Source organism: Emys orbicularis, chromosome 5 (genome assembly GCF_028017835.1).
Source record: "Emys orbicularis isolate rEmyOrb1 chromosome 5, rEmyOrb1.hap1, whole genome shotgun sequence".
NCBI lineage: Eukaryota > Metazoa > Chordata > Testudines > Emydidae > Emys > Emys orbicularis.
The window spans coordinates 103,540,248-103,612,336 of NC_088687.1; the positions used below are offsets into that span (position 1 = coordinate 103,540,248).

General features: G+C 40.7%; 1 protein-coding gene across 1 annotated transcript; it reads right to left on the reverse strand.

The window, feature by feature from the left end:
* Positions 1-15,527: 15,527 nt before the first annotated feature.
* DTHD1 (death domain containing 1) lies at positions 15,528-54,814 on the reverse strand. Its single transcript, XM_065405731.1, has 10 exons — positions 54,532-54,814; positions 46,815-47,646; positions 45,982-46,312; positions 43,890-44,069; positions 40,993-41,237; positions 37,952-38,116; positions 35,515-35,804; positions 33,934-34,178; positions 16,656-16,713; positions 15,528-15,847 (listed from the first exon to the last, which is right to left on the reverse strand). The coding sequence occupies exons 1-10, from the start codon at positions 54,812-54,814 to the stop codon at positions 15,528-15,530; spliced, it is 2,949 nt and encodes a 982-aa protein (XP_065261803.1).
* Between the last annotated feature and the right edge of the window lie 17,275 nt (positions 54,815-72,089).

Consider the following 72,089-nt stretch of genomic DNA (forward strand, 5'->3'; position numbering starts at 1 on the left):
ATAGCAATTATACTCTACAGAGAAGTTAGACAATATATCCTATGAGACTGAGTCCTCTTTACTGCACTCTTGCAGTGAGAGGGACTTTGTGTTTAAACATCAGAACAGTGAAAAGGTGCCTTAGTGTAATGAGAATTCAGGACTTGCATGCTCAAGCCCCTTTGTGCTTCTTTTAATCGGGTGAATCGCAGACAGCTGCTGTTGTATTGTTGACATGCCTGTCTGAGATGAACATAGCTGCTACTAATAGACGGTGTTTTACTTGTTTACTCTTATTTGGGGTGAATTGTAGAGATTATATGGAAGTAGAGGGCTGATTTCATGGGGGCCTGCTATCAGTCATAACAGAAATTGTTGCTAGTCTGACCTCAAACATCTGTCTCTTGTCAAATTAGCAACAAGAGAAGCTGCATCGTTTGCTGAAAAGCTTAGCAAGAGGGAACTTTAGTTTTGGAAAGTAGAGATAGCTTTGATTATTTATTCATATTACAAAAATGCATAGAGGCCCAAAGTGAGATCAGGGCTCCATTATGCTAAGCACTGCACAAGTGTGTAGTAAGAGAGTCCCAGCCTCAAAGAATTTACAGTCGAGAATGACGAGACAAAGGAGGGGCAAAGGAAATATCATCATCCCCATTTTACAGATAAAAAACTAAGGCACGGACTAAAGGTTTGATTCCCCCCCGTAAGCACTTGCAGTTCCTTTTGATTATTATTGGAAATGTGGGTGTTTTTAGCATTTCTGAATATCAAGGCTCTGACTGGCCCATGATCAAAGAGGAAGTTTACAACAGCCCCAGGAACTGAACTTAGATCTTCTGACTACCAGTCCAGGGTCTTAACCTCTAGTCTGTCATTCTTCAGTAATAGGTTACTAGAGTTTTACCTCTATGGAATAATAACTTTGGTGGAGGGGCCTAATGGGGGAAAGCTCTGATTAGGGTTCAGTGCCTTCTAGGTAAGCTACCACAAAAACATCTATCTTAATGCAATGCAATGTCTTTACCTCTGCACACGGTATTAGCGAATGTATATTGTTACTAAAATTTGGTGTCCACACTTTCAAAACGAATGGTGACAAAAAGGTATAACAAAATCCAAAGGTTGGAAACAACTTCAGGCTAGAAATAAGGCAGAACTTTTTAGCAGAAGAGATAATTAACCATTGGAACAACTTACCTAGGAATGTAGTAGATGTTCCATTACTTGCAGTCTTAGAAAAACATCCAGTCTTGATGTAAAAAGAGAGGCTATAGCTCGAACAAAAGTTATGGGCTGGATGCAGATATAATTTGGTGAGGTTTTTTGGCCTGAGTTATGCTGGATAGAAGATCATGGTGGTCCCTTCTGGTCTTAAATCTATGAATCCAAAACTGTGTACAATGAGTTGTTTTGAATGCCTATGTAGTGATTATAATAGCATAGTACAGGTGTACTCATTTCATAATTGTTTGTCAATAATTATTATATAAAAATAAGGGGAGTATCCTTATTATAACACTTATCTGATTGTCCATTGAAACTTTTTTCCTACTGAACCATCTGGACATAACCTACGTCAGCCTAAAGTCAATGACTAGATATGTAAATTAGAAATGTTTAACTGCCAGCCCTGCAAACGCTACCTAGGATCTCTTATTTATTATTCTTTATATAATAGCAGCACCCAACAGTCCTATTATATTAGAAACATAAGCAGACATGACCCCTGCCCTGAAGAGCGTAACAATGTAATGTCCTAATCCTTCACATTGTTCAGTAAGTTCCCTAACTTCCATGGGGCTCTGCCTGGGCAATGGGGTCTGCCCAAATGGGACTGACTACTTCCATATAATCTCTACAAGTCACCCCACACTGGAGAGGAAGGGGTTAATGGAGGCCTCATGGGCCTGCCACTCCCTGTCCCAGAAAGGAGCAGGGGAGGTGAGTCCTCCAAGCAGCCTAGGCTGTGTAGGAAGCAGCCAATTAGAGGGTGGCTACATGGAGCAGCCAATCAAGGCACGGTGGGATCACATAAAAGGGAGCTGCGGGGCAAAGCAGGATTAGTGGCTGCTGGGTGTTTAGGGAGTAAGGACTGTGTCCCTGAGACAATAGGAAGTACATTAGACAGAACAGCTGCTAGCAGGGACCGGGGGAGCAAGAGGGAGTTCCTGGCTGGCTGCTGGGACTAGCTGGCTAAATGCCCTGAGAAGAGGGTAAAGAAGGTGCTGGGGCCTTGGGGAAGTGGCCCAGGGAATTGAAGCTGCAGAGAAGAGGTTAAAGAGGCACAGCAGGAGGCTTTTATCCACAGGCTCCCCGGGCTGGGAGCCGGAATAGTGGGCAGGCTCGGGTCCCTCACTTGCCACTGGGGAAGTGGCTTGACTCTTGATGGAGATACTCCCCCCTCCTCTCCCTGGAAGGGGAAAACATGGATGGTGACATGGCTGGAGGGTCAAGTCATGAAGAGGATGCTGCATTAGTTGGTCTGAGGTGGGTTTGCAGGCAGTGAGGATGATGGAGAAACACCACCAGGAGATGGCGCATCCGCTTCGAGAGCTAATCCCTGTGATGGCCAGCAGGAGGTGCTGCTGTGATGAGTGGACCCAGTGACAGGCACTCATTGCAGGATCAAAGCTTAGTTAAAAATATGATGCAACAAGTGATTCTAGCAAACAGGAGGAGAAGAGATGGAGGGTAACAGTACTGGAGTCATGCTAATATAAGTGATCAGTGAGTGCAACTTGATGGTGCTGAATCAGTCACATATTTTAATTATCATTTAAAAATATCCTTATTAAGCCATAACCCCCTGGTCTCCTGTAACATTAGATGTGCTCATGTAAGCTGTTTTGTAAAATCTATTTTCTGAATGATCTTTTTTTAATCTGAAACTTGAATATCAAAATTGCTAGGCTACCTGAGATCCATATTGTTAGTGGCAGCAGGATGTATTTTCAAGCTGCTCTCTAGATTGTAGTTTCTATTTAGCAGTTTGCCCTGCCTGCTGCCTCCTCTTATAGATCTGTCGATGAGTCATTTTGATATTTCAGCTTCTTTTACAAAAATTATGGGGGGGGGGGAATAATTGGGCTTTAGTATTAATTAGACTTTGGCTAAAGATGCTGAAATACAGTTAGATTTGGTGACTAAAGGGATGAAACTTAATGAATAGGGTACTGCTCTCCTGTCTTTCAGGGCCAGATTTTCAAAGTAACTCCAGCACTCACGACCAGGGACAGACATTTAAAAAATGCTCAGCTCCTGTGTAGGCACCTGAAGTAAGGACCAGACTTTCAGTAGTGTTCAGCACCCAGTAGCTCCCATTGTGACACTTACTGTTAGATTTGTCAAGAGAGCTCAGCACCTGCTGGGCACACAATATGCTGAGTTTTCTTGAAAATCTGACTGCAATTATAGGAGCTGAGACTATGTGCCTTAATGTTCCAATGTTCATGACACAGGATGCAGATTTCAAGGAGAAAATGTTACAGATATGCATAGGGTTGTCAGCAGTTACATTGATTTTGGAATGGTTAAATTTGAAGCCTTCCATCCAGTGTCCTGCAAATTTAGGCACATGACATAAGGCATAGACAGGTTTGGCCACTGACACTTCTATTTTTAGTCATTGTCCATGTTTATTTTCAATTTCACAATTGACCTACTGTCACTGTGCTTCAGTGGCTCACAGCTGAGAATACCTGATTCAGGACAAACTGCTGAGAAATAGCTCAGAACTGAGAGTACCAATGTCAGGACAGACTGTCAGAAAACAGGGCAGACACCCCAAATTGGTGGCATATTCTATCATTAGATTTCACCAAGCCAGTAACAACTATGCACTCCTGGATCACTATACCAGTATTCCTATAATGTCACAAACAGTCCCCTGAAGGTTCTCCAGCACATCTTGCCTCCCAGACAAAGTGGACTTTGTGATAAAAGGTTATTAAAACCAAAAATCACTCCTGACCCCAAAGGCCCACTCATTTACCCCAGGTCAATGGATACTCAGGATCTCACACCAAAGACAACGCTATAGCCAATTTCTCTAGTTAACTAACTATTTATTAGCTAAGAAAAAGAAATGTTATTGAGAGGTTAAAGCAAGTAAGGTACATTACAGGTGAGTCTAAGTTTGTAGTCCAAATGATAGCAGAGATGTAGTTTCCATACCTGCTAGATCTACATAAGTCTCTCAAGGTTATCCAAAATGGGGTTGGGGACCTCTGTCTAATCGCTCAGGATTTCCCTGTCAGAATCCATCAGTCCAGATATACAGGATCATTCCTTTAAGTCACTGTATATAGGTCCTGGTCACAGAAAACAAGCTGACAGGTGTCTTAACCCATGTGGGTCCTTTCTTTGATGAAGAATCAGCAATGCAGACAGTCTGTGAATTCCCATTGTTGAATTCAATGACCCATGCTTTGAAGTTTAGCATGCTTCTCATTTACAGTTCTAAGGCTTCAATCCCAGTTAATGGGCAATCCAATTACAGAGACATACATAAAGTATTTAGTTATAGCCATCCAGACAATCTTTCATTAGTTTTTATGAATAAGGCTGTGAGTATTTCACAGAGGTCACTGATTCCGTGACTTTCCAGGACCTCCGTGACTGGTGCAGCTGACTGCAGGGCCACCCAAGCCGCTGCTCAGGTAGCCCCATGCAGCTGGTCCTGTGCGCTGCCCTGGAGCAGCGGTTCGGTAGTGCCGGAGGCGCCCTGGGCCACCTCTCTTCCCCCTGCCCCGCCCAGAGGGCCCCCTCAGAGCAGCAGTATCTGCTGGAGTGCCCTCCATCCCCCAGCACCTAAGATTTAGTTAGTGGCATGGACAGCTCCCTGGCCCTGGCTTTTGTTTACTGCCCGTGACCTGTCTATGACTTTTATTAAAAATACCCATGACTAAATCGTAGCCTTATTTATGAACAATGTGATAGCCAGAAACAATCCTTCATTAGTTTTCATGCAGTTTTACACATTAAGTAAATTCTCATTTAAATGCTAATGCATTCTTTGATCTAGGGCTAAGCATTCACAGGAAACAGGAAAAACAATAACATTACATTCCTTTGAACTATTCTAACATAGAAATGAATTAGTACACTTAACACTACTTTGAGATTCACATCCACATGAATTGTTCTGGCTCTGAGCTGGTCTGTCAGGGTCACAGGTGCTATCTCTTGTGTCAACAAATGGTGAGCAGATTTAACCAATTAGCAGACTCCTGAATATGATGTCTGGAATCACTGTGGCTGCATTACTGCAGCCAAGACATGAATGGGGACCTCCTGATGCACTGGCAACAACTTTGTCAAGTGAACCAGAACTGTAGTAGTTGCTAGGATCAGTTTCTCTTGGCTGTAAATTAAAACTTTATAATTTTTAACATTTTCCTCTCTGAGTGCTGCATGTTGAAGCTAATCCTATCCTTGTTAGCTGGTGGCTGGATACAGCAGCTATCTTAATGAATTAATAGTCTCTTGGCAAGTGAATGGCTTAAACTTGTTAATAATGGAGATATCCTAGCACTGGAAGGGATCTTGAAAGGTCATTGAGTCCAGCCCCCTGCCTTCTCTAGCAGGACCAAGTATTGATTTTGCCCCAGATTCCTAAGTGGCCCCCTCAGGGATTGAACTCACAACCTTGGGTTTAGCAGGCCAATGCTCAAACCACTGAACTATCCCTCCCCCCATTTATGGCAGCTGCCATAAACTTGTTTGGCACCTGCACATTCCTGAGGATGAGATTCAAACCGCTCCCAGGGAGTCTGTAGGCAGTGTGTAGCTGGGTATTTTAAAAAGGTAAAAATGTGTTTTGAAAGATTTTTTTTCACATTTTTCACAAATTGAGAGAATTTTTCAAAAATCTCTAAGAGGTAACCCAAATACATGACCGAAAATGGAATCTTCTCCAGACCAATTGAGTAGATGTATTAAGTTTTATCAGGTGACAGTCACTCTCTTTGCATTCCCTTCAGTACTTTTAATCTAGTGGTTTACCACAATTGTTTACTATGGTCACGTGCCATGATCTAAAACAGGATGTGCATTTGAACAGACATGCTGAGTGGACGACATTAAACTTAGGTCAAAAATTCAGCATGCGCTTCACTAGGACACCTATTGTTTTGAAATTTTGATATAAGGTAGTTATCTATTCTTGCCAAAATATAACAATGCCAACTGTGAGGAGGAAAAGGAGCTGGTTTAAGGGTAGTAGACAGAGCCAGTTCTCCCAGTTAACGTATAGTGGTATATATTTTTGTGGATCAGATATCGGGTTTTTGGTTTTTTTTTTTTTAATTTAAGGCATTCAGTACATTCACATGCTAGCATATTCTACATTACTTGTAACCAAAATGCATTTTTCAACAGTTTTGACTTATTCATGGATCTCTATCTTTAGTGACTGATTGTAATATAATTAATAACCAGTGGTTCCCATTTTATTGAACACCTTCATTAATAAGCATGTGTCTTGTATAAGAGGAGCTGCTGCCCTAATTCATTCAGGTACACAGCTACTTTCCATTAGTGTCCGCGCAGAAACTTGCAGTAAAACCCCTCATTTAGTGACAGCACTATTGTTCTTCCTTCTTCAGAGTAAAATAAAATGCTTATGCTTTTGTGGGAAACATTCTTACGTTACATTCTTTCTGATGTTAAGTACAAAAAAGTCATTCCAAAATTCTGTTCATTGTCTGAATGAGTCATCACAATAATCCCTTGGAGAGAGCGAGCGAGCGAGATTCCTCTTCATCACTAAAGGCATTTGGCAGACAGGTTTGCAAGCATGATGGACAAGTCTGTCACAGTTCAGGGCAACTGCACCTAGATTTCCACTCTGTGGCCCAAAAAGGGGATCCACTCTAGGGTCCAGGCTCTTCCGCCATCACTTTTCTTGGGTGGAGACCTACATCTCTCTCTGTACCTCCTGACTGGGGTATTTCCAGGCTGGAATCACTATGGCTGCATTACTGCAGAGTCAGAGAGTCAAACCAATGGTCAGAGCTGAAATTGGAAACCAGGGGCAGGGACCAGGAGTAAGGAAGGAGAGCAAGGCTCAGGAGTCATGCAAGAAGGCAGGGTCCAAATGTAGCAGCCAGATACATGGACAAGTTCCTGTGCCAGCTTCTGGCTTAAATAGCACAGCTCAGCTGGGCCAATTGGTGGGGCCGGGTGCTCCTCAAATCAGGACACCCATGGGTGGTGCCACTGGTAGGGTCAGGGTTCTGTTAGCCACTCAGCTCACTAGTAACTAGCAAGCCTCAGAAGAGCTGCCAGGATGCAAAGGTTGTCTAGGACCCATGGATCAGGTTAAAGACCCATGGATAGTCTCTGAGGGCACTCCCTACCCTAGGGGACTTTCAGGGAGTCACTGGACTGGGTTTTTAGGCTCTTATCACTGAATCTTTGTGTTAGAAGGGAACACAAGAGTCATCTAGTCTAACTCCCTGCAGGATTTGTTGTGTCTAAACCATCCAAAACAGATAGCTATCCAGCCTCCTTTTTCTACAACATTCTCTGTGTAAAGTTGAAATACTTATTCCCACAGCATCTAGTTCTCAGTTGTCAGCTGTGTAATTTGGGCCCCTGTCACCAGCTGGTTGTCCACCTGAAAGCAGGATACCCATTCCGGTGATTCCTGCACCCCTTGGGGAACGGGAGGTCTGCTGGTCCCATCTTTCCCCATGTATCCCACCCCCCCAGGGCTAAGGCAGTCAGCTGTAGTGGTTGGAGCAGGAGTTAGTCGGGAATTGGCCAAGGGTCAGAGCTGGTATCAGTCACAGAGTCAAGGCAAGGGTTGGTGCCAGACTTGGAGACCAGGGGCAGGGAGCAGGAACCAGGGACAAGTCAGGAGAGCCGAGGTCAGGCAAGAAGGCAGGGTCCAACATAGCAGGCAACCACAAACTCACCCAGTTGCACAGATGACTTCCTGTGCTGCCTTCTGGGTTAAATAGCACAGCCGAACCAGTTGGTGTGCACTCCTTCAATCAGGACACCTGTTAGCTGTGCCTCTGGAGGAGGCTGGAGTTCCATCAGCCTACTAGCAAGCCAGGATGCAAAGGTTGCCTGTAGACCTGGGTTCAAGACGTGTGAATCCTCACTGTGTTTTGTAACATTTTGGTCAGTTTCAGTGATTGGATTTAGTGTGTGGGTGTTGGTGGCCTTAAACTCTATGGCTGTGTGAGCATTGCACATCAGTGGCAGCAGTGTGTAGAGCATATGTAGTTATGAACAGCAGGCTACAACAGTAAGGAGGCCATGGGATGCTACCTGGCTAAAAGTAGCAGTGTAGATGGGGAGGCTCAGTTGGTGAGTAGAGTCATGCAGGGTATACACAGGTACACACCCACAGGCTTCTGGAGTGACTTTACTCACCCAAGTTGTGCCTCACCATCTATGCTGCTATTTATACCCATGCTATGGCGCTCCCCAGGCATGTACTCTGCATGCTGCTGAATGAAGTGTGCAGTGTAGACATGCCTTATTTCATTTCTCTGTACCTCATTTATTTATCACTTTATGAGGACAATGCTTTCCTATATTAAAGGCCTCTTCTGAGGATCAAATCACTTGTTTTTGTGCATTTGGCTAGTGGGTGATAATTGCCATCTAAAAAGCCTATAAATAAATTTCAAAACCCCATATGCTTTATTCAATGGCTCACTGACACATTTTATGAGGCAAAGGGAAAGGTGTATGGCAACAATGTGTATTTAAAATGTCCTTTATGTCAGAATAGTAAACAAAATTGTGGTGTTTTGTAAACCAAAAAAATATATAAAAAACCATTTGTGGAAGCTCTAAATACAATCAGTAACTTTCTGTAAAAAGTCAGTGAGAGAAATGCCCAAACAGTCTGTCTTTTATACTTAGTTGTTCAATACTAAGTAACTAGCTTCTCCCTTGGCTCAGTCAAATTTCACTTTGGTATGGCCGTTCCCACACAGTTACATTCCTCTGTCTGGACAAACCTGCAGTAATTCCTCCTTGTTTAGGGATAGGATTTTAATTTATTTCTGCTACTCAGTAAAACTCAAATTCTGCACTCAGTTAAATGCATGATACCCCACTGCAGGCAATGGGGTTACATACATGTAACAGAGCAGAATTTAGCCCTAGGTAAACTCTGTACCCCTCAATGCCCACCTATTTTCAGTTCAGTGTGTCTAAGCTCAGAGTGCACTCCTACTCAAGAGCTAATATTTGATTTGATTAGATGATGGTAAATCAGTATCTGGAGGTCAGAATGACAAATGGTTATTACTAGGGAAGCCCAATGTCATAGCAACCTATGGGGGGCACTTCTTAAATATGAGTTTGAGTAATTGGTCATTGCTCTTTCCTATAAAGATCAGAGCACTGTGGCTGTCACATTTTCCTCCATCTGGTCAATTTTGATTCATCTGTGGTTTGCTGACTCTAGTCATCCATGGCTATAAATTGCTAAAGCATGGTTTTGAATGCTGCTGATGGAGAAAAGCTCCTCATCCTTCTGGTGTAAGCTATGCTTTGACCTGAAATTTGTTTACTTATTTATGTTCTTACATGGACATGAAGTGTAGGTGAGAGAGAAACTTTTGATACCTCCCTGCCACAAATTGAGAGGGGGTGAAAGTCACATCCTAGCCTCATGGAGGGCTAGATTTTTGTGTGTGTGCATTTTTTATGAAACAGAAAGGAAGAACCATGGGGTGATGGGAATATGTACAGAATTTTGCATATGTAGAGTCATGGAAGGAATGAGTCCTATGGTGTGTTTTGCTATAGAGTAATACTATTCATATTCCTGTCCTAGAAACAATATGAAATTGAGTGTTCAAAGGGAAAGTTAAATGGGAGGTATAGTTCCAAAATGGACCTTCAGGGGAAGCTAGCTGGCTGTTGTTCTCTCATCTCACAGTCTGGCAGCACGCTTCTGGGAAATACAACAGGAGTGAACTGCATGGGATAAGGAAGATGTGGAGAGAAATCTTGGCCAATGCCATCATGGGAGACTTCCCCTATTTTGGCTAAACTGTTGAACAATCTAAAGGCGGTTCAATACAAAGTGAGGTTTGGAAGATCTCTGTACAGAAAGGAAAGCCTTGCCCAGGCAAGTTAAGGAACAGCTTCAGTCGCATTGCAATAATGTTCTGCGTGCTAATCTTAAGGGAGTGTTTCTGAATCAGACAAATTTTCCATCCATTCAGAGTCCAATATATTATTGGACTGTTACACCCCATCACATGGTATACGGTAATTGCTATTCTGTTATACATTGATGGCTGACGTTTTAGCCTTTGAATTGCATTAGACTTCCTAGTTTACTGAAAGTGATAGAACAGAAACACTAAGCATTGGCAATTGATCTGTTGCAATTTTATTATTGCTGGATAAGGTTTGGCTTGTATCCTTTTGTTGCAGAACTGTAGGCAAAGTCAGTGAGTTAACAATAAATCAGGATGAAGGAGGATGTGAACTTTGCTTCACACTGATTCAATTAATTCTGTCCTATTGCTCTTCAGAAATGGAAGCAATAGCTCTTCTATCTGAGCCCTCATGTTGGTATCCTTCCCCATCTAATTATCTGAATTTGGGCCTAATTTGTATTTTGTTCAGTTGTGTTTGGTATTTATACACCTCTGAACTTAACTTGAATGAAACCCCTAACAACAGGAGGGGAGAAGCTGAAAAGAAAAGTATTGCTGGTCAGGAATTTTTTGACAAAATGGTGCTGGTGGTTGTTGGAAAATACCGAATCATCAAAAATGAAACATCATGGGAAAAGGCCAGTTTTGACAAATTTATTGTTTTGAATATTGCTTGGAAAAAGTTTTGAAAATGTCAGAATGTCCCACTTCGACTTTTTCAAAATTCAGAATTCCATTTTTTTGGTCTGAAACTACTTTTCTGTTAGAAATTTAAGCTAATTATCGTAATAAAGTTTTAAGGTCAAAACTGAAAGGAAACATTTCAGAAATAATTAAACATTGTTTTGTTTGACCTTAACCTAAATTTTTATTTTTGTTTGGATGGTCACTTTGCACAAATTTTCAAAATTTCAATGTTTCCAGACAAGAAACTTTCCAAATCTCAAATGTTCCTGGGATGGGAAAACAATTTCCTGCCCAGCTCTAGAAATATATTCTTTGTTCTCATATTTCTCAGCTGGTTTCATATAGATTTTTCTCTCTGCTTCCATTCAGACAAGGCTCATATGGATATATCTAGCCTTTACTTTCATTTCACATGCTCAAGACTTTTGGAGTGCCCCGATTATAGTATATGAACTTTATTAGTGATGCAGTGCTGTTATAGCAGAAAGCTAGAGAGACTTAACAGCCACTTCACCTGCGTCTATTGCATGTATTTCTTTATCTCTCAAGCAATTCTCATGTTTGTCATAATAGCTCCTAAATCTTCTGACCTGAAACACAGAAAGCACACAGCCACCTAGTGAACATGCTAATAGGAAGTCCTCCAGTAAAAATTTTGTTTAGAATCCTCACCAGTATGTAAGGAAAAGGAAAGTTCCTTATCTTATCATTCTGTTGTATGGAGATGGATTATCTTGTAAGATTCTCAGTCCTGGATCTTGTGCTTCTTGGCATTAAATAGGTGAAACTCCGCAGTCACAAACTTTTTTAAGAGCACCAGTAACCCGTTAAAACATGAAGCTTGGAGAATTCCTCCTGTCTTACCCTAGGGAATACAAGATCCAAGGAGTGATGATCTTGCCCAGCTGGTATCTTTAGAGAATCTTTCTTCCTTCTCTGTGTACCACAAACAGTGTAGAGTTGTTTGATTTTGCTGTTTAAAGTAAACCTTTTGCTCTCCAAGTAACCATTGGGTCCATTTTTATACCTTTTAATATATAGTCCTCCATAAAATCCAAACACATTATAGCAGGATATTTCTCCGAAATTTCCCACTCTCTCTTTAGGTTTGTCTACTAATGTATTAGTGGATAAAGGCTGTCAGAGCTGATCATGAGTCCACTGTTCATTCATAATGCTCATCTCAGCTATTAGGTATTAATAATACTATGTGGGACTTTAGGATTTGTTCCAAGTACTAGAAGCTGTCAAAGTGTAAGAAGCTCAAAGATGACACAGCAAAAGCAACATTTATTGGCTCTAATTATTGGGACTTCTTTCTTTGCCTTGGAAATAAAATTAAAAGTAAACCCATCCAATACTACAATAAGTTTTAAAACAACATAAATGTTTGGCTTTATCCAATACACAGAATAAGAGTTGAGGCAAGCTTCACCATATCTGACATTTTTGACAGGTTAATGCACCTATTGCATTGTTGTCTAAAGTGGAATTGGTTTTTTTTACAGTAGAAGTTAAAATAACTAACTAGCACTGTTAGTTCATAGATCTGAAAGTGATTAAAAAAGAAAGGTAAGCATTATTATCAAACTGTTAGGGAAGCCCTAAAAACATGCATAGCATTATCTTGTTCATAAATGGTTTGAACACCTACTCTAAGTCCAAAAGTCAGAATTTTATCCATAACCAATTTAGGTTAGAAATGACACATTGTGAATTATCATATATGTACAGTACATTGGTAAATTTCCTAGTTGATTACAATGTGCAGATGGTTTAAACAATATAATTAAACTATACACCTGTTTGAAGCCAGCCTACATTACAAGTTTGTAATGGGCCTGACTCACCATTGCTTTGCACCTTAAGTAGTCTTTCTTGTGAAGTGCCCACAAACCAGAACCACAGCATTTTTTACATCAACTTTCTATCCATCTATCCTAGGTTCTGATATGATGCCCATTACTGTACTGTCTGAGCATCTCAGGATGTAGTTATTCTCACAGCGCCCCACTTAAATAATTACCACTTTTTTACTGCAGGAGAACTAAGTGACTTGTCTAAGGTCAAGGATGAGAAACGTGGCCAAGAATTAGGGCACTAGCCTAGGATGTGGGGGACTCAATTTCAATTCTGTGCTCTGCTTCAGACTTTCTTTGCGACTTTGGGCAAGTCAGTTAACATCTCTGTGTCTCAGTTCTCCAGCCTTAAAATGGGGATAATATTACTTCCATAGATAACAGGGGTGTTGTGAGTATAAATACACTGCGAGGCACTCAGATACTAAGGCAATGATGCACATGTAAGTACCTATGATAGATTACAGCGGGAACCTGTGGAGGAGCAGGAAATTGAAACCAACCTTCTCACTTCTTTGCACAGAAGTAAATGACTGCACAAGGTGCAGAGCACTGGAAAATCAAAGTCCTTACAGAGAAACTGCTTTTTATCCTTTCTTATTGTGTTTTCCTGCAACTGAAGATTAGTTGAATAAGCTTTATGCTAGACACAGATGCCATCTTGTGGTAGAATGTAGGTGGTAGCACAGAATGCTTGTAATTTGGAAGTAGAGTTAAAGTTCTCTCACAATAGTTTCATGATTATGATTACAATTTATATTTGTATTACTGTAGCACCTAGGAGCCCTTGTCATGGACCATCCCATTATGCGAGTTTCAGTTATGTATTTTGATGGTATCTGGAACTAAAGTTGCTGCAGAATAAGTAACTATAGAAAGTACTCAAAATAATTGCTTTTAATTGACAACGAACGTGTTAGCAGAGTAAGTGACAAAAATACAAGAGAGCTAGATTCAATTGCTACTGACAAAATGATTGGCCCCACTTAAATGTAATCTGGTTTTAGTGGGCTTTTTTCTTTTTAAGAAAAGAAAATGAGTGCATATTTTTGCACTTATGTCTCACAGAATGGACCAAATTAATTCTTGTGCTGTTTCTAAATTGCTTTAAAAAAGTGGGTGTTCTTCAGGCTGAATCTGTCAATCAATAAATGAATTAAATAGTATTCAGACTGTTTGTCTTACTCAGATTGTAAAGCTGTAGTTTTCTTACATGTGATAGCTACTTCAGGATATTCTAATAACATGAGTTTGCCCACTGTTTAGAATTTCTTTTAATTTAGGATATTATTTTCCAAGATTCATTTTGAATTTGAAGAAAGTGGTGGGGTTTTTTTTGTTTTGTTTTTTTAATCAAGCTGGAAAATAATTATAACTAGAACAACAAGGCTGCACAAATGGACTGGATTTTAAAGACTACTTCCATATATGCTATGTGTGTGTAAATACAATTGATAGTTGTGTTTGTAAATATCAAATATCAGTATCTTCCTTCCAGCAGCCTCTGATTCACTGTGGCTTCCCAGCTATCTTGAGCCTTGAGCCACGAGCCACTAATGCAAATGGCACATTTTACCCCTTAAACAGGTTTGTGGCATACCAGATGGATAGCAATATATTAGTGATTAGGTCCTACACACTGTCACTTTCAATTAATGTGATGCAAGAACACAGTAATTCAAATACAGCAATAATGTATGGCAATTGATATGCAATATTAGGGATGCCTTGGTCATGACTCCATTTTAAAGCTGAGAGGAATTTTACATAATAGTTTAGAGAGGAGATGAATAAGAAGTGATACAGAGTAAATGAATAAGGAATAGTATACAAATGTCAATCAGGCATTTCTATTTACCTCTTCCCATAACATAAGAACACAGGACACTGAATGAAATTACAAGGTAATAAATTTAAAATTGAGAAAAAGAAATATTCTCCAGATTTCAGTATTTATCTGTGGAACTCATTGCTATCGATATAGCACTGAGACAAAGGATTTAATTGTATCCAGAAGAGGCTTAGCCATTCTTATGAACAATAAGAGTATAATTGGCAGTTACACTCAGAAGGATAAAATATTCATAGGGAATATCCCTTTATGTGCCAGAGGTGACCACTAGCTGCTTGAGTTTAGAAGATGCTTCCCCTATTAGTGCCTTATAATAATTGTCTATTATGGTCTATTAGGAATTTGGTACTGACCAACATTAGAGATAGGATACTGGACTAGGTCACCCATTGGGCTGATGAAATATGGTAATTCCTGTGCCCCTATAATATGGGGCCATATTGGTAAACACCAGATCCTACTACAATCAGTGGAGCCCTATGTGTATATCCAAAAGCTGAATGTAATTCTTGGTATCTGTATTTTCAGCAACTTGTTTGATTTTATTGAGGAATGTTAGCTGTTATTAGGCAAGGGGAACAATATAAAGAAGTCAAGGCAGACAACTTGTGCTATCGTGAAGAGTGTGAAAATTTACTGAAGAGTTAAAGAACACCCAGTGGCCTGACTGGTCTTTTTTCCCCTGTTTGCCAATTCATTGCACTGGAATGCGTTACCTAGGGGGTGGTGGAATCTCCTTCCTTGGAGGTTTTTAAGGCCCGGCTTGACAGAGCCCTGGCTGGGATGATTTAGTTGGGAATTGGTCCTGCTTTGAGCAGGGGGTTGGACTAGATGACCTCCTGAGGTCCCTTCCAACCCTGATATTTTATGATTCTATGATCATTGTAAAAATTTAAAAGCATTTATCAAGCTAAAGCAAATATCACTTGGAAATTCTGACTACTTGTGCAGTCACATGCAGAAAAACATTCAAATTTCCCAAGGTGAAAACATATAGATATCAGTCTTTCAGTTGTCCATCTCAAACCAGTGCTTTTGCCAAGTGAATGCTTTATTCTCCCACTTGAACCTGAGCTCTTCTGAAAGATCGCTTCTGCCACTCTTACGAAGATAACGAGATAGGAGTCGCTGTTTATCAGCTGATCTTGGAAGATTCTTTTTCCAGAAGCAAAGAAGCTCATAGATCTGATGTGTTAGATTATCAGGGCACTTCAGTCTAACAAGCTGAAGAGTGCTCCGACGGATAGGCAGGTGCAGAGAGAGCAATGATGCATTATCTTCTGAGAGCTCCTCTGCGAGCCAGTACAGCAAGTTATCCCACAGGGCCTCTGTTAGTCAGAATGTAAATGCTTAAAGGTGTTATTTAGACTTTTTAAAATAATATTACAAATATATTTTAAAAGATCTATAAAATCATTTATTCCTGATGCCTTCTCCTAGACAAATGTTTAATTTTAAAAAAGATCTCCAAAGCTGAACATACTGTAGACTACAGGTGAAATCCTGTTCCCATTGAGGTCAAAGGGAGTTTTGCCATTGACTTAAGCAGAGTTAGAATTTTACTGTCTATGCCTGTAATTTTGCACTCTGGTACAAACTTGGATTATTAACTTCCCTGACTCAGTAACGATCATTTATACTTAAATTGTGCAGAGGAAATCAGCAATAAAATGCAGCAGCTCAAATATTTTCTACAACAGACCAGGGAAGAGAACAGACCTTCAACCCTCAGCTCCTGAGGGCTGACGGAAGGCAGGAACTTCCTTGACAACCACTGCCTGAAGGTTCCTCCCGGAGGGCCATGTCACTGGAAGATGCAGGCCACTGCAGAGGTGGAGCAACCAGCAGCAGCAGACCCCAGTGGCGAGAGGGCTGCCACACCATGCCCAGCCACGAGGAGGCACAAGTAGTGAGCTGACCCCTTCACAGGAATATATAAGCCATTTGTTTCCCTGGTAAAGTTTCTCAGTAACCATTTTTCCCCCCATTTCATTTAATATAATTTTAAATATATTTACATTCTTCTGACCTGAATATGAAAGGGTCAGTTTAATAAATGAAAATATTGGCAACAACTAGATTAGTGTAACTTAATACAATTAACTTTAACCATCTAGTGCAAAAAATAGCTCTTACCTGATGAATCTGTAGCAATTCTTTTTGTGCTTTGTGGCCGGTTGATTAATTTTTCATGCTACCAAAGAAAAAGTATTTAGGGAGGGAGAATGAACAAATCTGCCAGGGTAGGGGGATATGAGGATGGAAATCAGTAAATCAGCATTTCAAGTTGAGTGCTGCTTATGCCATTACCACATACTGGGCCAGATTCAAAGCTACTGTAAATCAGCATACTCCGATTGAAATCACTGAAGCTATGTCTCTTGCCCCAGCTGACAATAGGCCCACTGTATTTGACGGTATGGCTACACTGCAATCATAGGGTGTGATTTGGAGCTTGTGTGGACATGCCCAATTTAACTTTAATCTAGTTAGCTTGGACACCAGAGGTGAAGGTGTGGCACCATGGGCTACAGCACTGGCTAGCTACTCAAGTAATTATCCAGGGTTCTCAGTAGGCCTCAGGGCTCTGGTACCCACATTATTTAGATCAGCAGTTCTCAAACTGTGGGTCGGAACCCCAAAGTGGGTTGTGACACCATTTTAATGGGGTTGCCAGGGCTGGCTTTAGACTTTCTGGGGCCCAGGGTCGAAGCTCAAGCCTCTCCGCCTGGAATCGAAGCGGAAGCCTGAGGGCTTCAGGGCACAGGTTACAGGCCCCTGCCTGGAGCTGAAGCCCTTGGGATTCAGCTTTGGACCCCTCCCCAACCCCCCTGACAGGAGGCTTAGGCTTTGCGCCCCCCTCTCATCCCTCCCCCCCCACCTGGGGCAGTGGGACTTGGAGGAGGGGGGGAGCTTAGGCTTCAGCCCTCCTCCTGGGGTGATGTAGTAATTTTTGTTGTTAGAACAGGGTCATGGTTCAATTAAGTTTGAGAACCCCTGATCTAGATTAAAGCTATTTCAGGTATTTATAAAGGATACCCAAGCTATATATACATAAGTTGCTGCATTTGTGCAGATGTGCACAGTAGCAGATGTTCTAAGATAGATAGCAATGTGAATCATGTGTATATGACAAATCTATTGTGAAGGGGTGTGCGTGTGTGTGTATATAAAGGAATGGAGTCTAATTTCAGATACTGAAAGAAATGTGCCTGTGCACCCATGTGCACTTGGTTTAGGTTGAACTTCTCTAATCCAGCACTCTCTGGTCCAGCAACATCTATGGTCCGGCATAGGCGCTGACTCTGTGGGTGCTCCGGAGCTGGAGCAGCCATGGGGAAAAATTAGTGGGTGCGGATCATCCATCGGCACCAAGCTCACCGCTCTGCCCCACTCTTCTTGCGCGCCGGTGGCCCTGCGCTTACCACCTGCTCCCCCTCCCTCCCAGTGCTTCCGGAGAGCTGCAAACAGCTGATTCACGGTATTCAAGCTCTGGGAGGGAAGGGGAGGACCTGGGGCCAGCGGCTGGGACCCCAGATGGGGGGCCACACTGGGTGCAAAGCCTGGGGGTGCTGCAGCACCCCCGCACCCTTATTTCCTGTGCCTATGGAGACCTGCTGACACTCTGCATTGACCTCCAGTGGTTCAGCAAATTCTCTGGTTTGGCACCAGTCAGCTCCCGAGGGTGCTGGACTAGAGAGGTTCAACCTGTACAAGCAAGTGCAAGTATCACTGTTTTCAAAGATGATAATGATACCTAGCACACACCTAGAAATTGTTGGCTTATTAATTTCATAGCACAAGCTTTAGGAAGGGAACACTCCAATGATAAAGTTTCGTGGGTTTCACTGTAAATGAGGAAATGTGTGAAACTTCTCAGATGTATAGATTAATAAATAATGCCACCTTTGCAGCTACACTTACTCTTTTATTGTATGGTGCAACCTGTAATTTCAACACATTAAAAATATCATTATAAGCAATGGTCTGTATTCTCAATGATAAAGTGCAGTACTTTTTCCTACTGCCCTTGATACACTGAGTTGGGGCACAGAGCCACAGTTTTGCCTGTTTTATTCCCCTTTCCTTGCTCCCTGTCTACCTGCTCGGGATGGGGGAATTACAGGTATGTAGCCCCTGCTCTTACCTCCCTCTCTAGCTGCAATATGGGGACTACTAACATGGGGCTGTGTGACTATGGCTATATTGGACTTGGCGACCATCTGACCTTACATCAACAACCTTTTGAAAAGAGTGACTTCAAATGTTGTTTTAAAATTGGAAAGAAGGAACTGAGGTCCATGGGTATAAAGCAGGGATCGGCAACCCTTGGCACACGGCGGCCAGCACATCCCTTGGTCCGCGCCGCTTCCCGCAGCCCCCATTGGCCTGGAGCTGTGAACCGCGGCCAGTGGGAGCTGCGATCGGCCGAACCTGCGGACGCGGCAGGTAAACAAACCGGCCCGGCCTGCCAGGGTGCTTACCCTGGTGAGCCGCGTGCCAAAAGTTGCCGATCCCTGGTATAGTTATGAATTCTAAAGGCCACCACAACCATTAATTCCCTACTCACCTCAACTCTGAGGCTGATTCCTAGCAGTCCAGAAGGTAGGGATCCTAATGTGGATTTTGTGCATGGCAGTGCAAAGCCCAACCAATCTTGTATGCATCTGAGGGCCCAATTCATCATTGGAACACACAAGTTTTACAGCAATGCAACTCCCTTGCAGTCAGTGGAGTTGTACCAATATAAAATGATCATAAAGTGCTAGAAAAATAAAGTATTAAATGGGATGAGAATCTCTTCCAGAGAGGGGCATTGTTCTTCTTTCAATACCACAATGGTCTTGTCTTTCTTTTTGTCTTGCTTAAATAGGCAGTTATATTTAAACATGGATTTTCATTTGCTAATGGGGATTTAGAGCCTCAAACTTCTGAAAAAGGTTTCCACAGATAGTAATTGTAGATGAACTCAATTGCTTATGGGTTGACTTTAATCTGAACCACTTTATACTCCTCTGTTTAAAAAAAAAAAGTGAAAATGATGTATATTAATAATGTAATATGTATTATATCTAAAATTTTTAAATCTGCCTTTAAAAGACTAAAATCTATGATGAAACATCAAATTCACCCAGGCTGTAACTCCACTGACTTTTGGCTCCAAATATTCTAGTTGACAGTGTAAGTACTAGAATAGTCATAGACGGTTTTCTAGCCTAGAAGGCCATTCAATTAGCAAAAGCAGCTGCTTTTCTGAAGCATAGGATCACATGCTGTTTCACTGTGAGACAGTCATTAGGGATAAAACTGTAGCAGAATAGAAATTTGACAATGCTTGAAGATATTGCTAGAATACGTACATGGAAATCACTCTGATAGCCTTTCCATTCATTCAGTAATATAAAATTACAAAAGGTTGTCAGTTGGACCTCTGACACACAACCAGACTGTACTAGCATCTAAAGCAGTAGAAGCAGAACAGGGAAAAAGGGGGTGAGGGGGAATCACCTCTTGGAATCACTTGATTGATTTCTCCTCTTTACTCCACCTTTTTCCCCATGCAATTAGTCCTGATTTATACCAGTAGACGTGAGTTCAGAAACAGGCCTATTGTTTGCTCTTTGGGTTAAAAGGAACAAGTTGAGATAGATGTGACAGGGTACACCTGGCCCTTTGAGGCCCCCACTGGAGGCCCCATGGTCCTACCACTCCCTGCCCCAGGAAAGGAGCAGTGAAGGTGGGTCCGCCAGGCCTGCCTAGAAAGGCTGCACAGAAGCAGCAAATCAGAGCCCAGCTGGCTCAGCTAGAAGGAACTGCAAGGCCTGCTCAGGTCAGTTCCTGTGTGTGTGTGCTTGTTAGCTCACTTATTGCTGGTCACAGGAGCTCAAAAGGAGAACCAGTAGATGGGTTCTGGTGATATTTGCATTCAGTGAGGAGGAAGAGGCTTTGAGAACTTCAGCGCTGAGGTAAGGGTGAAGAGAAAGGGGCTACATGGGGGAAAAGGCCCAGAGAATAGCAGCAGATAACTGAAGGAAGCAGTATGTGGCTGCTGTGAGAAGGGTCCCTGGGCTGGGACCCAGCGTTGTGATTGGGCCCAGGTCCCCCCACCATCTACAGGGCAGTGGCCTAAGCCCTAAGAAGGGGACAAGTCTCCTTTAGAAGCAAAGAGCTGGAATTAGAGGGCCCAGAAACATTCTGGTGAAGGCTGTTAGGTTGTTGGATTGCCCTACCCTGGAAGGGGATCATCCATTTTAGACACTGTGGCTTGTCTGGAGGGCTGAGCTACTGAAGGCCTGCCTAGTGAGGTCAACAACCTACAGAGGTGCCTGGGGCAGCAGCATCACATCCAGCTGACAGGAGGTACCCATGAGAGGTGAGTTTCCATGTCACAGTAGGCAACAAAATTATTAAATGCAGTTAAAACGAGGTAGCTCCATCACTGGGTGGTGCTGCTGAAGACCATTGTGATAATCTGTGATATTGCAGCACATGAAAATATAAATGTGAGAAGAATGGTCATGGCTTGGACACCTTCATTATTTTTTAGAAACCCATTTTTCAGGAGTTTTATATGGAAAAATAAAAAAAAATGTAAGAAAAATATGAATACAACACTAGAAAGGTAGCCAGTTTGAAGTCCAAACTTAAGCAGAAGTTTGCAAACTAGCAGCAACTTCTTTCAATAATTTAACTTATTAAGGTCTGGGATATGGCCAGTTCAGTGTCATTCTGACTATAATTGAGAAAACAGCTAAAGCCCAGAACACGGAGTATTTCATTTCCACCATTACTGGTTCTCCCCATAATGGAGGTGCCAAAGAGGTCTGCTGTCAGAAGAGAGAATTTAAGGCTAAGGTTAATTGTGGCAGAAGATACTATTAAATGTGAAGAAGGGGTTACAAGGTTTGGGTCCAACAATTTTTAGGAAGAATGATTTTGACACTTAGAATTCCAATGGTCAGTGTACATATCAAAGAAATCTGCTGAGAGGGATTTTGGAGAGGGCTGAGGGTATGCTTCCTAGAATGAGGAAGACTGAAAAGGGGTCTCTGTAGGTTTCTGGCTGGCTGGGTTCCTGTTGAATTGTCTATCTAATGCAGCTGGAATTTCATTGTATTAAATGTATTTGGGTGCCTAGAGTCTTGGATAAGCATTTTTTTTATTATTTTGAAGCTAAATAAAATAAGGGCTAGTAATATCTTTTTAAAAAATACATTAGGTGGGGTGTAAAACAAGAGCTCTCTTGGAAGCTATAATAACTCAAAGTGGTTTGCAGTCCAACTTGGTGAAAATAATTCTGTCCTGTGCAATTATTCTCAATGAGCATTAAGGTGAAATCCTGACCTCAAAGAAATCTCTGGCAAAACTATTAACTTCAATGGGGCCAGGATTTCACCATTAGCATCTAAAACACATAAGCTTTTGCATTTCTTGGGGTGTATTTTTTTTTAATTGGGGGTGAGAGTTGGGGGACACAACTATTTTTCAAAAAGTTTACTACTGTTAAGTTTCATAATTTAAAAATGACGTAATAACCTCAAACTTTCAAAAATATTCTTTTTGGGCAGAGATTGCACCAGAAACATTCTGGGCAGTAAAGAGCTTGGTGGTTTTTTGTTTTTTCCAAAGTTTTAAAGGGTGCAAACTGGGCATATAGGGAAAACTAGCTCACCACACACTAACTCACTATCCTATCACTATAATTAAACACACTTAAGGGGGAGCTGAATACCAAATAACTGAAAATATTGTCAGGTCGGTAAGTAGTGGGTCATTTTTAAAAGATATCTCATTTGTCCATGTCACCAAACAACCAAATAATTGGTACAATCCACAGTGTCTGCTTAGGGGACATTGTTGACTGGCATAAAGTGTTGTGGGCCAAAATAATGGTGGCTTCTGTGCTGAGATAATTGCTCAGTGTTTTCTTTTATTATTGCTATTGGTCTTTCACTTTCATGAGTATGAAGCTTAATCCACAAACAATCTTTAAAAAGAAGAACGAGAAGTACTTGTGGCACCTTAGAGCCTAACACATTTATTTGGGCATAAGCTTTCGTGGGCTAAAACCCACTTCATCAGATGCATGCAGTGGAAAATACAGTAGGAAGATATATACAGAGAACATGAAAAGATGGGGGTTGCCATACCAACTCTAATGAGACAAATCAATTAAGGTGGGCTATTATCAGCAGGAGGAAAAAAAACTTTTGTAGTGATCAGGATGGCCCATTTCAAACAGTTGACAAGAAGGTGTGAGTAACAGTAGGGGGAAAAATTAGCATGGGGAAATAGTTTTTAGTTTGTGTAATGACCCATCCACTCCCAGTCTTTATTCACGCCTAATTTAATGGTGTCCAGTTTGCAAATTAATTCCAGTTCTGCAGTTTCTCGTTGGAGTCTGTTTTTGAAGTTTTTGTTGTTGAAGAATTGCAAGTTTTAGGTCTATAATTGAGTGTCCAGGGAGGCTGAATTGTTCTCCGACTGGTTTTTGAATGTTATAATTCTTGACATCTGATTTGTGTCCATTTATTCTTTTGCATAGAGACTGTCCAGTTTGGCCAATGTACATGGCAGAGGGGCATTGCTGGCACATGATGGCATATATCACATTGGTAGATGTGCAGGTGAACGAGCCCCTGATGGTGTGGCTGATGTGATTAGGTCCTATGATGGTGTCCCTTGAATAGATATGTGGACAGCGTTTGCAACGGGCTTTGTAAGGACAGGTTCCTGGGTTAGTGTTTTTGTTGTGTGGTGTGTGGTTGCTGGTGAGTATTTGCTTCAGGTTGGGGGGCTGTCTGTAAGCGAGGACTGACCTGTCTCCCAAGGTCTGAGAGAGTGAGGGATCGTCCTTCAAATTCTGAGTTGGTATGGCAACCCCCATCTTTTCATGTTCTGTGTGTGTGTGTGTGTGTGTGTATCTATCTATCTAATATATATATATATCTTCCTACTGTATTTTCCACTCCATGCATCTGATGAAGTGGGTTATAGCCCACGAAAGCTTATGCCCAAATAAATGTGTTATTCTCTAAGGTGCCAGAAGTACTTCTCGTTCTTTTTGCTGATACAGACTAACACGTCTACCACTCTGAAACAATATTTAAAGTAAATTCAGAGTTAGTGAAAGCAAAGTGGTAATTATTTACAGTTCCAAATAGTAGTAATAGGGAAAAATACATGAACAGAGGGGCCAGATTCTCATTTCATTTACACTAGTGCAATTCTGAGGTAACTACATCATAGTGGTGGATGTGAGATGTTTTAAGTGCTGTTAAACTTAACATCCTCTAGATGCCAGTGTCATGTCTACATTTGCCTTATGTGAAATATGCTGTGAGAAGAAAAAGTTAAAAGCCTGTGGTTAAAGAATAAGCAGTTATGGTATAGAAAGAATGCTCATTATTGTAAACTGGATATTTTTTAGCTTAGATACACTGATCTAGGTGTAAGTATAGTTTGTTAAAATGACCATAACTCTTTTTTGTTGTAGTAGATTGCAATGTATTTTATTTCTCTACCTGGAAGAGAATTGGCCCTTGATTATCCCAAAAGGCCAAAAGCCAGTGTTAGGACTGATCCTGGATCTCCGAGGCAAATTTAGCAGAATTTGGGGGATGGGTACACATTTGGCTTTAAGAATACATAAGCCCCTTCATTTTCAATTTAAACTGATTTTTACTGAAAAATTCTTGTTTTACAGAAAGTATTCATTTTTCTTTCTTTCTGATTTTCACCCTACTTTAGTATCATTCAAATATATAAAAATATTTTTTTAGGAAAATGCAATACATCGTATGATATATGTATTACAATAATACATTAGTCTGTGTGTGTATGCAAAGCTGCCTGTTGAAGTAAGGCTATGTATTCATCTAGAAGATACACACAACAAACGGGCATGCACACAAGCTCTGAAGTGTGTGTCTATCTGAACATACTGATGAATCTCACATCCACAATGTACACATTTCAAGCTCTTAACAGATAATAATTTAAAGATTTGATACACTAAAATTGGCAGAAAAAAAATCTATTACTTTGTGTTCTAAAACATATTCTACTTGAAAGTTTTAAAAACAAAAACAGGAGAAAAGGATGAAATTGAGTGTGTGCGCTACAAATGGTGTGGCCAAATTATTAAATGCAAATATTTACAGGCTAATAGTTCTAAGCCTACAACAGTAAACTGTTTATTCAAATTAAAAGTTTTATTTGGAGATTAGAGACATATTTTCTTAAACTCAGAGGTGGCATTGTGTTTTAAGTTTTGTTTTAGTTCTGCAGCAAACCACATTGATTAACAGAATTCAAAGCATTAATCTACTGAATACTTCCCCCCCCTTTCCATCCACCAAAATAAACCCTGATATTTACCCAGAAAAATTAATCATTTTTTGCACTGATTTCTCCTTGTGTTGGGTTTTTTTATTTTTTATTTTTTTTATTTGTGGTTGTAATAAACACTGATAAATTTTCAGGAAAAAATTAAATAAAATAAAAATTGAAAATGAAGGGCCCTAAGAATACAGGAAAAAATGCAGAGAAGTTTTATCTTAACCATCTGAAAGATTTATCATCCATGATATTAGGATGACTGACCACAACATGGTGTCAAGCTAATCCAAATATGACAAAAGCTTCAGGACAACCTTTTGGGAGATAGACTGGGACCTTTCATTATGACCGAAAGTAAGAGATGCACAAAAAGACTAACTGTGGACACCATGTGTATATTATATATGAGAGTGTCACAACTTAAAATTAGTTTTCCAAAGCTGCTCTATCCTCTTCATAAAAAGCAAGATGTTAGAAGCCCTTAGCAGGACAACATGAGGTGGTTTCTTTGAAGGGATCCATGCTTAGTTTGATGGTATTTAACTAAGTCTTATACAATGTGAACTAGCCAAGGGAAACGAGAAACCCTCTCCTGAACATCACTGCCTTCAAAGAAAAGAATGAGTTCCCTTCCTAAAGACAGCAAGTTGAGTGAGCTCCAAATTCGATACAGCTGTGCCCAAGGGGTGAGACTCTGATTCTGAAGTGCTGTTAAGGGATAGGATAAGTGACTTATTTTCCTGTCTGCCTTCTACAGATTGACTCTCCTTTTCACCAGCTGAGAGGGAAGAGGTGTTTTTTTTTTTTTTTTTTTGTACTGAAAAGCTTACTAATTTTCATTGCTATGCAAAACTGAATTCTTGTAAGATCAGGAACTATGGCTGGCGTAACTCTGCTCCCATTGAAGCTGGTGGGAACGGCATAGAGCTAATGTTGAATGCTTCTGACAATCCCATCCTAAAGCATAAGGAAGTGCAAAGTACTAATAACTTAAAACAACATTCTGTATTGACTACTAGTGTGACTCTTGTTCCAAATCAACCAAAGAGGGAAGAAAGATGCATCTTGAAAGCAAAAATAAACTCCGTGTACATAATGATGGTAAGTATTTAGCATGCTTTAATACTTAATGCATGCTAAAAGGACAGCCCCTTTTTAGAGGAGCTATGACAACCGGAATAGTAGTCTACAAATAGACTGGGCTGTATTGTTATCCATATAACACCAATACCATGTACACTCTGCATTATCAATATGCCAGAGATGAACAGTTCAGAACAGAATGAGCACTGTATTTACTGTGCCTGTGAGATTCATGGCTGTAAAACCACTGTAGAGTATTAACATAAACCTCATAGAACTGGGTAGAGAAGAAACAATGTGGCTTCAGAGTATCTGAAAAACAGAAGTGGGTTAACATATTCTGAAGAAACAATGCCATAGAAGTGTATTATATACTTACTGTAGTGTAGCAAGTGTGTAATATAGGCAGGAAGTTAATTGTGCATGGGGGGGGGGGGGATGTAACTGATTAAACTTCTTGATGAAATGACAATTTTATTCTCTGCACAATAATGTGATAAGGGTCTTGTAACTGCTTCATTAAGTACATCAACACTGTTGTATTAACATCACATGGAATTTGAAATTGCCTGCAGTAAGTTAGCAACATTGCTATTGTAATTACATTTGTAAGCCTCTGCATAGTAACACTATATGCTTATTGTAACTCTACCACCTCATTGTATCTTATATTTGTTATGGCTACCTAGTGCATAATTATTACATTTTATCACTTACATCAGGGGTGGGTAAACGTTTTGGCCCGATGGCCACATCTGGGTATAGAAATTGTATGGTGGGCCATGAATGCTCACAAAATTGGGGTTGGGGTGCAGGGGGAGGGGTGAGGGCTCTGGCTGGGGGCACAGGCTCCAGAATGGGGCCAGAAATGAGTTTAGGGTGCAGGAGGGGGCTCTGGACTGGGGCAGCAGGGGTGGGGTGTGTGTGTGTGGGGGGGGGGGTTAGGACTCTAGCTGGGGGTGCAGGCTCTGGGGTGGGGCTGGGGATGAGGGGTTGGGGTGCAGGAGCATGCTCTGGGCTGGGACCAAGGGGTTCAGAGGGTGGCAGGGAAATCAGGGCTGGGGAAGGGGGTTGGGGTGTGGGGAGAGGCTCAGGGGTACAGGCTCCAGGCAGCGCTTACCTCAAGCAGCTCCTGGAAGCAGCAGCACATCCCCCATCCTGCTCCTATGCGGAGGCACAGCCAGGCGGCTCTTTTACATGCTGCCCCTGCAGCTCCCATTAGCCGTGGTTCCTGGCCAATGGGAGCTACGGGGGCAGTGCTTGGGGTGGAGGCAGCATGCAGAGCAGAGCCCCCTTGCTGCTCCTAGGCATAGGAGCCGGAGGGCAGACATCTCGCTGCTTCTGGGAGCGCTGGAGCAGGGCTAGCCCCAGACCTCACTCCCCAGTGGGAGCTCGAGGGCCGGATTAAAATGGCTGGTGGGTCGGGTGCAGCCTGTGGGCTGTAGTTTGCCCACCCCTGACTTATATGCATACCTATCCTTGCTTGTCTAGTTTTACTTGTTTTATTAAGATGCTTTTGTTCTTTAGAAGCCAAAATCAATGGGAAGGACCTACATATAATTAAAATTTGTGGATCACACCACTGAGCTTAAAAATTAGGACAAACATTTTATGACAACTTGGCCTACAGACTTTTTAGCCATGTTAGTAATTTTAGATCAGGTTATAAAGCACCTTAGCTAATCAAAATCTCCCTTTTAGCTACTAGAATATTAAACTGAGTAATCTTATCAGACTTTGGTATGACATTCTGTTTTTCACTCTGTCACCCTCACTTTCAATGGCATGAGTCCAACTGTGCACCCTTGACCTGTGCCCACTGACTTCCCTGTAAGCTCTTCTGGGCAGGGACTGAAATTTTTTTATGTATTTTGTGAAATGCCTAGCAGAATTTTTGGTGCTATAAAATAACAAATCATATCTTCCTAGCTTTGCCATGCTATCCCAAATCTCATATAAAGATCAAAGAATATGACACAAATTGATACAATGAAAGCCAATCATTTTTGTATTTTTAAGCCCAATTTTGACTTTTAGTCAAAACAAAGTGGAAGGAAAGGCCTGGTGCTTACTCAAATTCAGCATTGCACAAACTATTGCAAGAGTGTTTCTTTCTTTGGCTCATATCTCTTTGTAGCAGCCTCTTGGATGGGTTGTTAGCAGGGACTGAATCCAGAATCAAACAATCAAAATATGAGCCTGCACTGCTTGAACTAAACCTATTAGCTGTAAATAGCAGCAGCCTCAAACTTCACATTGACAAGCCAGTAAAGGAGGACAAAAACACTTTATGGATTATGCTGCCCCCATGCCTGGGAATATGAATCCCAAATGTCTACGGTTCATAGCAGTTGAATTCCCTATATGGAACAGTACCAGACTCATAAACCAGGCCTGGTTTACACTACAAAGTTAGAGCAACGTAAGCTGCCTTGTGTTGATCTACTTGTGCATGTGTCTACACTTACATTTGTTTTCCACCAATGTAAGTACCCTGTTATGGTGAGATAGTAACACCACCTCCCTGAGCAGCATTGATGGTCAATGTACTGAGGTTGACGCAGCACAAGTGCACACATTCCTATGTTGACCCTAACAGTCCTCCAATAGCTATCCCACACTGACCACTCTGGTCTCAATTGTAAACTCCACTGCCCAGGAATCACATAGACTGGAAGGCCCCCTCCCATTTAAAACCCTGCACATTTTTAAAATGCCTTTTCCTAAGTGCCCAGCTTGGTGAGCACACCTAACAGCTCTCCATTGTTTTATGCAATTTCCCAACCCTCCTTGTTGGCTAAATGCTCCAGCTTGGAGTAGACAGGAGATATTGGATCTTCTGTGCCTTTGGGGAGAAGTGGCTGAGCAAGCAGAGCTCTGAACCAGCCATAGTAATGTTGACATCTATAAGCAGATCTCATGGGGGATACAGAAGAAGGGATATGACCGGGACCAGCAGCTGTGCTCTGTAAGCAAAGGAACTGAGGCAGGCATACCAGAAGGCCAGGGAGGCCACCTGTCAATGCAGTGCCAAGCTGCAGACCTGCCATTTTTACAAAGAGATGCATGTCAGACTTGGCGGAGACCCTACCACCACCCTGCACGCCACCATGGATTGTTTCACTAATCTTATTACTGAATAAAATGCTATTATTTGGAACATAATTCATCTTTATTAGTTCACAACATATGTTGCAGAGTGCCTATCAATTTTGAAAGCACCCACTTTGTTGCTGTACAGTGTGACACACCTCACAGGATCAGTGACAAACACACTGTAATAATCATAAATCAAGCACCACACAATTCCTAACAGGCTCCCAAACAGCCAGGCCAGATACAGCACAGTACACCACAACACAATATTGTGGCTCACTGTTAAAGTAAGAGCTCCTTCAATGCTTCACTAAGCTGCATAGTTCTGCATTGAATTCTTCCAATATCCCTTGTGTCTGGCTGCTCAAACTCAGCAGATAGCCACTTTTCCCCTTTTGCTTCACACACATTATGGAGGACACAGCAGGTATCTATAACCATTGGGATATTTTTCTCACTGAGATCAAATCTTGTGAGTAAACAATGCCAGCATCCTTTCAATCTACCAAAAGCACATTCAACTCCCCTTCTGCACCTACTGAGTTTGTAGCTGTATCTTTTCTTCCTGCTGTCAAGGTGGCCTGTGTAAGACTTCATGAGTCAGGGAAGCAAGAGGTAGACTGGGTCACCCAAGATCACTATTGATTGACATTTCAACATATGCTAATAATCATCTGCTAGTTGGAGGAGGGTGGGGAAGTCCCTGCTTGTATCTTTAAGAAGACAGGACTGTTCAGAAAGCTACAAGTGTCATGCACTTTCCATGACCAGTTCACCTTGATGTTGGTGACGCATCCCTGGTGATCCACCAATGCTTGCATAACCATAGAAAAGTAGCCCTTTCTGTTGATATACTCTTGGCAAGGTGGTCTGGTGCCAAAATATAGGGATGTTCATGCTATCTATCACTCCACCAAAGTTTGGGATCCCTATTGTTGAAAATCCATCCAGTATCTCCTGCATGTTGCTGAGAGTCAGTCCTGCATATCAGAGTTGATTTAACGGCCCTGCATACTTGCATGACAAGAGCCCCACAGTGGTTTTTCCGACTCCAAACTGATTGCTACCAGTCAGTGGGTAATCAGGCATTACAAGTTTCCACAGTGCAATCACCACCATTGATCCACTGTTAGTGCAGCTCTCGTTCTGGTGTCCCTGCACTGGAGGGTTGGGGTGAGCATGGCACGCAGATCCAGGCATGTGGCCTTTCGCATCTGGAAGTTCTGCAGCCACAATTTGTCATACCAAGCCTCCATTACAGTGCAATCCCACCATTCAGTGCTCGTTTCTCAGGCCCAGAAATGGCACTCCACCATATGCAGCTGCATTGTGAAGGCCATCAATGACCTTGAATTGGTTCTCGCTATATCCCACAGCAATTGGTCCTCCAAGAAATCATCACGTTCCCTGCTGATTCGTTCTTGCAGCTCGGCAAATACTGGAGGATCCTGTGCTTTTAATGCTTATGACAATAGTGCAGAGCTGTGCAGGCTCCATGATTCTGTCAAAGATGGTGGATAGTGAGGAGGGCTGTACAAGTTTGTGGAATTTTGAAAAAGTTTTGAAAATTATGGGATGGAGACTGTTGCACACTGAGAAGTTGACACCTTGGTCCCAGGCACCCCTGCGTGATTCGTTTCAACCCCACCATGCATTGCTAAAACTTCCTAAAAGACTATGTGCTGGACAGTGGCAAGTTGCACACTGGGATACCTATCCATGGTGAACTGCACTGTGCATCGATACAAGCACCCTGGGTGTGGATGTGCAGTGCTGACGCAAGGAGACAAGTAAGCCCGTGCGCACACGATATGCTAATTTCAGTGGCTTAATGACAATGTAACTTGCATCAACCACAGTTTGTAGTGTAGACATGGCCAAAGTCTAAACCTATGTTCATGAGGGTTTCATTACCACTAACATGCATATGAAATTCCCATTGCCCTTTTGTACATAGACCAATGTCTTTTAAGAGACAGAAGTTGAATTAACTAAAGTACTTCAAGTATTTGTTCTTTTCCTTGCTAAGGTTAAAAAGGAAGGACAGAAGGCAATTCAAAATAGAAATTCTTGCCAACTGTTTCTAAACAGATGCCAGTTCTGTACACACAGAATATTTGCAACATGGAGAGATCTGATTATGATGCTATTTTTTTCTACTCGTAGTCTTTTATAAAGAAGCATTTCATTTTTGGGTGGAAAATTAAGTGCAAATCTTGCCATATGTAAGCAAACTATCCACAAATATGTGAGCATTTCCAAGAACGTACTTTTTTGTATTAATATTTTCATTCAGGGCAGAATCTGACCCCTTTCAGTCTCTCCTAAGTAAACTCATCACCACCAACTAGAGGAAGTTTCTTTGGAAACCCAAGGCTTGCACTGATCCCCTGAAGTGATGTATTACATATGTCTGTTATATATTTCCTATCAAGAAACACATTTTGAGAGTAATAAGGCCTATCTTGCTCAAGGGAATTTTGAAATTGCTATATTCAATATAGCAACTGCATAGTAGAAAAAAGGTTAACTTATTCTAGATCCACAGAAGAACTACAACTCTGACATTTCATCAATGCTTACAAATAAGCAAGGAAGGACCAGACTTATTCCTGGTTTATTCCATTCTAATCTGTAGAAAAATGCACACACTGCAATTTCAGAGTTATTTAAAGCAGCCTGATTACACACTTGGAATTCGCAAGAGGCAAGTATAGTATTAGGACACTTTGAGCCATATGGTGGCTGGCCCTGTACAGACTTTCCCATCATTTGTGCCCATTTGCAAAAGGCAAGCCACAGTGAGGCTAGTGAATACAGCACCTGTTAAATGACTTGTGCTGCTAGAATTCTAAAAGGGACATGGCTCCACTCCCCATGCAAGCCAGCTCTGCTGGCCAAGTAGGAAGGGGGAAAGCATGCTGCACCTTTTCTGAGGATGGCAGATGTTCTGCTACTGCATGTGTTTATCTGGGAACTCCAGGAGAAATTGTTTGCTGCTTCAGCCAGAATTCCCCATGATGGCTTCTACTTAAGGAAACCACTCTAAGCAGACTGTTTTTCTATACCTCAATTTAGGCCCCTCTATTGAAATTATTCAGAAAGAGCTTATTTTTAAACATCTGGATCTAGATTTTGAATTCCCCAAATTTACTTCCAGGGGCTGGGTTTGGGGGTGTCTCCAATAATAGCACATAGTTTTCCAGTCACTACAGAGCAACTACCAAATAACCAATGTTCTTGTGCTTGCTTCTTTCATAACCATTGGTATCCGTTCAGCCTTAACTTCCTTGCCACACTGGGAATAGAAGGTTTTATTGATAGCAAAGATGACCGTAAATTTAAATGGGGGGGGGGGGGGATGTCACATGTAATTACTGCAAATCGATAGAAAGTCCCACCAGGACATTTAAGGGCTAATGGTCTTTGCAATAGAATACAGAAAGCAATAAAAGGCCTTGGCAGGTGATTAAGTGCCAAAGCAAAGCTGAGGCACTTGATAGGTGCAAATGCAGGTTATTGCAAGTACCATCCCATGCCATACATAATATGATTCTTATTATGCACCAAAATGAAAGAAGATGGAATAAACCACAGAATTAGGGGAGTAAGGGAAGGAAACAAAGTGAAGCCTGGGTCCAAAGAAATAGATTTTCTTTAAGAATCCCCTTTGATTCTCCAGGGAAGTGCCACGTATAACTGTTGTAGATAGCTCTGAAGGGAGGCTAACTTTGCTGAAAATTTTTTGTTTTTAAAGGCAAAGGAGTATATTGTCTTGTAACAGAATTTTGTATTATATTTCACCTAAATAAAACCTATCCTGGTGCAAAAATGTATACAACTTAATCATTCAGTTTCAACCTTTTAGATAGCAAAAAATAGCAGAGGGAGAGAGAAATAGAGTATGGTAAATGGGGAAACAACAGCAAAGAAGGCTGTTTCAGATCTGCAGAAAAGGGACAATGGTGGGAGACTAGTGCTATAAAAGTGGGAGGAATAGAATGAGAAATGGAGACATTGACAGTTGATGTAAATTGGCTTGACTTTGATGGAGCTATGGCAGTTTACAACATGGTTCACAAGGTCTTGCAGCAAATCTGGGGAGGATTTTAAAAACAGAGTTCTGTAATAAATTGGGAGATGGAGTAAAGATGTTTCAGGCTGAAGGTGATACAATATTGGTATTGGAGGCCAATTGGCATTTCTTTGTACCTTAGAGTCTGGAGATCTGGGTCTTGAGGAGGCAACAGAGTGACATTTCAATGGTCAAAGTGAGAGAAGATTGTTGAAAATCGTATGCATGTCTTAGAGATGGAGACAAGCCAATAACACACATGACAAAGTTATAGAGACTTACCGGGCATGCAAGGGGATGAAGTATTCAGGTTCAAAGATGACAGTATATCTATGGATACTTAAGAAAAATGGGTAGTCTAAATTCTTCCCTGAGCTCCCCCTGAAATTGTGGCTCTGCACCTTCCCAAACACTGGTCTCTGCCTTAAAGGCATGATCTAGCCCCTATATATTTAATAGTAACTTCCAATACTGACCACTTGTAGCCATTCCATGGTATGTTTTGGAGAGGGGGGGCAGGGGGTGAATTGCAGTATCCTGGATAAACTTCAACTGGGGAATTACATTCTCCCCACAATTTCAGTTGGATGAGATTCTTTATTTCCAGTCCTAAATTAATATCTGGTGGTGCTATGCAAGGTGAAAAAGCTACTATGTTTCAACCCTGCCCCCAGCAGCGACATTTTATAGATGGGTTATTCCTGTGTCTGACTGTAGTTTGTAAAGCAAATTAGGATCCTTACTGATAAAGGATATATTAATCTCATAAAAATGTCTGGAACAGAGAGACTTCAAATAGTAAGGAGTTGTGGAACTTACCTTTGGTAAGGTTAGTGCTAACTTGCATAAAGGTGACTGGTCCTGATAGTCAGCAGGCAGAAGGGGTTGATCCCAGTTCTTGGCTATTGTTTCTCTGGTTATTTTGTAAAATACTGCAGTTCCCTTGTAATGAGGTGAGCTGTAGTTACCGAATTCATCCACTTCTTTGAGTTGGAGCTCCAGTCTGGGCTTTCTTTGTGAATGAAAAATAAGCCTGTAGACTTTTCCAAAATCCTTCCCATCGTCTGTATTCAGTATAAAAAGATGTATTTCTTATACTGAGTTTTAATGTCTGATTCTATTACATATAAACACAATCTTTTGGGGGAGCAAGATAAGTCAATAGGACTTATACAAATAAAATTGTTTTCAGGATTGGGACCTAAGTATGAAACAAAGAGCAACAGCTAATCTTTCCTGGCCACTTACATTAACAGTTACATTATCTTTGCAGTTAACTGCCTCAAAGTGCCTCTAAGGAGAGAGGTGCTGCTGATTGAAAAGCAATGCACATGGAATGATAAAATTAATGAAATACAAACCATGGAGAGACAAGAAATGAAAGTCCATGTTGACAATCAATTTAGTACAAGCAGAAGATAATATTGTATCTAAGGCTCTAGGAAACAATGTGTGCTATTTTGTTAAATGTTACACTTTTTGAGGTGAGCAGCTGGTCAAAGTTCAGGGCCCTTCAGGACGTTCCAGTTGGGAGGGAAAATTGATGATGGAACCCAGGAGGAACCAAAAACCAGGAGACAGTTTCCTTGCACCACTGGTGCAAACTCCTTCAGCTTGCACTCCCTCTATCCCCCCTGCCCTCCCCCCCCCCCAAAGTTTTCTCAGTATGCTTTTTCCAGGGTTGTCTTATAATGTGACCTCTGAAGGTGGTAAACTACACACTCATAATTCATTTCAAAACCTGGCAAAGAAGAGCATAAATATTTTGGGTAGGATTTTCAAAAGTGCTTAGTGTTGAGCTACCTCTACTCCCGCTGCAGTGAATAGTTCTTACCATTGCAATAGTGAATGACAGTAGTTAGACCAACTGTGAGCACTTGTGCAATTTCTAAACAATAGGCCATCATCACATTAATTAAGTCAGAGGGCCACCAACAACAGCATTAATATGTCCTAGATGCCACTATCCATTAAAGTCAATTGAGTTACTCCAGATTTACACTGAGGTAAATGAGCAGAATCTGTCCTTTTTGATTTAAAATCCATTTAACCCAAATGAGATGTTCTTAAAACAACCATAAAAGGAGATTAGTAGAAAAGAGAGGGCTATGGGTAAAATATTGGCCCTATTGAAGTAATTGACAAAATACCAATTAATGTCAAGTGGGCCAGGATTTCACCATATGAACTTCTTTTCATGTAGTCATAGTGAAGTGGTTGCCTATCGAATTACAAGTTTACAAAAAATAAGGATTGAATGAGAACACCGAATTGTGCCATTTCAAATAATTACCTAAATGCAAGCTCACTATTTGCAACAAGTGGAAGCAAGACAAAGGTCTATATTATATCAGATTTGTTCACTTGATTGTATTTATGTACAAGAAATGGCCAGTTTACCTGAGGCAAATATGTTGCCACTAAATCTAAAATGAATCTGCTCTCCTTCTCTTAGTTGAAACTGTTGCGTTGGTTCTGGAGGACCAAAGTATCCCTCCTCACGCAGGCTTTGCAGCTCCCAGTTCAGTTCTTTGGACAGAACCAGTAAAACAACTATTTCATGAGGGTTTTCTTTTTTCCGATATAGTACGACATTAGCCATGGTGCTGCGAATGGCTTCCTCCAGAGCCTGAATAAACAGAACTAGATGTGTATTGTCCATGGCAAATGAAAGGCGAATGACAATAAAGCTGCATTAAGAAGAGAGAAGAAAATAAGTAGTCCCCGAGGTGACGCTTAATTCTTTATTGAATGATAAATAGTTTTATTTACCTTTTGCAACTTATCAAGCAAGATAATACAATGGTTCAGATAACTGATGACCATTCTATCACATTTTTCCTCCTCAAGGTAAGAAAAAATGCTCAGATTAGTTTCCTGGGGTATGACATCAGGCCAAAAGTCAAGCTTTTCAGGGCTGAAAGCTTTATTGAAACATTCCCCTGTTGTACATAATTTTTTTCCCACTAAAGGCCATAGGTAAAATTTTTAATTGTGAGTTTGGCACTTATCCTAAGTCCTATTGACTTTCAACAAAAATCCCATTGATTCCAACTGGGCCTTTTAGTAGTACATTTGAAAGGGAAATGAAATGTCTTTTGTGCTGTGTACCTTTTGGACCTTGTTGCCAGAGGATATTATTGAGTTAAAACAAAATATGAAAGGCTAGATATGTATATGAATAACTCATGCTTCAGGGCATAAGATAACCACAAGCTGGGGGCAGGAAAAATTTTTCTTGCTGTCTTACAATACAGTATTGAATAACTAAATGGTCTTGGTTGTAATGGGAAGGTTATACTTCCATCTGAAACATCCACCAGTGGCATTGACTACTGTTACACAGAATATTAGAATACATTCTCAGTGGTCAGTTCAGGTATGTTAATCCCTATGTTATTTCAGTTCTCATAAAGACTCAAAAACCAGCCAATGAATCAAAATATTGTAATTGGAATAAGAGGGTAACTGGTTTTGAGGGAAGTAGAATTAATGTGCATCAAAAATTGTATAGAAATGATGACTATCATATAGTATGTAGGATCTTCAGCTGAAATATATTTACTCATATTTGATCAACTATATTGTAATTACAAAATGTAGTATGTACATTACAGAGGATAAATACAAAAGCAGTCTCATTTCAGACCTTTATATCATACTAAATTAAAGATTTTAAATAAGTATTTAAAACTATGTGAATTTATATATTAGTTTCATTTTATATTTTTAAGATATAATGAAACTGAGGCAATTTTGTTACATATTTTAATAGCAATATATTTATGATTCAGTATGTAGAGAACTGATTTCCCCCCCACCCATGTTTCTTCCTGACGTGTTTACAGATCTTTTAACTTCTAGAGCCATTTAGATTATTTAGCTGGATGGAACAATAATGCAAGATACGATGAGCCTCTCTAACAACAGACTCCGATGTAAATCTGGATATTTGACATGAGTAAGATACACAACTTGCCGCTACTTGTATGAAACTTAAGTGTTAGGTGTTCAGTGTTAGGGCATATCACAAAATCCTCTATTTTGCTTTCAAAATCATACAGTAATAAACTACAGTGAATGACAGAGGTAATTGCTGCACATGTACATAGTAATCTGCACTTTCAGCTTACTCCCAAATACTTCGCAGTTTGACACAATAAGGTCTTTATTCTAACGTTCAAGGTTTTGAGAACAGAGACCTTATTTTTCCAGAACTCCAATAGACCTCAATAGGGGTTTATCCTGCATAAAGATTGCAGCACTAAGCCCAATATGTATGAAGTCATGTGCATAAATTCTGGGGAAAACAAATCACAAATTGATTTTTGTAAGGTTTAAATGCATTTGTGTCAAGTGTGGTTAGACCTATGTTGTTTTGGTTCCCAGGCATCATCTATCATACAAAGTTTGTTGGCAGAATCTTTACATAAACAGAGAATTTTAAGTGAATATTAGAGAATATATGTCAACATCAAATCTTAAAACTGAGAGTTATGCTCATCCAATCAGGGAGCAGAAACACACTGTCCAATCAAAATTAATTACTATAACTCATATTTCAAATGTCAAGTGCATTCTGTGTTATGTTTGTGCACAATATGCAGATGAAGAATTATTTACCAAAATAAAAATTTTGGCATAATTATTCATAACATACAAATCTAAGAAAGTCATCAGTATATCATGAAACATTTACAGACTGGAAGAGCCAAACTTTGGCAAGCAAAATAATTCTTAGTGAATGATTTTTCAGCTCTAGTAAGTTCCCATTCATCCATTTGTTTGGATATGAATATTTTACCTAAATAATTTCTTTCAATTATTTATGTGTTACCTTTCTAAATACTCATCTACTTCAAATGATACAAGTCCGTTCCGTGCATTCCGCACAATAACATCATCAAGCACAACCCACTCCTCTTCTTTGCTTCTGTAACCCAATACTTTCAAGGATTCACCGAGATTCTCTCCATGTTTTCTCACCGAGGCACTCATTGCCCTGGAAAACCACAAGGCATGAGAAATCATTACAAAGGTTAAAATAAAGCTCTGTGGATATTAAATACTTGTGTTGTAGCAGTGTCTTTTCCCTTCTCTTTAACCTGCCTAACTGCAGACCATCTGGGATGGTTTGTCTCTTACTGAAAAACTGCATCTAGAAAATGGCATGTATGGACTGGTTTCCAGGTATACTCAGGCTCTGTAGTTTGGAAAGGTTCATGTCCAAATTAATGTAGTTAACCTATAGTCTAATATTGAGCAAAACTTTTATCAAGGTTTGCTTTTGACAGGGTCATCTGATTTGCACTGATTCACCAGAAGTGGACGTACGCTTTAGCCCTGTGCAAAACCAAAAGTCTGATCTTGGGGAAAATAAACTAACCTTCCAAAACTAGTTATAGTTGTTATGTGAACCAAAATATAAACTCATAATAAGACAGTTAACAACAACTGGGGAAATTACAGACGATAGCACACTAAGATGCTGTCTATCGGAGCCAGAGAAACACAGCAGCTAGGAGATATGATTTATTTCTGACTTCTTCAGAGATCTCAGCAGAAAGGCCACTTATCAAGGAAGAACAAAATTAAAATAGTTTCTGCTGAACTGGAGTGAACAATCTGATCACATGGGACAGACTCAATCAGGGTCACAAAAAAAACACAATGTGACTTCCTCCACCCAGCCTATCCCTATGAACAAAGCTTGACCTTTAAGGGCCCGATTTTCAAAAAAGCTGAGCTCCTTCACCTCCTATGGACTTCAGCTAGAGCGGTGGGAAATCAGGTGTTCTGAAAAAAGCCTAAATACACTCTAAAAAATGGCCTGAGAAATTTTGCACATATCCAAAGAAAGCAAAAGAGTTTGAATCAAGATGATATAGATGCTGCACAGTGTTTCATGGACACAAGTTCAGTGGCTGAGCTTTTTGGACAAACTGCCCCCCCCCACACACACACCTGTGTCCCTCAGGTGTTTTAGTTTAGTTTGCACCCTGTTTCGTATAGACCCTGAGTCTGTTTCTGCTCTACATTACGTGTGTGGTATAAGCTTATGCTTTAAAGAGTTCTAAGACATTTATTGATTAAATATAAAATGGTTCAAAGTACAAGGAATATGTGAAAATAAGTTGCAGTTTGTTGTTTTATTTTGTGTTAGTCCAGGCTTTGAACACTATGTACTGTATAGGAGCAGAAAAGCTTAAAACGATGTGGCTCACTATTATTAGGTGACTGAATCAAGTTATTCAGCCACATTAAATTGTGTTTGAGACATTATAGTTTGACCCCTGTTTTGTACAGAGCACTCTCTTTCTGCTCTGCATTACAGGTATATTTGTACTAACTGAAGTAATGAAATATCCTGGGTCTTCAAAGAACAGAATCCATGTTACAGGCACACTTCAAATTAGAACCTAGCATAAATTCAAGTACTTCTGAAGTTGAAGTCATGTAGTTTACACAGCTCTAGGCTGACAGCATTGCTAAGTGTGGGCAGATGAGATGCAAGCATTTGTGCACCATCCAACATCCCTGGTTCAGGATATCAGTTTGGAACTTCCTACAAGCAGTGATGACCAACCTTGCCAAATCACAGGGTGGATCTATGATGAGGATGAGGGTCTACACGGGATTAGAAGGAGACTTAATCCTTTTAAATAAAGTAATCTAAGGAAGTTTCTAGAAGTGAAAAATAGGAACACTTACTCCCTTTATCACCTAGACCCCTGCTTGTGCAGAAGCCTATTTATAATATATATTCCATCATGTAAAGACAATTTTCAAAGGATCAGTAGGATGGGTTAAACACCTGTTGGGGATTAGGGGAGGAACATTTCTAGGCTGACAGCAACCTGCTCCAACGGATCCCTAAAAAGAAATCCCACTACCGCTGTTCCTACTACAGGGTTTTATCCAGGCCTTTACCCAGGGAAGCAGACAAGTGGGTTTCATTGTCAGGAGCACTTCATTAATCTGTCAGTTAAGAACTACTATTAGGACTTGTCACCAAGATTACCAAAAGTGACTAGTGATTATAGTTGCCTCTATTTTCTAAGGGGGAGGGGCTGATTTTCAGAAAGAAATGTGGTGCTGTGTGTCCACCCTCTGATCAAGCTGAGCAGTGCTGGGCACCGTGAAATTAAGGCACACAAAAAATCACTAGGTTTTGGAACTCTTGACCCATATAACCTTCTGACCTTTTAGAGTAGAGCCTGGAGACCAGGCTGGCCACCTGCCCATTATAAGGTTGCTGTCCTGGGCAGCTGGAAATATTGATTCTTTTGTGCGTTGGACTATTTAAGTTTCACATTGTACTTGATGTCATTAATGGCCATGAAGAAGCATTGAGTAGGAAACAAGAAGACTTAGAGTCAGTGGTTTTCTTTGGTTTGTTCTGCTAGGAAATAAACTCAGACGTGTAAAGCAATGAAGGGTGAATCCTGGACATGACTGTAGCTACACATTAAGAATCAAATGTTGCCACCCTGACTCGAATTGAGTTGTATTCTGGACTACACATGGAGTAAGATACTACTCAATGTGAGTCAAGGTGGCAAAATCTGGTGTTAAATAAAATGAAAACAGCTAAATTCTTCTTTGCTATAAATGTCTCAATTTTTCCCCATCTTCTGTTTAAAAACACTGGGTGAGATCCCCAGCTGGTGTAGGTCGGGGTGGTTTCATTGAAGAAAATGGAGCTATGCTGTTTTACATCAGTTGAAAATCTGGCCCATTATATTTTTGAAGAGGACACCTTCAGAACACTTTAAGGTGAAGAATACATTTTAATATAAAAATGGTTTAGTCAGGACTATTTGCAATTCCTTTGATGTCTTGATCTTGCTGGATTTGTAGGAGGAAGTTCTCACTTACCGAAGATGATATGCAGTTGTAACCCTGGTTACAGTGGCACTAGATGCTCTTGCATGTTCTGTTGCATCTCCTGGTCTCTTTTTTTCTGGATTTGGAGGACAGGGTAGAATAACACTGACTGACTTGTTAAATGGCTGGGATGAAGGATGCTGGATATGAACCAGTGGGCTAGTAGACACTACTGAATGGTACATGTCATATTTTGCCTTTAATATGGAAACCAGTGATGGCTCAATTGGCTGGACCTATGTATAGCAAGTAACAAAATAATTAATTTACAAGTAATTAAACAAAATTGCTTTAAAAATCATTTTAGTTTAACTTCAGGAACTGGAGGAGAGTTGCATTTCACAAAATCTCTTGACATTTTTTAATTGAGACCATATAGATTTTTTTTTTCTTTAACTCTGTTGAAGAGCTCTAAGGTTCTTCCTTTCTCTATCATTTTACCATATGCACAACCAAGTGCTTTGCAACAGTGTCATCAGAAAATTCTGCCATTGTTAATTAAATAATTTGGACTCCTGTTACTGTGTGTGATTGTCTTAAAAGGTATCAAGTATCAGGGGGTAGCCGTGTTAGTCTGTATCCACAAAAACAACGAAGAGTCCAGTGGTACCTTAAAGACAAACAGATTTATTTGGGCATAAGCTTTCGTGGGTAAAAAACCCACTTCTTCAGATGCAAGGTAGAATTTATACACTACCTTTTTGTCTGTATTCTTATATTAATTTTTTATTATTCTTTTTATACACATTCTATTTGCCAAGAATTTTAAAGTCATGCCACTTCTCTGATTTAACTTGTTAATGTTTTCATTTACATATTACAGCTAGGCCAAATCTTGAGGTTCTTAGATTAAACTCTCACTGACTACACTGGGAATTTTGCTTGAGAAAGGATGGAGCATATTCATATCATTATTATTATTAAAAGTAATTATTTACACATATTTGCAAACATAGGGTCAGATTTTCTGGATGTACCAGATCAGGGAAGCTATAAGGTAGCCAGTTTTATCTCCCAGATTCTCTGTCCCTAGCCTTCCAGTTCTCTAACTTTGGACCAGCTGGTTATAATCCCCTAGGAGCAATACACTATCTAGGAATAGCTGAAGCATATCATAGTCCAGCCATTCCTGACCTCCCTACTCTAGGAACACCCTCTGTGCTTGTGACTCCAAGGAGGAAGGAATAGGAACAGGTTTTATTGGCTCTATGCCTGCTGGGGACACCCACACAATGAGGTATTCCCAGCATAGGATTTATAGCAGTGGTGCCCAAACTTTTTCTGTCATGCCCCCTCTTACCAGTAATGGAATCTGTCTGCAACCCCCCTCTATTACTGCACAGCTGGGGGCAGAACTGGGGATGGGGGAGTAGCTGGGGCTAAAGGCAGAGCTGGCTTTGGGGCAGAGAGCAAATGAGGGCAGAGCTGGGCCGGGGACAGAGCAGGTTATAATCTGGAGTGGAGCTTCGGCTGAGAACACAGCAGGGGGCGGAGTGGCCAGGCCTGGAGCTGGGCTGTGGTGGAATGGAGCTGGGCGGGGGGGAAGAGCAAGGAGTGAAGTGGGGCTGGGGCTGGGGCTGAGAGTGGAGCAGAGAGCAGAGTGGAATTGCGGCTGGGATCAGAGCTGGGCTGGGGTCGGAACAAGGGTTAGAGTGGAGCTGCGTCTGGGGGCAGAGCTGTACTGGCGGCAGTGTGGAGCTGCAGGTGGTGTTGGAGCTGGTCTGGGGGCAGAGCAGAAGTAGGTGTCTTTCAACCTGCTGCCCGAGGGCTGGCCAGGGCTCCACCACACGCCCCCCCCAAACATTCCTCTGTGCCCCCCTAGGGGAGCACACCCCACAGTTTGAGGACCACTGACTTATAGGGAGATGACTCGTTTTTCACTTCCAGACTAGCTCAAAGGGAATGGATGAGAGCGGAGAAAATTTGCCTACAAAATACACCACTGCCTGACCCAAAGACTTCATGCACTGTGTAGATTTTTTAATTATAATAATTATTGTTATTGTTGGAACAATCTTGTTTCCCAGAACATAGCAAGCATATAAATAGCTATTGCTTCATTTATATCGGCAGATGATATGTTTACTATGAGACTAAATGGTTTTAACAAATGTTATCTGTGTTTTTGCCACCACTCAAAAATGAAGTGACTGACCTCTTTCAAATACATATTGGACACTTTCATATAAAGCAGCAAGAAAGTCTGCATGCTTATGCTAATGAAGTTATTATTATTCCTCAAGGGTTCTACTCTGTAGAAAGGCTAATCATGAAAGTGAGCAATTTATTGTAAGTGGCCTTCTTAATCATCTCAAAATGTGAAGTAAAAATTAACAATGTATTTCTGTTCTTACTCCATGCTTAAGATGAAAGGATCCATTTCACACAGTTTTGACTTCCTTGTTCACAGTGGTGAAACATCCACATGTAAAGCTGAAGTAGGCAGGCTTTTTCCAGGGGAAGTTTACAAGGATTGTAGTGGGTTGGAATCTACCTCTCCCTTATAGGCAGATGTCAGACAAGCCTCACATGTCTATCTGACTCTTATCCCTGCCCTTGAGCTGGATTATGGACTGTAATCCACAACCCCCCGGGATCCATATGGATCCACTGGATCCATAGAGTTGTGGATGGATGTCCTGCCAAAACTTCCCTAGCCTCCTTTCAAGTTGGCCTGTTTGGAGTTGACATGAAACCCAGGACTGTTATGCATAAAGGTTGCAGAGTCCCCCTGAGTGTCCACTCCATAGCCACTCAGCTGTCTATGCAGTGGAACCACAGTAATAACACTGTTTGGAGGCCTTCCATCATTATGATGGGTTTCTCTTTGGAACTACTCATGTGACATGGACATGATGCGAAATAAAATATGAATATTTCACACTTACCTTTAACTGCATGGTCACTGGAGAACTGAACATTTCTGGAGGGTAGTAGAAAGAGATTCTAGAATCCATGCTTAGCTTTTGTGAGAGCCCTTTCTTTGGAATAGTGAATGTTTCTTTTTTTAAGCACGACACCACAGAAAAAATACCAAGCTGGCAAATTTTCACCTCTGCAAAGGCCCCCTTTGTGGGAGAAAAAAGATGCTACAATTGTTAGTAGATTATCATTTCCGATGGATGAACTAACTATATTCTGAGAAGCAAAATGAAAATAACTTAAATGTTATTACCATTTTGACAGCCTGGTTCCCTACTGTGTTACTCCGGTAAATTTCAGTGGTGAATAAGGCTCAGCGTCATTAACAAGGTTGCCATCCTATGTTTAGTAAGTGGGAGGGTGGGTGTATGAAGATATAATTGTTACTCTTCTTTAGGTTAAATGCAAAGTAATCTCTCCTCTGTTTCATTTACCAAAGAATTGTCAACTTCACACAAATGCTCACATTTAAAACAAAACAAAACTTTAGAATCATCTGTATTCTGGGGCAAAGAACTTCTCCAATTAATGTTTCTGAAGAGATGTTAATTGGTGAGTTTTGTATCCAGTCAACCATGGGGAATCTTGGAGAGAGAAATACAATTTAGTCTAGAAAAAGATCCACACTGAACCAAATTATGCTCTGAGCCACCTGAGGGAGGAGGGGAGGATAGGCAGCTTTAGGGTACGTCTTCACTTACATCCGGGTCCGGATGTAAGCAATCGGTTTTCTGAGTTCGATTTATCGCGTCTGGTTAAGACGCGATAAATCGATCCCGGATCGATCCCGGAAGTGCCCCGGATCGATCCCGGAAGTGCTCACCTTCGACGCTGGTACTCCAGCTCGGCGAGCGGAGTACGCAGCATCGACGGGGGAGCCTTCCTGCCGCGTCTGGACCGCGGTAACTTCGGACTAAGGTACTTCGAATTCAGCTACGTTATTAACGTAGCTGAATTTGCGTACCTTAGTCCGAAGTGGGGGGGTTAGTGTAGACCTGGCCTTAGGTTTACCTTTATGCCTCCCTATATTGGGGGTTGTTCTGGGGGAGTGAATTAGCACCTGACTTTTGAGGCACCCAAAACTAGTGGAAAATATGGGTCTTCGTGTTTAGGTAACCTCGGCAATATATGGTTTCAGAGTAGCAGCCGTGTTAGTCTGTATCCGCAAAAAGAACAGGAGTACTTGTGGCACCTTAGAGACTAACAAATTTATTAGAGCATAAGCTTTCGTGGGCTACAACCCACTTCTTCGGATGCATATAGAGTGAAACATATATTGAGGAGATATATATACACACATACAGAGAGCATGAACACATATACCAATGTGATATATGCCATCATGTGCCAGCAATGCCCCTCTGCCATGTACATTGGCCAAACCGGACAGTCTCTATGCAAAAGAATTAATGGACACAAATCTGACATCAGGAATCATAATACTCAAAAACCAGTGGGAGAACACTTTAACCTGTCTGGCCATTCTATGACAGACCTGCGGGTGGCTATCTTAAAACAAAAAAACTTCAAAAACAGACTCCAACGAGAGACTGCTGAGCTGGAATTGATATGCAAACTAGATACAATCAACTCAGGATTAAATAAGGACTGGGAATGGCTGAGCCATTACAAACATTGAATCTATCTCCCCTTGTAAGTATTTTCACACTTGCTTCTTATCAAACTGTCTGTACTGAGCTATCTTGATTATCACTTCAAAAGTTTTTTTTCTCTTACTTAATTGGCCTCTCAGAGTTGGTAAGACAACTCCCACCTGTTCATGCTCTCTGTATGTGTGTATATATATCTCCTCAATATATGTTTCACTCTATATGCATCCGAAGAAGTGGGTTGTAGCCCACGAAAGCTTATGCTCTAATAAATTTGTTAGTCTCTAAGGTGCCACAAGTACTCCTGTTCTTTTTTCTTGGCAATATATGAAATTCATGATGGAAAGCATGGCTTATTAATCACTGCTTTAATTGCAAAATTTAACTCAACCTTAACTGTTCAACCACAATAGATCCTTTCATAATACTCAGATACGAATTCACCAACCTTCTGGTTTCCCTGGCACGCATCAAAGGAAATGGGAGTTAAGTAACTTGATTGAAAGTTCATATCGATCACCTTCACCATGATATCTCGATAATTTCCTCTGTAGCGTGCAGTGAATGGGATTGCAATGTTGATAGGAAAGGGAATTAGTTTTCCATGGTCTAAGCACGCAACACTGATGACATTGCTGACCAGCTCCTCAGAATCTTCCACCACCAAGGAACTTATGTCATTGATGATCCTGCATACTAAATTTTCTAGAGTGATGGAAGGTGCTGTAATATAACAGGCAACTTCAGGTTCAATCTTACCACTCACTTCTGCTAGAAATCTGCAGAAAAATACACAGTATTATTCTTTGGGATTTTCTTTTTTTGTCCTATATTATGTAAGAAATAAAGTAATTAATGTATGCATTTAATATATTTAAATAATAAATACATCCAAATTATCTACCTATCTTTTCAGTTTTTATAAAGCACAAGGAACTCATCAGTAATACCTTGCATTAACTAACAAGTGCATAGGACCTAGAAAAATATAAGTGAGACTGATTAAAAATTTGTTACAAATTAGTGGAAAGCTGCCTAATTCTGGGACCTGATCCAAAGCTCATTGACATCAATCAATGAAATCTTTCTACTGGTTTCAATAAGTTTTGAATCTGACCCTTTATGTGCTCAAGATTTTAGGAAACAACATTAAAATCTTCAATGCAGGGTTACATTTTTATTAAGTGTCCATACTAAAGGGTGAACTGACCTTTATGCATCTCAAATGGCTGGAGTGCACGCAGATGTGTGTTTACAAATAGTCAACTTTTGCATACTTACTCTTTGTTAATCCAGGGACTTAATCTTTCCACTTTTTCTGAATCATTTGTTGAAAGATTCATGGCAGGTGTATTGCATATATTCTCCAACCTTGTAGACTCAATTGTATTGTTTCTGTTGCTCCCAGTAATCTCATAAATTTCCTCGTTTCTGTTGTCATCTTTTTCTTCTTCACATGAATTCTCTGTTGGTTTGTGATCTTCATATTCCATCTGAGTTGGGGGTTCTTCACTTACTGCCTGTTCTTGATCAGAAAGATTAATTACAGATCTATCACAGATATCTTCGGATTTTCCAGATATAATTATATCATCTCCATTGCTCCTGGGAACTTCTTGAAAAGCTCTGTTTGGGCATTTCTTATTATAAGACCCTGCTCCATGACTTTCCTCCTTTCCATTGTAATCTTTTTGCTCTGTATGTGAACTCTGTAGTAGCTTGTGATCTTCATTTTCCATTAGCTTTGGGAGGTCTCTGCTTACTGCCTGTTCTTGATCAGGATTTTTTTCACTTAATGATATAGCAGTTTCTTTTCCCACTGTTTTGTTTTCGCTTGGCTGGACTTGGTGAATGTTTGGACTTTTCCTTTCATTCATGGGAGAAGTTACCTGGAGTGGCTGACTTACACCAGCAGATACTTTCCCAGAATGTGTCTCTTCTCCTTCACACACAACTATTTCATTGAAAACATCTTGAACAATCTGGGATTGAGATTTATCATCATGTCTGCATCTAATATCATAAAATTTGTTTTTTGCCTCTTGAAGATGTGTAACTGTATCCAGAAAGAGTTCAATTATTTTTTGAAGACAACCCACAAAAGTGATGATCTCTAGAAAAAATATAATTAATTGAATGTCACTGTGAAATATTAGTGATAGTGTGCAAAAAAAGTCAATACATACACAAGAGAGACAACATGGGTGAAGTAATACATTTTACTGGACCAACTTCTGTTGGTGAGAGAGACAAGCTTTTGAGCTCCACAGAGATCTTCTTCAGGTCTGAGAAAGGTACTCTGAGACCTTAAAAAGACACTGTGTGCCTCGAAAGCTTCTCTCTCTCACCAACAGAAACTAGTCCAATAAAAGATATTACCTCACCCATCTTGTCTCTCTAATATCCTGGGACCGATATTCTTTCACCTTAAGAATAAATGTGCTTGCTTATAGAGAGCTGTATGGTAACTTGTAACGGAGGGCAATTATGCTGTTCATAGCCTCTAGAGAGAAAATAAAGCATGGCTGCTGGTCTGTTTAGGCAGTCTGGCTTGCTGGGAATATCACAATGTTGCCAAGGAACTTTGCAGCCTGGAAAAGCCCCTGTCAAGAGGGAGAGAGATGTGTGTCTCTACCCAAGAAACGTGTGACGGCTGAGAAGCTGGGATCCCAGTGTGGTGCGCTTGGTGGACTATGAGGGAGGAATGCAGGTGTAGTTGCCCTGAAACTGTGTCATATGATGGCAGTGTACGTGGGATCTATGACTAGGTGAACTGCCAGAAGTTTCAACAGCAGTGAAAGCAAATACCGCAGAAGGAAATAGCACAGAGAAAAAGTCTCATGGTGTTTTAGGGAAAGGAATAGTGAGAAGAGAGAGGTGTGTGTGTGTGTGGGGGGGGGGAATGGGTTAAGAACAGCTGAAGAAAGGTCAGCAGCTTGAGTTAAGTAGAGAAAGGCAGTGCAACCCTAAGGAGTGGACAAGGATGCAGCTTGTTGACTTGCTGTTTTCTGGTGACGAGAAGAGAAATGATGGTTCAGGTTTGCAGGGAACATCCAGCCCATTGGAAGAGAGTCCAACAGGTGGGGGAAATCTTGGAGCCAACTCCCTGGAGATAAGCAAGATAAGCAAGAGGCTGCCAGAGGCAGCAACTATGTCTCATGGGGATTGAAAGCCCCACTGCAACAGAAATTGTGGACAGACTGGCAGAGTACAAGAAGCTGGAGAGGGACAGAGTGCGACTGGAACTCCAGCTGTTAACAGACCAGGAGTGGCAGTGCCAAGATGAGAAAGAAGAGAAGACGCCAACATGAGGAACACCAGCACCAGCATGAGGAAAGAGGACAGGGAACATATCAGCTTGAGATGGAGAGACTGTGCCAGCAAAACTAATCCGGTAGATGAAACCAACCCCCCTGTACCTGTCTCCGTGGATGGCATACACTTCAAATTATTTCCTCATTTTAGGGAGGGGGATGACAATGTTTTTGAAGCAGAGTGTGAATTGAACAAGGTGAGAGAAAAGAACATGATGTTGTGTTTTGCTCCACTACTGTCAGGGACGAAGGACTTGGACATTTTCACCCTTATGGACAGAGAGGACTACAAAGACCAAAGGCACTCAAACTAGGCTACCGGCTCCTCAATCAACACCTCTCTTGGATGGAGACCCTCTTCTCTCTCCCTTCTATCTATGGCTTTTCCAAGCTGCACAGTTCCCTGCCCATACTGTGATATCCCATTCAAGCCAGACTACCTAAATAGGACATTGTCTTCATTTTGCTTTCTCTCCAGAGGCTATGAACAGTGTAATTTCCCTCAGTTACAAGTTACCACACAGCTCTTTCTAAGCAAGCACATTTATTCTGAAGGTGAAAGCTTTACAGAGAAAACAAATTTAAAACAATAAAAGAACCTACATGCATGCTAAAAAGCTTATCACACCAGCTCAAGTCTCGAGTTCTGGTAGGTGTCAGTCCTTCAAAACTCATAACTGGGTTTTCCTTGTGATTAGAAGTTCATAACTTTCTCAGATTCAGAATTAGAACAACCATGAATAGTTCAGTCTTTCCTTTGCACAACTTGGGCCTTTCTGGCTTCATGTATAAGGTGATCAGCGGACAATGTCCCACTCCTCAGGGCATCGTTTCAAAAGGCTGGGTTTTGGTTTGTTGGGTTTTTTGGCATAACTGGAGGTGGGGGATTTGCATTCAACTCCCATTAGGTATTCCCCAGTTAAACCTTGGGCCTTAGATCTTGGCCTCATATACAAGATAATCAATAGACAATGGCCCACTCCTCGGGGCATAGCTTCAAAGGGCTGGGTATTTTTTAATAACCAGAAGTGAGGAATTTGCATTCACCTCCCATTAGGAATTCACCAGAAAAACCACGTAACACTTTTTTGTTCCAAAAGTACATTCTCAGGCACATTGTTCAATATAGTCTTTTGAACCGCCGGGTCTCACGTCTGTCACAGTTCCATCCCTTGAGAGGTTACATACAATCCCAGCCCACAATAATACATAAACCATGCATGTAACACAATGAACTCCAAAGATACATAAACTTAATTCAGTAAGGCCTCCCAAGCACACCACAGGAAATTGCCATATCTGTCACAATGTGACCTTATAAGAAAAATGGATTATTTTATTTTCCTGATTTGTCTTGTCTTATGCCCTTTCCTGAAAATTCTTGCAAAGAAAAATGTTCAAGGATTTTAGACGTATTACTTTTATAGCAACCCTCAAGCCTTTTGCTGTCAACTCTGTAGCAAATGGAGAGTTTTGGAACTGTCTCTCTTCGTTTATTAGATGCATTACAAACCTCTGGGAGCATTTCTCAGCATATTTCTGTTCACTACTGTGTGATACTCACAGGCTTGTTTTTGAGGTTAAATTCAGTGCAAGTCAATACAAATAAAAAAAGTGATAGAGATGAAACACCATATGCAACACTTACCACTTGCAAAAGATTGAGAGAGAGAGAGAGAAAGAAAGGACACCAAATAGGGTGATTCTCTTCTGAATAGAATCCAGTGACTCACATTCACTGCTCCTTTTTTCACACCTAATGAGTAAGCTGTCTGGGTAAATCAATACCTTATTGTTTTTGACATGAAAAATAATTGTATTATATGATGATGTTATTGGTGTGATGCTATACATTAGATGGGCCTTTCCTTTCAGTCCTTGTTTTCAGTGGCTTATATCGGTCTCCAAAAATTACATTTTGGAAGAAAGTTTTTTATATTTGTACTTAGCCAAGGAATTAACATTTGAAAGATCCAAAGAAAATGTATTTATGTTTGTTCATTTACCAGAGTATGAAAAGTATATATTTTTTATTGCTGAAGTTGGAAAAAAATTGTGCAGATGCATTTTTTCACTCTAGCAACTCTAAAATGGCTTGGATCTGAGATTTCACAGTTCAAAAAATGTAGTATTCAATAAAGAATGACTGCTTTCATAATGTGAAAAAAATGGTTGCAGAATAAAGAAATGAAAGAGTGCGTATAGCATGATCTGCATGTACCCTTACTGGCTCAAGTATGTGCCATTATGGGGCTAAATTGTGCATGTTGTTTACTAATGTAAATCTAAGCAATTCCACAGTCTTCATTAGAAATACTTTGCATTTACAGATTTACTAGAAGAATTTGGTGCGTGGTTTGTACAGTAAACATAATCCATTCAAGATATCTCACCTTATGGACCAGCTAGAATATACTTGGTAAGGTAACAAAGGGAATCCCAAAATGTCCCTAAATATCCCTATACCATTCTGGCCTTAAAAGGGACTTCATTTAGAATAAAGTCCTATTCTCCTGTACCTGTCCCTACTATAGGCGCCGACTTCCCCACTTTCCCCTGGGTGCTCGACCACCCCCCTCTGCCCCTGGTCCCGTCCCTACTCCACCCCTTCCATGAGGCCCTGCCCTGCCTGTTCCCACTCCTGCCCTACCCCCATTCCAACTCCTTCCCCAAATTCCCACCCTGGCCCCGCCTCCCCCCCCGAGCGCGCCACTTTCCCGCTCCTCTCCCTCCCTCCCGGAGCTTGCTAAAGCTGCCAAACAGCTGTTTGACGGTGGTTGGGTGGGAAATGCTGGGAGATAGGTGGAGGAGTGGGGACACGGCACGCTCAGAGGGGGAGGAGGAGGAGAAGGAAGTGCAGGGGGTGAGGGGAGCTTGGCTGCCAGTGGATTCAGAGCACCCACTAATTTTTCCCTGTGGGTGCTCCAGCGCCTATGGTCCCTACTTCATTATCTACACTAGCCATTTCCAGCCCACCAACACACCAGCAGCCAGAGGCACAACTGATTCCTGACCCAATGCCTCTGCAATATCTGCAACTGCAACTCAGCCAATATGTAAAGGTCAGGTATTCTGTCCATTTATAACAGAAAAAGTGATTTTATTTATATGTATTTTGATTTGTAATGTGTCTAGTCTTAGAGCTCTAAGCACTTCTACCAGATGTAAAAAAAAATCAGTTCATACTATAACTCACAACAATTAAAAATTAATACCAAGAAAAGGATTCTACACTGACTAAATTATCAGTTTTGAGGCACTCATTCTGAGAATATCCCAATGGTCATCTCAGGAACATGATATGCGAGGAGCTCAAGTGTGGTTTCAAGATGCCCTACTAGGGTAAACATTCTAATTGTTTCACCAATCCTTTGAGGTAAAACAGAATAAGAAAGGCAGTGGGGGATGTGCTCCATCCCTTCCACTCTTTGTCCAATACTTTCTCAACCGTCAGAGTAGACTCCAAAAAAAGCACCTGAAAAGCTAAGGTGTATTCCTCTCCCTCACCCACTTGTGAAAATTGCTGATAACATGCAATTAAATTAGGGGATTTTTTAAATTTAAATTCATCATAATCTCTCTCACGCATCAGATACATGTATATGGATGCATCTGGTGCCATATGTGTGGGAACCTACATTTTGGATCCTAAGTGTATGGAGAGAGGGATTCCAGAATGGATGGATAAAGAGGCTATGAGGAAGATCAGTTTCCAGTTGCATCTGAGATCCACTTGGCATAACAGAGAAGGGGAGCAGTAGCAGGACACAAACTCGCTTCAGGGGTTTAAGCAAACAGTTAATACTGCTTATATCACCTGACAAGGCTTGCAAAACCTATTGAGCAATCCTAAAACTATTTAAGTGACCAAACTGTTACCTAATACTATAAGTAGGATCCAGAGCGTAAGGCTATTACAAAAACATCACCATGGTTGCCCACAACAGCAGAAACTATTTGCCTGCATCTAAGTGGTTTCAATTTGTGTGTTATTCGCTAAATAAAGTTGCAGCCATTAAGCCATTTCACCTTAAATTTGTCTCATATTTTCCTTACAGCCTACACACGAGTTTATGTACAGTGAACATGCATATTAAGGCTTTAAAGCTGGCACTAGATACAGTAATACAAAATATTGCTACAGATGCCATGGATATTACATGTAAACTCCAGTTTGGAAAACCCCCATTACCTGAAATTTGGATCTGAAATTTGGAAATAAAAATGTAGATTTTTATTTGAAATTTTCAATTTTCCCCAATTCCATTTTTTTCATATCTTGAGCCATTCTGAAAACTGAGCTTTGCCTATCCTATGTACCTTTGCATTTCCTGACATGTATGTGTTTAAAAGCTGAACCATATCAATGCATAGTAATTTTAGACTATTCACCAACATTATATTAAAAGAGGGGGAGAAGGATAGCTCAGTGGTTTGAGCATTGGCCTGCTAAACCCAAAGTTGTGAGTTCAATCCTTGAGGGGGCCACCTAGGGATCTGGGGCAAAATCAGTACTTGGTTCTGCTAGTGAAGGCAGGGGGCTAGACTCAATGACCTTTCAGGGTCCCTTCCAGCTCTATGAGATAGGTCTCTCTCTCTCTCTACATGTACATATAAGAGCCTTTCCCCATGTTGTTACAATGTTAACCTTAAAATTTTCTTCTGTGCATTTTTTTTTAAAGCATGTGATCACTTTAAGGACTATGCTTTCCTTGTTTTTCTGACCTGAGATAACCCAGTTTCAGAATACAGTGGCAGTCTATGTTTAAGTGTCTCCTAACTTCTTAACTAACTCATTGTTTTATCTGAAAGAGAGAGACTATGTAAAAGAATCTTTTTGGAAAAAGAGAATCAGAGAGTTCTGAATGAATGAAAAGTAGCTAATACAGATCACATAGACATAGTTTGGTTTTCCCAATTGCAAGCAGGTCTTTTCTCACTAGAAAGCTCTTGTATGATCTTGGATATCTTACAAAATCCATAGAGCTACGATTCATAAGTACGGGCATAGCTGAAGATCTGAGTCAGGAAATTATATCTCTCAGTTTCTTAATCCTGGTGTGCTAAACTAGAATACTATTAAATGCAGAAATTGTATTTTTCTGCTATATTTTGCTAAATATTCTTGATGTGGTGGGATTTTGGGGAGATTTTTGGTTTGCAAAAGCATGCTATCCTTTGTTCAGGAAACTATTTTTAATGTGAATCCCACACTAAATCACATAATTGACCCATTAAATGTAAATTTGTGTAATTAAATACTATTAGCAGACTAGTTTAACAGTGCATTAAGAAGGGAAAAATCTAGAGTAATTTAGTTTCCTTAGGAAAGATTGGAGGAAGACTTTCTGGTTTGCTTGAGCTGTGCAGGACCAGAGGGCAGAAGAGCCAAGAATTGGCCCTTAGTTGTTTTTTTAATACAAATAATAATGCAAACCAATATAGATAAGGAAACTTTATATTAATTAAGTTAAATTCATTATTCTACATGGAAACCTTTTTTTAACTCACTGTCTCTTCAGAAAAATACACAGAGAAAAAAAAGTAAAATATATTCTACTGAAAGAACAAATATTGAAGTTCCAATGAATGTAAAATGTGACTTCACATGAGCGTCAGAGGGCAAAATTTGGCTTTTTACATATTAAATAAATTCTCTTTATGTTAAACTTATCTTTACTTGCCTTGACTTGAAACCAATTGCTTGTGTTTGTTCTGAAGAGTATTCAATAGCTGGCAGGTGTCTTGTAGGATCTCTGTATTGTGTTGTAGCTTTTGGCTGAGGGAACTGCTGAGCTCTTGCATGAGAAAGATTAATCTAGGCACATACTCCGCTGTAGCTTCATTATCTTGAAGGTCACTCTTTAGAAGTGTTTCTCTTATCATTAGGTTTAGATGCCAAATCTGTTCCAGTACTTGACTTGGTTTATCTGTACCAGCTGTTATCTTACATTCAGCTACTTCCATTTTTAAATATAGAAAATATTATTGTAACTTCTCACATTCAGAACACTTCCAAAATATGGTAGCTTCAGTTTGTAACTTAATCAGGGCATAAGAAAAATGTTGCATCCTAGTCCTACTGAAAAATCAAGTACCTAGCTCTGAAACTCTGAGCTTGATGTTGACTATTAAAAAGTTACTAGGTGACAAAAGGGAGTGGCTTTCCAGGAACTAAAAGGACTACTGTACAAAGAGATGTCAGTGTGTACCAAACTGATTTCAGAACATAAGTGTGGCAAGATTATATTACTGGAGTATACAGCAGTGGTGTGATTTTCAAGGGATCTGAGCATCTGCACTTCAATAAAAATTGTTCAATAAAATAAATAAAAAATAGTTCAGTAAAAATTATCAACATCTCTGAAGGTCAGACCATAAATTTCTGTTTGTGATTTTGCAGTGTAGAATGTGGATGGCATATCTCAATGAATGACTTGAAACTCTTGAGAACAAACTGGCATTAACTATTACAAAGAGTCCCTAGGCATGCCAGTTCATACATTTCAAGTGAATCCATTTAATTTATAATTGTGTTTTATCAGTTGGTGGGATGGGGTATGCTCTACACAGGCCCTGAATGCAGACCTGAGAGGTCAATTAAGTTATTTACTGAATCTGCAGGGAGAGCCAGGCTTAGCTGAACATGAATCCTAGCTGGGCAGGAGCAGGCTGGTTATTATAAAGAGAGGAAGTTTGTAGCAGAAGAGGGGTGTAGATAGATAAGGAGTCTGCAGTTACTCTCTGGGAACACGGAGGAGGAAACAGACATGGAAATCTGAGGATTCTGAGCCTGAGAGAAGGGTCATCTCAGAGAAGTTGTGGGGAAGAAAGGCTGGGTAGGAAGAAATCCAGGGAAACAGCAGCAAGGAGTAGGATTGTGCAAAGTTGCTGGGCTTGAGTGTAGAGACACTCAAAGTCCTGAGCCAAGAGGGTAAACAGACAGTGGGGCCCAGAGTTGGGGCTGAAGCCTGTTTTAAGGGCTTTAAACTGTTATGTGTGGAACTCTGCTATGCTGGAAGGGGAGGGCTACCTACACAGTGACCTAGCTAGAGGGACGGATCATGAAGAGAGAGTGAGGGATCATGTGTTAGTAACTGACAGAATGGGGTGCCAGATGGGGCAATAGCTAATCCCACACCCAGCCATGAGCAGGTGCTCCTGCAGGAAGTGAACCCTTTTACAGTTGGAGATATTGTAAAGATGTTCTGGGGTCTAAATAGCCACACATCTGGTAACGGTACTGAGTTTGAAATATATACTCAATGGCTAAAAAGATCTGCAAACACACTTTTTTCTAATGGTAGTGAACATGTAAGAAAAAACTGAAGTACTAACATCTAAAGCTTCATTTAAAACTGTAAAACCTGAGTAATAGTAGTGTGAAACACTACTGTGTCACTTTTATTTTAACTAATACCAAGCCATGAAGAGTCAACAATGTCTCTTCCACAGGGGAAAACTGTCCTTATGAGAACCTATGCAAGATGGTAGGAGAGCTGAGCAGTGCTGGTGACACTTGAGTCAACCTGCTGAAGCAGAGCAGCATGGCTGACGGTAGGTAATTCCGCTGTGGGGAGGAGGGAATATGCTGCTGCTCCTTCAAAGAAAAAGGCAGCCTATGCCTCTACTAATGTGTGCTACAGAAAATGGGTCCAGGTGGGTATGTTTTTAGGTGGCTAGCCTGAGCCTCTGCCCATGCCACCCTAGGTACAGTGCTGTTTTTAGCATGCTATCTCAAGGAGAGCTAGTGCAGGTAGTCTACCTCAGCTGGAAATCACACCTCCAGATCAAATGTAGATGTACCCTAGAGGTTCTAATCCAAAGTGTACTGAAGTCAATGAAAAGATTCCTGTTGACTTTGGCGGCTGAAATCCTGGCCTCACTGAAATCAATGGCAAAACGTCTATTGACTTAAATGGGGCCAGGACTTCACCCAATGAGTTTTAAATCCAGATCTAGCTGAACAGAAGTGGACAATACCCCTAAAACAGCAGATTGCTAGTTTTCAAAATCATGGAGTTGGCCACCACTGTAACCCTTGGTTCTCCCTTAACAGTAGATTAGAATCCTTCTATGATGTTGAAGGGGAAAGAGGGGCTCTAATCTCCATTAGCGCAGCATACGATAGTGCTGGGTTTGACCCATAATGTATACTGAAGACTTATCAAGTATGTCTTATGTAATCATTCTGTACAGTTTTCCTTATAGGGCCTGCTATTAATACAATTAACATAGCCCCAATTGGGTTTTTTTTAATACTATTTCAGTATAAAAGTGAAGGGAAATTTCACACAGGGGTATTGTGGGGATTAATTAGGTAATGTCAGCTCAGTACTTTGAGGATGTCAATCACTGCGTGAATGCTAAGAATTACTATTAAATGTGAAGTCTCCTTAATCAAATTGAAAGGATTGACTATAATGTAAAACTGAAAACAGCAGTGATACTACATTGAAAAGGAAAGCTAAAGAAATCAGAATAGTTTGCTTGATTAGGCTGACAAATGTGACACTAACATTCAGAAAGATGTAAGGAAGTCATTAACCCATTGGAAATTCTGATTATCCAGGGCTTAGTTAATAGCTGTACTTTCAATGAGAGGGATTTGGATAGGGAGAGCAAGAAACAGTTTCTATGATAGTCATACAATACTATGCAGATCAGTCATATTTTGTTAGACTAGAAGTGAATGATTTCCTCTTCCGAGACAAAATTTTAGGAGGTATAAGAAACAGGATGGGGAAGAATACAATGCTATTATGTAGATCAATGGTATGATGTCATCGGTGCTACTGGGCCAGATTCTCAAGGGTGGAAATCAATGTAGCTTCCTAGACTTCAATTGAGCAATGCCAGCTTACATCAGGTAAGGATCTGGGTCCATTGTGTTAACTTCTCCCAAATATGTTGCTTAATTAGTGGGTGTTCAAATATGATTGAAGAGAATAGCTGTTACTTTTTTATGTAAAAAGAATCAGGGGTGCTGGAACAAATTTTATAGAGGGGGTGTTGATGATAAAAACCATGTATTTGGTGTCTGTTATTAGTACTTTAAGCCAAGAGGTGCAGCAGCATCCCTATTTCTAGCATCGCTGAAAAGAATAGATAAATTTAAACTCAAATTCTCTTTCAAAACTTGTAAAATGAAGCATAGTTAATTAACCTGATACTAGAATCGTGTCTGATGTACAATAAACTACGTTGAATGTAGGAGATCTTATTAGAATCTGTGGTCTATCATATCCCTCAGAAATGACAGTTTTACATATACAAGTTCTTCCAGAAGGGGGAGGCTCTGAGATACCTAATGGTTATTGTCAAAGAATTATACACCCAACTCCTATTTGCATTAATGCATGCTACCTTCATGAATTCCCTATGCATATTTGGGAGAATACATAAGTTAACTTAGAAAACACATTTATCTAAAACCCATTCAATAATGCAAGGTGAAACAATTTGTTTTTTCAATATGTGGTTGGATGAATAAATTATACCTTGGAATTGAAAGTTATTTTGGCTCTCTCTGTAATCTTGAATACAATATGGAAATAAGGAGACCTTTGTGAAAATGTGACTTCATGGTACAAAAGTCCATAATCAGAAAGTTCTCTATAGGAATTCATCATTATATATTATAGGAACAGTTAAGGAAGTTACACACTTATTACTATGCTTTTTGTCCCTTAGAGCACCAGGAAATTACAACTTTCTTGTTGGACATCTGCATTTGAACACTTGATTGCTGTTGAGAAATATCTCATGCATGAAGATGAAGGAGCAATGTATTCAAATGTAAGTTGGCTTTCACAGCTTGTTTACAATGCAACAGTAGTTGCTATGCTAGAGCAATGTATATACAGGCTGTACGATGGGCTGTTTTAAAGAATTTGTTGTATTCAGGTATTTACGTAACACAAGCACAGTTTTAGTTTAAAAGGAAATAGCCTCATGCCCAATTAATTTCGGCAGATGATTTATAACTGTGACAGATTGTTCTTTGTGATATTGTACTTGTACCAGAATAATTCCTTGTTTGAAGAGATACAAATAATGAAGAAATACACATTTAAGACTTACAGGATGTTCTTATGGAGGGGAGAGATTTAAGATTTGTAAAACAATCTTGTACTGTACTAGCAAGGATTGGACTAGATGACTAAACACTTTGGGGCATGAACTTATTTAAATGTTTATATAGTGCCTAGCACCAAAGAGCCAAACTGGTTTTGGCTTTTAGGCGCTACCACAATATAAATATTACATGATGGTGTCGTAGGGCCAGACGCAGCCCTCTTAGTCTTGCTGAGTATTATCTTACTGCAAGAGTAGTCTGACTTTTATATGTGAGTAGTCCCTTACTCCTCAGATACTCCAAGTGAGTAATAGTTGCAAGATCTGACCCTTAGTAAGTCTTTTTCCTTCACAAGCAAGAGTGATAAAACTTAAATTCTCCCTCAGATTAACAGGAGTGAGAAGGAGACATGTAAAATTACAAAATTAGGGTAGAAAAGGAATTCACTTTAAATGGTTATTTGCTTCAAAACTATAGGAAGAAAAAGCTGGTTTCTGCATTGCTTAAGCCCCTGAAATGTTTTTCAGAGATCTAAATAACCATAGACATAGCAAACAGACACCTTAACACAGGGCCTATATATTATGTTAAAGAAATGATTTCATCACGGCAATATAAGGGACTAGCAAGGTCATATTTGAAATGTTCTGAGCAATTGTAGTCCAGTATTAAAATAAATATCACTGAAATGATTAAAACTGAAAAACAAGGAGGACAAAGTAGAGCATCTTAGTTACCCAAAAATATTACAGAAACTAGGTCTGTGATCTCTGGAGAAGTGGAGTTTAAGGGGAACTTTGAGATACAGCATACAACATTCTGAAGGAAATAACATTGATTAGACTATTTGAGATTGTCAGATACAAGAAAGGGGAAATGGTATCAATTTAATTTTAAAAACAGCCTAGTACTAAAGGAATGTAAAGAACTTCATGCATAGAACCTGCTCCTCAAATTAGAGAAATGTAAGTCTGGAAGGGATCTCGAGAGGTCATCAAGTCCAGCCCACTGTGCTGAGGCAGGACCAAGTAAATCTAGACCATCCCTGGCAGGTTTGTGTCCAACCAGTTTTTAACCTCCAATGCCTGATGATTTAAATAATGGTATAAAGAGTACACTTATAAAGTTTGAGGACGATACCAAGCTGGGAGGGGTTGCAAGTGCTTTGGAGGATAGGATTAACATTCAAAATGATCTGGACAAATGGTCTGAAGTAAATAGGATGAAAGTCAATAAGGACAAATGCAAAATATTCCATTTAGGAAGGAACAATCAGTTGCACACATACAAAATGGGAAATGACTGCCTAGGAAGGAGTACTGTGGAAAGGGATCTAGGGGTTAAAGTGAACCATAAGCTAAATATGAGTCAATAGTGTTGCAAAAAAATTGAACATCCTTCTGGGAAGTCTTAGCAGGAGTGCTGTAAGTAAGACACAAGAAGCAATTCTTTCACTCTACTCCAGGGGTTCTCAAACTGGGGGTCGGGACCCCTCAGGGGGTCGTGAGGTTATTACCTGGGGGGTCGCGAGCTGTCAGCCTCGACCCCAAACCCCACTTTGCCTCCAGCATTTATAATGGTGTTAAATATATAAAAAGTGTTTTTAATTTATTAGGGGGGTCACACTCGGAGGCTTGCTACATGAAAGGGGTCACCAGTACAAACGTTTGAGAACCACTGCTCTACTCCATGCTGATTAGGCCTCAACTGGAGTATTGTGTTCAGTTCTGGGCACCACATTTCAGGAAAGATGTGGACAAATTGGAGAGAGTCCAGAGAAGAGCAACAAAAATGATTAAAGGTCTAGAAAACATGACCTATGAGGGAAGATTGAAAAAATTGGGTTTGCTTAGTCTGGAAAATAGATGGAAAGGGGACATGATAAACAGTTTTCAAGTACATAAAAGGTTGTTACAAGGAGGAGGGAGAAAAAATGTTCTTCTTAACCTCTGAGGATAGGACAAAAAGCAATGGGCTTAAATTGCAGCAAGGAAGGTTTAGGTTGGACATTAGGAAAAACTTCCTAACTGTCAGGGTGGTTAGGCACCGGAATAAATTGCCTAGGGAGGTTGTGGAATTTCCATCATTGGAGATCTTTAAGAGCAAGTTAGACAAACACCTGTCACGAATGGTCTAGATAATACTCTTGCCATGAGTGCAGGGGACTGGACTAGATGACCTCTCCAGGTCCTTTCCAGTCCTATGATTCTATGATGCAGATTCCACAACTGTCCTTTGAGGATAGTTTAAAAATTCTGAAATACTTCAAAGTTAGACACCTCTTCCTAATATCTAACCTAAATCTCCCTGACTGCAGATTAAACCCATTACTACTTGTCCTACCTTCAGTGGATAAGGAGAATCATCCTCTTTGTAACACTCCTTAATATATTTGAAGACTGTTACCAGCACCTTCCTCAGTCTTCTTTTCTGAAGACTAAACATGCCCAGTTTTTTTAACCTTTCTTCACAGGTCAGGTTTTCTAAACCTCTTATAATTTTTGTTGTGCTCCTCAGTACTCTCTCCAACAAGTCCACATCTTTCCTAAAGTGTGGCATCCAGAATTGGACATAGAATTATAGAATCATAGGACAGGAAAGGACCTTAAGATCTTCCAGTCCAGTCTCCTGCACTCAAGACAGGACTAAATATTATCTAGACCCGTGGTTCTGAACCAGGGGTCCATGGCGCCCTGGGGGGGCTGCAAGTAGGTTTCAGGGGGTCTGTGAATCCTGGCGCCCTGTCCTGAACCCATGGTGCAGTTTGGCAGAGGCCCTGGGGGTCATTTTCCCCTTTCCCCCAAACTGCAGTGCTGTAAACAGGGTGGGGCAGCTCCACACATATACCCCCACCACCTCCTCTCCTCCCGCCCCTTGAGGCCCTGCCCACTGGCCAGGTCAGAGGCGGGAAGATGGAGCTGGGCAGTGCAGAGAAGCTGCTGGTCTGGCCAGTGCTACAGAGAGGGCAGCCACAGCACTCCACCCATCTCCTCCTCCTGTTGCTGGTTCCTGGGGGCTGTAGCTGGTCCTCAGCTCCCAGATGCCTTTGACTGCTTGCACAGCCAGTAAAAGCCCCCTGGGTGTGTGTGTGTGGGAGATCTGGCTTCAGGGCTGGCAGAGTTCTCAAGGAGCAGTGACCAGGAGGGGTGGGGGGAGGTGGGGCTCCCTGCACACAGCCTTGAGCTACCCCCTCCCTGTACCCTGAGTGTTTTTCAAACTTTTTGAGCTGAGTCCCCGCAACACCTGAGTTATAATTTTTGATTTCGTGCCCCCCAAACCCAGACAGGCTGGGTGGCCTGCTAAGATGAGTCAGGGGTGGAGGTAGCGCTCCCTCTCCGGGCCCCGCTATGCGTAGCTGGCCTGAATTCTGCTAGGCCCTGCCCCACCCACAACAGAAGTCAAACTACACCTATGCCCAGAGCCCTGAAACTACCCTCACTGCTGGCTGAAGCCTAGAGCCCAGAGGCCCCTGTGATGCTGTAGGATTGAAATAGAGACCATATCTATAAATAATATTGCCATTGTTAGACAATTGCAACAAATCTTGTACAAAGCCATGTAAGATGTCAATGGAAAAGTTATGATGTGCTAAATAAGATCATCCTGTTTAAATCCATGTATCATCACAGTATCTGAAGTTATGAATATTGGCTATATATTTGTATCTCAAATGTTTGTTCCTCAGATAACACCCACAAGGTAGCTTACATCCAGTCTAGCCTGCCCATTGTGAATGGCCCATTCAGGCTGGATGGCCCATTAAAGACACTTCACTCTCACAACGGGCCACTGAAGAGACCCAGATGGCTCTTCCTGCAGACGCCTAAGCCTCCAAAGGGCCAGGGGCTACCCCCTGTGAGAGTCATCAAGCCATGTAAGGACTTGTGATATGCTCACGTGACCCCGGACTCCATCTTGTGCCAGTAACTTTCCACAACTGGGTTGTGAGCTTGGTTTGAAACAGAACATTTCCAGGCTCATGGCAAAGGGTATAAAAGACCCCTGAAATGACTCCATGGTGCCTCTTTCCTGCCCTGATTCTCTGGACTGTGGATTTACAACTAAAAGGAGTATATTGAACTATGGACTGAGGACCTTCCAATCTTTTGGAAATTACCAGAGAGTCTTTATAAGCCAGCAGTCTATAACATCACTGCTACAAATCTGATAAAAGAACATTGCCATTATTGTATTATATGATTTATTAACCATTTTAACTTTTTTATTAATAAACCTTTAGATTTTGGTTACTAAAGGATTGGCAGCAGCGTGATTATTGGGTAAGATCTGAGTTATATATTGGCCTGGCTGTGTGGCTGATCTCTTGAGATTAGAAGGCCCTTAAATGTAGTGAAATAAGTTTTCAGTAAAAAGAACAGGAGTACTTGTGGCACCTTAGAGACTAACAAATTTATTTGAGCATAAGCTTTCGTGGGCTACATCCCACTTCTTCGGATGCATAGAATGGAACATATATTGAGGAGATATATATACACACACATACAGAGAGTTTTCAGTAATCACTTATCATAGAGTCCAATGTCTGGGTGGTGAGATAAGGGCTGGAATGCCTAAGGAGACTGCATCTCTGACTTCTTGTTAACCGGTGTGGTGAGACGGAAGTTTAGTTTTGTTACTGGCTTGGTATATCTAATGATACAATAACTACCAGTATGTGAAAACAACGAGGAGTCCTTGTGGCACCTTAGAGACTAACAAATTTATTTGGGCATAAGCTTTCGCCCAAATAAATTTGTTAGTCTCTAAGGTGCCACAAGGACTCCTCGTTGTTTTTGCTGATACAGACTAACACGGCTACCACTCTGAAACCTGTCACCAGTATGTGGTAAGTCTACCCTGTTTCTCAACAGTTTGTCCTGAATCTGGTATTCTCAGCTGTGACCCACTGAGGCATTTTCTCCCTCCTCTTTGTAACAACCTTTTATGTACTTGAAAATTGTTATCATGCCCTCCACTCCCCAGACTTCTCTTCTCCAGACTAAATGAACCAATTTTCCTTCATGTTCAGGTCATGTTTTCTAGACCTTTAAACATTTTTAATGCTCTTCTCTGGACTTTCTCCTCTTTGTCCACATCTTTCCTGAAATGTAGCACCCAGAACTGGACACAATACTCCAGTTGAGGCCTAATCAGCACACAGTAGAGTAGAAGAATTACTACTTGTGTCTTGCTTACAACACTCTTGCTAATACATCCCAGAATATCTGTTTGGGTTTTTTGCAACAGTGTTACACTTTTGACTCATGTTTAGCTTGTGATCCTCTATGACCCCCACATCCCTTTCCACACTACTCCTTCCTAGGCAGTCATTTCCCATTTTGTATGTTGCAACTGATTGTTCCTTCCTAAGTAGAGTACTTCACATTTGTCCTTATTTAATTTCATCCTATTTACTTCAGACCATTTCTCCAGTTTGTCCAGATCATTTTGAATTTTAATCCTATCCCCCAAAGCACTTGTGACCCCTCCCAGCTTGGTATGATCTGAAAACTTTATAAGTATACTCTCTATGCTATTCTCTAAATCATTGACGAAGATATGGAACAAAACTAGACCCAGAACAGATCCCTGTGGGACCCCACTCGATATGCCCTTCCAGCTTGACTGTGAATCACTGACAATTAGTCTCTAGGAACAGTTTTCCAACCAGTTATTCACCAGCCTTACAGTAGCTCTATCTAGGTTGTATTTCTCTAGTTTATGAGAAGGTCATGCGAGACCGTATCAAAAGCCTAACTAATGTCTATTTTGTTGGTTTGACATGATTTGTTCTTGACAAATCCATGCTATTACTTATCACCTTATTATCTTCTAGGTGTTTGCAAATTGATTGCTTAATTATTTGCTCTATTATCTTTCCGGGTACTGAAGTTAAGATGACTGGTCTGTAATTCCCCAGGTTGTCCTTATTCCCCTTTTTATAGATTGGCACTATAGTTGCCCTTTTCCTCTCCCATCTTCCATGACTTTTCGAAGATAATCAGATATCTCTTCAGTCAGCTTGTTGAGTATTCTACTCTTACATAGTATATACCAACTGAGGCCTCATTAATGCCAAGTAAAGCAGGATGATTGACTTTCTTGTTAATATGCCCAGAATATGAGCCTTTCACAACTGCATCACATTGATGACTCATGTTCAGTTTGTGAACCATTATAACCCCCAGATGTTTTTCAGCAATACTATTACCTAGTCAATTATTCCTCTTCTTGTAGTTGTGCACTTGTTTTTTCCTTCCTAAGTGTAGTATTTGGCACTTGTCTTTATTGAGTTTAATTGTGTTAATTTCAGACCAGTTCTGAAAGATCCTGAGTAACATATCGGGGTGGATTGCACAAGGGGAAATTTATTCAGGGACATTGCCAGCGTGGGCAGCCCTGAAGTAGATGCAGAGGGGATTCTGCACCCTCTGCATGTGACAGCTGGGATTGGGGAGTGGGACAAGGATATGACCATGTTGTCATATGAATATAGTGGGCGCTAACTAGTAATAATCATAAAGACCTCCCATGAAAGGGCTGTACAATAATGGGCAAGATGCCTGAGGTCCAGTTGCTAAAACAGCCGCCTCAGAAGAGCAGAACTGGCCTATTCCTTTACATCTGATTTGGTGAGAGGTTTTCATCTGAGAGACTAGCAGTTAAAAATAATGATAAATTCTGAACAGGTACTTAGAAAATATTTTTAGTTTTAGTTATAAAATCTGCTAGTCTGAAAAATGTAGTCATAGGTAAGTATGGAACTGATTGTATCGTGTTTTAAACTGTAGATGGCCTCTCAGTCTTACTACAGACACCAAACACTGCTGACTCAAGCATCACCATGATACCCAGTGATACTGTCCGGTTTGAAAAATCAAAGCAGTGCAAGAATGAACACTGAAGTAGATAGGGGATTGCTCTTTAAAATGGTAATTTTTTGTTGATATATTTCTCTGTAACTCATTAATTGATTTCAATGGGGCCAGGGTTTCACCCTTAGAACCTAGTTCTCCATTCCATTTTGGCAGTTGTGCAGTATTGCAACTCTGATTTCTATGAATCTACACCAGTGCCGAATTGGTGTAACAGAGTAGGCAATCATCTCCTTTGTGTCTTTGTTTTCCTTTTGAAATAACACGTTTATCTGGATATTTCTCATTCTGCATTCACCCCAAACTTAATTTTCATAAACTGTGAGGTTTAAACAGACCAAATATTCGTCAGAGTGAATAGCAGTGGATATTCAAGTGAATATGTAAACGAACATTCATGTCAACTTGTATCTGAGGAACTAAAAATAAAATCATTTTTTAAAATGTAGGGATCAAAATAGGTAGCTAGATCAAGGTACTAGCATTTAGAAGATACACATTCCTTTCAGAATACCTTAACATTAAAGCATTGCTGATCATAAAGGAAGTGGACTTTGTGCTGGTTGGATGGTAGGTTACAGCATGCTATGGAGAGACAAGGATTTCTGTTTATACTGCATCTTTTAAATGCAAAGTTCAGTGCTTGATTGTAAACAAATGCATTCTGCTGAGTTCATAGTTCCATTTGTATCTGAGTATATTTGTAAGGACTTTTCTGTCTCTGGTGTTAAAATGCTCTCTGCTATATGAGAGCAGTTCATAGTAGCACAATGAGACCAGCAGAAACCTTCTTATAAAGGTATTACATAGGAATTAAAATACCTCATCAGACCAGCAGTCCATTCAACCCACCTTCCTGTATCTGACAGTGGGCAGTACTAGATATATCAAAGGAAGCCATAAAACCCCCATAATGGGCAATTGTCCAATAATATGGCCAAAGAGGAAACTTCTTTCTAACCCCAGGCAGCGGTCAGTTTATGTTCTGAAGTATGAGGGTTTATATTCCTTTTGCATTTCTATTCTAGCTAGTGTAACCATAGCTTATTATTAACTATTGTTAGTATTATGGTAGTACCAATATTGTGTTCAGTCCTGTCCAAAGATGCATTTTCTGCCCCCACAAGCTTAGTCGGATTTCCAATGCTCCAGTAAGCTCTGCAGGGACCTGTATGGAGCCCCATTGACTTCAGTGGCTCTGAGCAGTTACAATGGAGTTCACAGCAGGATCTGGGCCTAAGACAAGCAACACAGGAAGAGTGAAGGAAGAATATAAAATCAAAATATGTACTTTAAAAAAAAAATAAACCTTACATTATACTATCCTACTTGGCATCCTAGATAATACCCAGCCCGTATCTACCTGAGCACCTGTACACACTTTTGTTTTATAAAATAAATATGCATCACTGTACTCTTGCTTCCATTCCAATGGCTAGTTTCTTTCAGGCATCAAAAGTGGGTCTTAAGGAGGGATCAGTGGTGCAAGGGGAATGGAGAGGTTCTACCCATGCCTTTATTTATAAAAATATTTTTTGCTGAATTAGGACAGAGTTTGACAAATCAGATCTCCCATTCTCACTTAAAGAAAGACGGATAGCACAACTGTGAAATAGTCAAGCGTCTTACTTTCCTATCTATTTAACTGGAGAGGATTGTTATTCCCATATAGGAATGAGACTTCTCTGTTCATGTTTGGTTCTCTTTCTTAGGCTTGGTCTACACTAAATCCCCAAATCGAACTAAGGTACGCAACTTCAGCTACGTGAATAACGTAGCTGAAGTTCGAAGTACCTTAGTTCGAACTTACCTCGGTCCACACGCGGCAGGCAGGCTCCCCCGTCAACTCCGCGGTACTCCTCTCGTCTAGCTGGAGTACCGCAGTCGACGGCGAGCACTTCCTGATTCGACTTATCGCGTCCAGACAAGACGCGATAAGTCGAACCCAGAACTTCGATTGCCAGCCGCCGAACTAGCGGCTGGGTGTAGACATACCCTTAGAGTAGGTACAATATTATGTTCTTTTGGAATAGACTTATTCCTGATGGATCAAGGTTTGCCTTTTTGATGAGGTCAGTAGTAATATTTTCTAGTTAAGCATGACTTATGTTAGTGTTACATCATTTGATTATGTAAGAAAAACATTGGCCTTTTCTATCCAGTTATTAGTGTAGTGCTTATTTAATTATGTCTTTAATTAAATTTTGCAATGGGAGAGGCTCTGGAAGCCTGCTATGAAAGAGCTCTGTTTTCAACTTGTCAGCACCCTTTTTTTTTTTTTAAGCGCAATGTCTAAAGGCCAAATTCTGCTTGCAGCGATGCTTTTGTCATCAAAAATGGAATTTAGCCCTTATTGTTGGTATCTGATATCTTAGTAGAATACAATGTGGGAGGAAAACTTGACTCTTAATCTGTGTGGAGAGGTAGAAGAAGAGATGAGAGGCCAGATCCTGAACTTGTCAATTGGTGTAGCTCGGCAAAATTTTGGTGGAGCTTTAGTGACTTCTGCCAGCTGAGGGTCTGGTCCTAATAAATTTGAAACTCCTCACTTGAGGATAATCAGGATTTCTTAAATGTTAGCATAACTCAGCTGCAATCAGAAGCAAAAAAATCACAGCTGCTCTTTGACTAAAATGGCTTCCTTTAGTCTGTTCCTAACACTCAAGACTGAAAATGGCTTACTCCCCCCACACCCATGAGCAGAACAGACTTCTAAAGCAACATGATTGCCTATCCCCTGTTGTGGCATCGGCCTCTCATGCTTGCCTCCAGCTTTGCTTCCCAGGTGGACTGGGTTCTTCTCACTTAGTTCCTTTTTAGAATCTCACAATCTTAAAGACCAGCTGCTTTAAACCCAGGCACTGCCTCTCCAGTAGCTATTCTTGGGCAGAGAGTTTGTTTTAAATATGAATCTAATAGTAAAGGATAACTAGGGTATACAGCAAACTTCCTATCTATCCCCTTGAATAGAAACATCATCCTTTGCTTTCATGAGGTTCTTCTGTGCAGGTGAAAGGGATGGGTGGGGGGTGATGTATCATGGATTCTACCAAATACAGTCTATAAAGAAAAAAAAGGCTATTATAAGGCTAATTATAAGTATTACACTTTGGAAAGTATTTCTATAAAACTGGTATTACAAGTTTCTATGTTTACTGTGTCTCAAACCTTTCTATACAAAGTTTGCTCAGTCAACAAATAAGATGGGGATTTGTTTCTACCTGCCAGCCCTGCAGCCTCTCTTTGAGACCTGAAGGTCAAGATGGGTTCTTACTGGCTCATGCATCATCAGCAATCTGTGGTTTAAAAAAAAAAATCAGTAAGTCAACTGTTGCTCCTCAGTTATATCTATGTAACCCTTTATCCTCAGCATAGGTACTTGGTCACACCTAAGTAACCCTATTGCTTTCAGAGGGGTAACTCTGAGTGTAATTTAGAGACAAGGTGAGTGAGGTAATATCTTGTATTGGACCAGCTTCTGTTGGTGAGCGAGACAAGCTTTCAAACTCATACAGAGCTCTTCCAATAAAAGATATTCTCATCCACCTTGTGTCTCTGATACCCTGGCACCAACATGACAACAACAACACTGTGCAATTTAAAGACAGTTTCTTCAGTTGGTACTTGGTTAACAATTCTGCTAATGTATAAGCAGGGCCGCTGAGAATGGGTTCGGGCCCCGGTGAAAAATTTTTTTCGGCCCCCCACCAGCAAGGGCAGACCGGCTAAACAGGGCTGACGAGAGGGGGAGGAAGCCGGGCCCCCTTCCGGACCGCCGGGCCCCGGTAATTTGTACTGGCTTCTCCCCCCTCTCGTCGGCCCTGTGTATAAGCCAGAAGATAACCCAGTTCACTGTCACGGAGCTGTTTTAGATTTCCAGGACCACTAGGAGAAAGAAAAACAGTAAATATCTATCCTGGTTCTCTACTCAGTTAGACCAATTTTGTCATTGATTTCAACAGTTACATTGGTATAAAGATGGTGTAATGGGGTGGTAGTATTGGCTCTGAATACACACAGGAAGCAGATATAGCAAGTTAGAGTCAAGTCATGGGATGGTTTGCACATCTAAGCAATGTTGGAAGGGAGTATAACATAGAGTTGCTATGTCATCCTACCCCAGAGAGATGATCATGAAGTGTCAGTTTTTCCCTAAACATGTTCACTTTTATAATGGGAACCATGTTATGCTTGTGGCAGGTTAGATCACAGAACCCCCCTTGGAAGCTGCCACCTGATGTACCAAGACTACCTCTGCTCCTGCTTTCCCTGCCAGCTCGGAACCCCAGCAGCCTGTCTTGCTGAGCCAGACATGCCCGTCTGCTCCAGCACAGACCCAGGGTCTGAATTACTTGCCCCAAAGCTGCAGACTTAACTGAAAGCAGCTTACAGAAGTGTTCTTGTCTTTAACACTCAGATGCCCAACTCCCAATGGGGTCTAAAACCCAAATAAATTTGTTTTACCCTGTATAAAGCTTATACAGGGTAAATTCATAAATTGTTCGCCCTCTATAACACTGATAGAGAGGTATGCACAGCTGTTTGTCCCCCCCCCCCCCGCGCGGTATTAATACATACTCTGGGTTAATTAATAAGTAAAAAGTGATTTTATTAAATACAGAAAGTAGGATTTAAGTGGTTCCAAGTAGTAACAGACAGAACAAAGTGAATTACCAAGTGAAATAAAATAAAACATGCAAATCTAAGGGACATGTGAGAGCAGAGTCTGAGACTGGAGGGGATAGATGCTTACTAAAGGAGGGATTTTTACAAAGGATAGTGTCAACAAGCTAAAGACAGTTGTATTCTGTTCCTGCAGAATCAGTCGTCTAGAAAAGGAAAGACAGATTGATAACAAAAGCTTCATAGACTCTAAAGCCACAAGGGACCATTGTGATAATCTGTTATGGCCTCCTGTGTAACACAGGCCATAGAACCTCCCCAAATAATTCCTAGAGCAGATCTTTTAGAAAAACATCCACTCCCGATTTCAAAAATTTAGTGAAGGAGAATTTACTATGACCCTTGGTAAATTGTTTCACTGTATTATTTATTTATATATATATATATTACGTTGCATTTAGAGGCCCCAACTGAGATCAGGACCTATTGTGGTGTTGCACAAACACATTAAAAAGAGCCAGTTTCTGTCCTTAAGAGCTGACATAGACAAGACAAAGGTATATGTGGGGGAAAGGAAGTATTATTAGCCCCATTTTGCAGGTAGGAAACAGAGGCATAGTAGATTAGGGGGCAGATTTTCAAAGGTATTTAGGCACAAAGATGCAGATAGGCGCCTAGTGGGATTTACAAAAGCAACCCAGGAGAGTTTGGCAACTAACCAGCTTAGGCACTTTTGAAAATCCCACTAGATACCTACCTTGACCTTTAGGTGTTCAAATGCCTTTGGTAATCTGTCCCTAAGTGACATGCCCAAGGTTACCCAGAAAGTGTGTAGCAAAGCAAACAACCTGATCCCAGCTCTCCTGAGTCCCAGACCAGTGTCTTAATCACAACACTATCTTTCATTTCCGTGCTAAGGTTGCTCAATTGCCTGTATGTTTCCTGAGGGGCAAAATCTTTTCACTTTTTTTTTCTCTCACAATCACATGATGCTATAATATTTCCTGTGAAAATGGTGCTAGATTATTTAATTTCCATGGTCAGCTTATACAATATTTGATTAACCATGATATACTGGTTAATATCAGAATCACAAAAGACATAAAAAGTGTAATATGTATCTGCTGGTTGTTTGAGACATTGATAATAGTAATTTTATACTGCTTGATGCATTCCAAAAACTGTAAAGACACTAACTAATTAATCTTCACAACACCCTTATTAGGTATGTTGGTAAGTATTATTATCCCCATTTTAAAGATGGAGAAACTTACACTGAAAGGCAATCTAACTTCCCTAAAGACACAGTGGCAGACCCAGGATTGGTATTCAGCCTTTCTGCCTCCCAGCTCTTTGTGCATTCCTCCAGACCACACTGACTTTATAATAATAGTAATAATAATAAAGCTACCAAAAACTTTGATCCTCCTGTAAATTGGAAACAGGTGGCAGCCCTAATGTAGAGTATCAGATCTGTGGTACAATAACAGGAGAGGTAATTGTTTCCCCTAAATTATAACTGGAGATAATTGTTAGAGTATTTAATCAATTTTGGGGGAGTTCTTAAATGTAATAGGCAGGACATAGACGTTTATAACCTGTTTTTCTCTGGCTGTGGTTTTAAGCAAACGTATGTGTATTGGAAGATTTTTCTCAGTGTCATAAA

Excerpts from the sequence above, each read along its gene's own strand:
- DTHD1 (XM_065405731.1), bottom strand. The coding sequence starts at position 54,814 with ATGGAAGTAGCTGAATGTAAGATAACAGCTGGTACAGATAAACCAAGT. Across the intron at positions 47,647-54,531 it reads GCAATTGGTTTCAAGTCAAG|AGATCATCACTTTTGTGGGT; the intron begins GCAAGTAAAGAT and ends TATTTTTTCTAG. Across the intron at positions 15,848-16,655 it reads AATTGCTACAGATTCATCAG|AGGCCCTGTGGGATAACTTG; the intron begins GTAAGAGCTATT and ends TCTGACTAACAG.